The sequence below is a fragment of the Amia ocellicauda genome, chromosome 6 (assembly GCF_036373705.1).
Source record: "Amia ocellicauda isolate fAmiCal2 chromosome 6, fAmiCal2.hap1, whole genome shotgun sequence".
Classification (NCBI taxonomy): Eukaryota; Metazoa; Chordata; class Actinopteri; order Amiiformes; family Amiidae; genus Amia; species Amia ocellicauda.
Window position 1 is genome coordinate 35,214,371 of NC_089855.1, and position 55,000 is coordinate 35,269,370.

Genomic DNA, 55,000 nt, shown 5'->3' on the forward strand with positions numbered 1-55,000 from the left:
GTCAAATATACTGTAATTCTGACTTTAATTTCAGAGCAAACAAATAAATATGCCATTAATGTAACTCATTCCATATTCATGGCTTTTAGTCATTTATGAGCAAAACATTAATCTCAAATAATTTGTATAACCATAGACTCCATGTTTACCTTTACTCAAGTATATGATGAAGAGAGGGAATCGAAACTAACTTCTTGGATTGGTTGCCTTAACCACAAAGAGTGACACTACATTAAGTACTCCCACAATTCCTTTTCACATAATCCACCCAACCAGTACAGCTATCGTACCGCAATGTCCAATCACAGAGACCTGTGGAAAGGACCAATCAGAGCGTTCGTCTCTGCCACTGTTGCAAAAGCGAAGTTTGTTTCAGCTGCTTTGCAAAGATAAAGGCTGTATCGATGTAAGAATTGGAAAGTTGTTGTCACATTAAGCAAGCAAATGTAGCAACGTGGACAAGAAAATAAGAGATGCGTGTCTTCGTTTTAAATGTAGACCGGGAAAGAGGGTTTTTGGTACATTTTCTGTTCAGAACGATTGCTCACCATTCTCCGCTGGCTGCCAGATGCCATGTTTCCATGTAATGCATATTAAGAACCAGCGCTGCACATACATGCTACTTTAGGGGTTGCTTGTTTCACTCACCTGAAACACTTTTAAGACATGCTCATACCACGTACTTTGCCACTGAGCCTCCCCGAGGAGGCAACGTGCAAGCGGTGGTATCTGTGTTGCACACTGTTACTTTATGTCCTGTCGGGAATGTCAAACGGGGCATCTCTCAGTGCGCCCAAAACTTTCGTATGGGGACCAGGATTGGAAGCAGACATTGTTCTCCCGGCTCGATTCTTCTATATACAAGCCGTGGATACTACTGGGACCAAGTGAGTATATTGCCAAAGCACACGGTGTTGCTGCAGTGTGAAAAATACACGAACAGTTCTCAGACATACAGTGGGCGGTGCAACGGCACTTCTCCGTTACTTAAAACATTGCCACGACTACATCATCAGCCTGTGTGGGAAACACTACCTTTTATTTGAATGTTGTATCACATGACCTTATTGGTCAGACGTTGAACGACAAAACGGCTAGACATGAGCATAACGGTAAATCGTTAAAAAATATATTGTTTAATTTACCGTATGCTGTAGGTTGACATTTTGTAAAAGTCCAGTCCAAAGAAATGATAGTTGTTGGTTTTTTTTTTTTGGTAAAATGTAATTTAAAAATATTCAACCATTAAACAAGATGTATATTATATGGAGAACAAAATAATAATCCAAGCACTAGGAGCAGTATGCTCTTACAAAAATGTACCGGTTATCTAGTTCCAACAACAACAACAAAGTAGTTTAGACTGAATAGGACTGCCTCTTAAAAAATATAGTGCAAAGGTAGAAATACAGTATGTTTTGGACACACTATAGAACTGGGATGAGGTGCAGCAAATACGGTTACATGCAATTTATACAATGCAGATCAAACATGTGGAAATAATGGTGTCTTAATAGTGCACCTTTACTTATTAATGAATATTTAAATAGGAATTTTCAATTTTACAGTTTGGCAGGCTAGTATTTGAATTTACTTGTTTCACCCAATAACATTCATGTTGAATACACCTTGTTTCACCCTTTGAGCTTTTTTTTGTTGTTGCATCCAATAAGTCAGTACTTATTTATGTGTTGTTTTTTAATTAATTCATTGCAGTCTTACATCTTCACCCGGCGAAAACACTTTCCAAGCTAAAATTACTGCACCCGGAGAACAGTTTTCAAGGATATGGGTGCAAGTTTTGGACAGAAAAGATGGTTCCTTTTTGGTCAGATACAGAATGTATGCCAGCTACTCTTCCCTTCAGATTGAGGTCTTGCTCCAAGACAGACAGGTGGCACAGTCACCATACAATTTGAGAGGTAATGCTGTACTTGTCATGACACCCTATTCCATATTATAGTTCTTTGTTTTTTGTTTGTATCATTTACAGTTGTAGTTGATTGTCTTCACGCTCTTCATCTTCAGTTTGATTAATGTTTTTCAATAAACTTTACTCTTATGTTTTGTAAGTCACCCTGGACAAGGATGTCTGCTAAGAAATAAATAATAATTTAATAATTATATATTCTTAAGCCTAGTTCATCACTGATTCAGTTTCTGATTGCCAGTCTATTCTTCTGAATGGACTGTCAGTGAACTGGAATCTCCAGTTTTCTCTAGAATGAATCAGTGTTCCTCAGCCTCTCAAAAGATAAGTGATAAATAAGTGGTTTATGGAATAATTTGGATATTTCCTGAACTAAAACCATGGATGAATAACTAGCTTCACTTATTTCCTGTGATCTCCTGCTTTTCATTGGGCAGAGAACAAAATCACTGTTCTGAATGTATACTTTGTATCAGTAGTGTATCAGTAAACACCAAGTCTTTGCAAAATTATTATCATTCAGAAGAAGCATCCCAAAGTAGCATTTTAGTGTGGTGATCCTTTCCCCTGCATTTCTGTTAAATTATTTCTTACATTTCAGTGCTGAAAACAGATAAAAATATAATAAATTGGGAAACTGTTAAATTAAAGTCGTAATAAATTTGAATTATTTCAAGAAAAGCTGGAATAAAAACATTTAATAAGACACAATGTACTGAGGACCAGGATTAGTAATTTTGTATGAACTAAAACATTTCTCCAAGAACTTCTCAGAACTGATTGACGAGGTTTGCTAAGTGGAAGCAATATAGTATGTTTTGGCAAAGTACTGCTAAGCTAAAATGTACCACTGATGTACACTATATTACCAAATATTTTTGGATGACCGACCAACAGATCCTTAACAGATCCAATAGATACCTTAATGACTCCTGCATCCAAATACAGTTATAGCTGAAAGTATTCACATCCTTTATCTGAAACAGCATTATTTGGTGATCCATTTAGTTCAACTCATATTTTGTATTAAACCTTATTGAACTTAATTGATTTCTATGGAGCAGCAGTCAGAAGCCTACATACCTCCTTCACTGAGTTGAATCAGCTGAACTCTTTGTAGTTTGGTCTAAGCCGAAACGAACTGTAATATATATATATATATATATATATATATATATACACTCACCTAAAGGATTATTAGGAACACCTGTTCAATTTCTCATTAATGCAATTATCTAACCAACCAATCACATGGCAGTTGCTTCAATGCATTTAGGGGTGTGGTCCTGGTCAAGACAATCTCCTGAACTCCAAACTGAATGTCTGAATGGGAAAGAAAGGTGATTTAAGCTATTTTGAGCGTAGCATGGTTGTTGGTGCCAGACGGGCCGGTCTGAGTATTTCACAATCTGCTCAGTTACTGGGATTTTCACGCACAACCATTTCTAGGGTTTACAAAGAATGGTGTGAAAAGGGAAAAACATCCAGTATGCGACAGTCCTGTGGGCGAAAATGCCGTGTTGATGCTAGAGATCAGAGGAGAATGGGTCGACTGATTCAAGCTGATAGAAGAGCAACTTTGACTGAAATAACCACTCGTTACAACCGAGGTATGCAGCAAAGCATTTGTGAAGCCACAACACGTACAACCTTGAGGCGGATGGGCTACAACAGCAGAAGACCCCACCGGGTACCACTCATCTCCACTACAAATAGGAAAAAGAGGCTACAATTTGCACAAGCTCACCAAAATTGGACAGTTGAAGACTGGAAAAATGTTGCCTGGTCTGATGAGTCTCGATTTCTGTTGAGACATTCAGATGGTAGAGTCAGAATTTGGCGTAAACAGAATGAGAACATGGATCCATCATGCCTATTTACCACTGTGCAGGCTGGTGGTGGTGGTGTAATGGTGTGGGGGATGTTTTCTTGGCACACTTTAGGCCCCTTAGTGCCAATTGGGCATCGTTTAAATGCCTTGGCCTACCTGAGCATTGTTTCTGACCATGTCCATCCCTTTATGACCACCATGTACCCATCCTCTGATGGCTACTTCCAGCAGGATAATGCACCATGTCACAAAGGTCGAATCATTTCAAATTGGTTTCTTGAACATGACAATGAGTTCACTGTACTAAACTGGCCCCCACAGTCACCAGATCTCAACCCAATAGAGCATCTTTGGGATGTGGTGGAACGGGAGCTTCGTGCCCTGGATGTGCATCCCACAAATCTCCATCAACTGCAAGATGCTATCCTATCAATATGGGCCAACATTTCTAAAGAATGCTTTCAGCACCTTGTTGAATCAATGCCACGTAGAATTAAGGCAGTTCTGAAGGCGAAAGGGGGTCAAACACAGTATTAGTATGGTGTTCCTAATAATCCTTTAGGTGAGTGTATATAATGTATAGTTTAATGAAGAATATGCAACAAAACATAGTTCTGAATAATATTTTTTTATAATAAGGTTGTGGATATTTTTGTCTACAATAGTACTAACAATTTCTCCCAGAGTTGCTCCGGTGAATATTATTTTAATTGTTGTATTTGATACATTCACATTATTCTACAATATGTAAACTACAGTTTACAGTTCCTTGTTAATTGTGTATGACCTTGGACAAAGCCAGAGACCAGGCATAGGACAAAATTAATGATAGTGCAGCAAGTTTGTCTCTAGAGTTACTTTCTGATTCACTGTCCCAGTTCATAAAAGGGGTTCTATAGGGCAGACTGAATGAATTGAATGTTTTCTGTGCTGTTTTCCTTAACAATGAGCTTTTTTTAATGTATTTTTTTAAATCAGTTAATATACAGTGGCAAGTTGCATCAAACAAATTTCCATTTTGCTATATTGCACAAAGCGCTAAAAAACTGCTATAGTTCATATTTAAGGTGTTTAATGCATCTTGTTAGTGCCCTTGACATACAATTATATAATTGCTGACTCATTCAGATGTCTCAGAAGCTTCTACACTTAAATTTAAATACATTGCAATAGGTAGGATATGTATTTAAAGTCTAACCTGCATTGTATTTAAACAGATTCTGAAAACAGCTACATACACATCAGCCCTTCTGTAATCTTTCCCCCCATGTTAGAACTTTAGGAATAAAGGTCAAACTAATGCATTCCTTCCGTATTTCTGTCTTTCCTGCTTAGGCCCAGTGTACCATGAGAACTGCCATTGCCCTGAAGCGAGTTCAGCCAAATGGCTGCAAAACATGCACTGTCCTGAAACTATCACACAGATCATGCAGGATTTGGCACAGTTCCCTGTTATTGACCCAGACAGGAATGCCAAAGAAATCCCAAAGAGATTTGGACAGAGGCAAAGCCTGTGTCACTACACCATCAAAGACAACCAGGTATACATTTTAAATAAATAAATAAACCCACTTTGAAAACAAATGTTTACAGTGACTCACATAAATACACTCTGCACTCAATCTTTAACTTCATGTTAAGCTGAACATCTGTTTTTTTGTTTTGTTTTTTAAGATGAAAATCAAACATCTAAATTATTAAAAAAAAAGAAAACGCTGAATTTGCTTTTGTTGATTCTTAGATACACTGTGTGTTTTATATGACTTTTTTCATGGTAAAGGTTTTATAAATATGGCCCCAAATAATAATAAGTCTTTAGTGCATTTAAAAGCAAATGTCTCAGAGAAGTACAGTGTTATAACATATAAATCACAACACAGAATACACATGGCAATTCAATTAAACCAGAACATTTCCTGTAAATCTGTTTTGTATTTTTTGTTTTCCATAGAAAATAAATAGTCCTGCTTACTGTAAAATTATGAGATATAATAACTGACATCAAACCATTTGCAGTGAATGTAAAGAAAGGCAGCAAGAATACTCTGAGCAGTTTTTCCCAGTGAATGTATGTTGTCTTCCCAGACACAGCTCCTTCAAAAGGTATGGGGAAAAAAATAATAAAACAACCTGTATCCTACATGCCAAGTCCCACAACAAATGGTAACTGTTTCCTGTGTAGTGAAAAAGCCTTTTTCCTATAAAAATCCCATGTCAGGATAAAAATGTGTGCGTGTATATATTTATAGCATGAGGTTTTATTTCCCGATAACATTTTCTATCATTTAAATTTAACATAATCCAGAGGGGGTTGATTTATTAAAATAATTTAAAAACAAAAAATGAAATTGATTTACTGCCCACACAGCTCTTCCTGAGCTGAATACATTTTTAATCCCAGTAAATAAGAACATGATATAAGAAAGGATACAGAATAGAGAAAGCCCATTTTGCTTGTTTGGTTTTTAATAACTAACCAACCCCCACAATGGTATTGATTTAATTGAAGGAATATAGGAGGCCTGCTTCAGCTATATAGCTGAATATCTTGTTCTGAAGTTTGCAGTATTAAGTTCACCTTAATGTTAATATTTACTTCTGACTGTCTTAAATTTGGAAGTATGCCTTGCTGTTGTCTTTATCCATTGCAAATAGGATTTTAATAGCTGAATAATTTTTCTATAATTATAAATCATCATTATGGTTGATCAAATCTACGTGCTACTGGTATCAGATTTAGTACATTTGAATTTTACTTCTGACCTGGTGCAACATTATTATAGGCCAGTATCATACTATTGATCTAAAAAAAAAAAAAAAAAGCAGTATGTGAAAACAGGATTTCAAAGCTGCTAAATGAACTTATTTTCATATTTTTTTCCCCCTACAATAACTTTGAGGTGTAATACTGTATTCACAGTTCAGCAGTGAAACGCGTTTAATAGGAAGCTTGCATTTACACTGTATACTGTGTTACGGGACAGGTTGAGCACTTCATCTAAACCAATGCAATCACTCCCAAAAAGCTCAGAGTTTACAATGAAGATTTACTAAAGGTTTCCCCTTTGAACAGGTGTACATTAAAACGCACGGAGAACATGTGGGCTTCAGAATCTTCATGGATGCTCTGCTGCTTTCTCTTACCCGAAAAGTGAGTTAATTTTTTTTTATATGAATTATCCATTGTAAGTTGTAATGATTTATTTGTTTTAATGTACAATGCAGTCATTAACAGAAGTGTTGCTAATCACTGAGACCTAGATAAATTATAAACCATTTTTTCAGTTTGACTGACCTAAATTTCTTCTTTTTGGTTTCAGCAATAAGGTCATTTCTCACTTCTAATAAATAACTATAATTAGTCATTTATCAATTATTTTGGTCCATAGCACACCAGAATAATACACTAACAATCACTGCTGGAGCATCTCTAACAATGAGATGGGATTATAAAGTTATTTAGTACCCCATATCCAAGTCAACTATTTTATAAAAATGTAGTGTAAATACAGGTTACTGCCACCTGATGGCACTATCAAACAAGAAATGTGTACAATTTGCATACAAACCAGACTCAGATATTGCATAATTTGAATGAAGAGAGTTATGTAATTGTAGCTAATCCAAGGGATGGGTTAATAGTTCTTCATTTTATATTCTTTTATTTGACAGGAGATCTCACACAGAGATTTAAAGATGAATTAAGAGTGGCAATAAAGACCTCTTGAAAAGCTTAAAAAAGAAATTTGAATTTTGAAAGAGCTACATTCATAAAGTACAAGAGATAAATGTAAAGTGTGTGGGCGAGCAATTTGTCCTTTTCTCATACAAAAATGTGCCCCTGTACTAGAATAAATAAATATGTGCACACAACTGCAGTATGCACAATGCAACATTCATATGAAAGCATCACCCTGCCACTTTATCCTGTGATGCTTTCATATGAATGCTGCATTGTGCATACTGCAGTTGTGTGCACATATTTATTTATTCTAGTACAGGGGCACATTTTTGTATGAGAAAAGGACAAAGAGCTCGTGCATACTGCAGTTGTGTGCTCCGATGGTGCCCACTGACGGCATTCTCTCAAATGTTTTGCAACATTACACCTATAGCAATCTGCAGTATTACAGGATTACATTAAGCCTTTCCTTTATGTGCTGAACAGATCATTGTCAAAAAACACAAGGGCATTGCACAGGAATAATTAAGCGACAATGAAGACATGCCTTCAAAAACAAAGAAAAAGTAAAATGCATTCAATCATTAGCAGATGAAAAAAAAAAAAGTTTCAGCTCTAGCCTGGGACTATCAACAGTGGTGTGCTTAGACCAATATCCAAGGTCAAACTTTTTGTGTTGACTGCACATCTCCATTAATAAACTTTGCTTCTTTAAGACTGTACAAGGAAAATTGTGACATGCAGTATTGGAGGGGAAAGAAACTAAAATTGAAGAAAGAAAATATGTAAAAGTCTTCATGATTTCAAATGCTCTTGCGGCTCAGTCTTACCCATTTAATCTCCCACCCAAATTATATTTTCACTTTTATCATTTACAGCACAGATTATTTTTGTTTTCCCTAGAATGCAGTCCTTTTTTGTATGTTATTGACAAAGATTTTACAAACGCTTCAGAAGGGTACTATGTAGATTAAACTGACGTCATATGGCATGCATTTGAAAAAGTCAATAGATGTGCTGTAACTGAAGAATATGACCTGGCTTCTATGATGTTCAGATGGGAGAAAAAAATATCCTGATGACTGATGATTTTATTGCTAGCATTTCTGGGGTCAGCATCTCAACTGACTTGGCTTGTGTGTCATAGAATGATGAATTCTTAGTTCCATGTGTGAATATATATTATAAATCACATATGAGAAACTAGCCAATCACAGAGCAGTATTTTCAAACATTCTTTGTACATCTTATTCTCTATATAAAAGCATAGAATTATCAATATTTTAAAACTATTGACATTTCAGGACACTTCAGTGCTAGTGGTGCCTGTTTCACAGGATGTACATTTGTTTTTAATAAATAGTTTCATTACGTTTAAGTAACATGAAGATCAGTTACTATAGGTCAGTTACAGCAGATCCTGGACCAAAATATTTTCAGAACGAGAGGAAGAGGTTTGCTTGATTGTTAATTTAATTAAAATGTAGGTTTTTTTTTTTCAAAGAGTTAATATTTGTGTCTAATCCTTACATATATTTATAAAAAGTTAATAGGTCCTGTGAAGGCTGTCTTTTATTGTATATTGTATTAGAATGGCGAAGACCCGTGCACACACAGAAATTAAACCATTGTTGACATTAAAATATTTTAACTTCAGTCATGTATGGTTTGCTTGTGTTTCCCCTCACAGCTACTTTATAACCTTATTTACACAGCAGAGCCCATATTAGACAGTCCTAATGACAGTGTCTAGTTTGGGTCTATATTGGCGTTGATGGTAAGGTACATAAAGTGTCCCTAATTTTGATGGATGTTTCTTTTTCAGGTGAAAGTGCCAGACATAGAATTCTTTGTGAATCTCGGGGACTGGCCTTTGGAGAAGAGGAAACCCAAGGAGAAAATCTACCCAATCTTCTCGTGGTGTGGGTCCATCGACACCAGGGACATTGTCATGCCAACATACGATATAACAGAGTCGATCTTGGAGACTATGGGTCGGTAAGTCCGTTGGAAACCACGTTACACATGGGCCACATTACAGTGTGCAAAGAGTTGCTAGTTCCCCCCTAAGTGTTATTTATTTGACTAATGCACTAGGCCTATATTACAGTTGAAACATGTGAAATGTAGAAATGCTCAAATGTTCAAAGATCTTAGCTACCGCTCCCTCCACATTCTCTCATGTCATGTAAAGTCATTAAATTTCAAAGTGTTATTATAAGGCCTTTAAAAGTCATTAAAATTAATGGTGTTGTTATTAAAAGTATTTGTTATTAAGCTACAATATTAAAGTCTGTTTCTCTCTCTCATCTGCGCTCAATGACAACTGCTCTCTGCAGCAGCATGTGTAATCTGACACCTGCTTTATCAGCTGAGAGTTCCAGAGAGAGGTCCTTTGGATTGGCTAGATATTCATAGTTACGTTCTGTGATTGGGTAAAAAAATATCACATCTCTAGGTATGATGACAGACCACAGTAATGTCCTTTCCATTGGTCAATACCATGCCAATGTTCTGCAGTTGATCATTGGATTGCAAAAGTCAGCAAAGAACCAATGTAAACAAACCGCATATGGTTCTTTTCAGCAGAATCTCAGCTACACAGCAAAAAAAACTTTACCCTATCGCAAATCGTTTCCCCATAAATTATTACTTTGTAATTGATTAATACTTATCTAACACAACAAATGTGTTAAATAAACATTAGTCTATGTAAAAATACCTTCATAGTAGAAGATGTATGGAAATGGCATACTAACAGCAGCAATAAGCAGACCTGTCATCTCGTGTCAGACTCTCGTATTATTATTTCCCGATATTGTCACAACTTCTTTTATCACAATTTCAAATTAACTATAAAGGTTGTGACTATTTGTTTATAAAGGAATATTTTGCAATTACATCTGTAACTAAGTGACCAATATTTATTAATACAATTTTCATTCAATAGCCTAATAGTTTAGCAATGTGAGCTGCAACGAAAATGCCTTAACATTAGTGTCCTTGTGGCAATGTTTTCCAGTCATAACAGCGAAATACAAAATGCATTAGATCTATCTATCTAGCTAATTTATACAATCTACTTAACTAAACAATTTACTTTTCCACGTTTCAACTCAACATATAGACTACCAGTCTGCATTCAGAAACATACCTGTGCATTCGAATTCCAGTGAATAAGAAATAAATACCAATAGCTGGCTGTATTTGTAGGTTAATAATATTAAATTGTTTGTTGCTCCTCTTTCCTTTTCTGGCATTGCTAGTTTCCCAGAAGGGTGTTTGGCTTTTAACATATCAGCTGTAGATTTGTGGTAGTTTCATTGCACTGCACATATTATACACTTAACAGTGTTTTCATTTACTTTGTCACAGTATTTCCATGCAGAACTTCTGTGTGAGGAAGCCATTGGTCGCGTTCTTGTAGTGCACATTTCTGCAGATATGTGCAGATTTCCACCCATTGTGTGTATATGGACTTTGTCAATGCAACTACACTGTTCAAAAAAATTAAGGGAACATGTAATCATCACAGTATAACACCAAGTCAATTAAACTTCAGAGATATCAATCTTTCCAGTTAGGAAGCCTAAGTGATTGTGAATCAATGTCACCTGTTTTGGTGCAAATGAAAGTGACAACAGGTGCACTGGAGAGGCAACAGCAAGACAACCCCCAAAAAGGGAATGGTTTTGCAGGTGGTGGCCACAGACAATTGCTCTCTCCTTATCCTTCCTGACTGATTCTTCTCTAGTTTTGCATTTTGCTAGTGTCCTTGTCACTACTGGTAGCATGAGGCGGTACCTGCAGCCCATTCAGGTTGCACAGGTTAGTCCAGCTCCTCCAGGATGGCACATACACACGTGCCGTCACAATAAGGTTTGCTGTGTCTCCCAGTATAGTCTCAAGAGCGTGGAGGAGATACCAAGAGACGGGCTGTTACACGAGGAGAGCTGGACAAGGCCGTAGAAGGGCATCAACCCAGCAGCAGGACTGGTATCTGCTCCTTTGTGCGAGGAGGAACAGGAGGAGCATTGCCAGAGCCCTACAAAATGACCTCCAGCAGGCTACTGGTGTGCATGTTTCTGACCAAACTGCCAGAAACAGACACCATGAGGGTGGAATGAGGGCCCGACGTCCTCTAGTGGGACCTGTGCTCACAGCCCTGCACCATGCAACTCCATTGGCATTTGCCAGAGAACACCAGAATTGGCAGGTCTGCCATTGGCGCCCCGTTCTCTTCACAGATGAGAGCAGGTTCACACTGAGCACATGTGACAGATGTGAAAGAGTCTGGAGACGCCATGGTGAACATTATGCTGCCTGCAACATCATTCAGCATGACAGGTTTGGTGGTGGGTCAGTGGTGGTCAGGGGAGGCATATCCTTAGAGGGTACCCTGACTGCTGTTAGGTACCAGGATGAAATCCTCAAACCCATTGTCAGACCTTATGCTGGTGCAGTGGGCCTTGGGTTCCTCCTGGTGCAGGACAATACCCGGCCTCATGTGGCCATACTGTGTAGGCAGTTCCTGGATGACGAAGGTATTGATGCCATTGACTGGCCCCAAACCTGAATCCAATTGAGAACCTTTGGGACGTTATGTATCGGTGCATTCGACGCCGCAAAGTAGCGCCACAGACTGTCCAGGAGCTCACTGATGCCCTGATCCAGGTCTGGGAGGAGATTCATCAGGACACCATTCACCATCTCATCGGGAGCATGCCCAGACGTTGTCAGGAGTGCATACAGGCACGTGGGGGCCATACACACTACTGAGTCACATTATGAGTTGCCGTGATGAAATTCACGCAAGTTGGAACAGCCTATAATTTCAATTGTTTACTTTGATTTTTGGTGTGAGTTTGAATCCAGCCCTCAATCGCTTGGTGATTTTGGTTTCCATTGACCATTGTTACGTCATTTTGTTCTCAAGGAATTACACAATGTACAGTAAAGATTTTGATCTTTAATATATTTTGTTCATCAAGATCCGATGTGTGATTTAAGTGTTCCCTTAATTTTTTTGAGCAGTGTATTATAATCCTAGAACACTTTGATCCAGGTCATTAAAAAGTAATTATGACTATGAAAAGTCATTATTTTTCCACATTCTTAACCTGAAGGAACCTTGGCATAGCAATTCATAGAATTACAAAAATAAATGGTTGTTGTTAGTGTTATTTGTCTAAAAATTGTATCCAAGAAGACTTGATTTAACATTTTTCAAACTTAAAAGGATTCATATAAAATTATCAATATAATTTTGCGTACTTTTGCTTACTTCCAAGGTCCCCAAATGATTAAATATGATATGACTAGTATTTAACCACAAAACTTTGCTTTCTGGAGGGAATGATGCTCCTATTATTTCAGGGGCTATTGAAAATTGCTCTTATGATTGAAGCTATTGAAACTTAACTCTAGCACAGACAAGACTGGTTGATTAGAATGTGTTCAAATTTCTTTCAGCTACAATAATAAAAAGATAATGTATATTTAGAATGAATGCATCTAGAGTAGAGGTCATAAGTTCCTTGTTATTAGAAGGAATTGATCTTCAAAGAGTATGATTTCCCTTTTTATAATGTCAATGTTTATCATCATATTGAAGGACTCATTCTTACAGATTTTGATGGATGCATTGAACCTTAGAGAATAATAATTTTGGCCACTCGTGGGGTGACTGTGCCCTTTTCCCTTGTCCAGTGTGAGTCTGGACATGATGTCGGTACAGGCCAACACAGGGCCCTCTTGGGAAGACAAAAACAGCAGTGCCTTCTGGAGAGGCAGGGACAGCCGAAAAGAGCGCCTGGAGCTGGTGAAACTTGGACGCCACAACCCATCCCTGATTGACGCCGCTTTCACAAACTTCTTCTTCTTCAAACATGACGAGAGCCTCTATGGCCCCCTGGTGGAGCATGTGTCCTTTTTTGACTTCTTTAAGGTAGGTCATCAGCCGGTCAGAACAGGGCTTCTGCACCCGGCCTGGAGTACTGAGTATCTGTGTCTTGTGGTTGTTGCTCTAGCGGAGTTCTCTGTTATTACATGTAATCCTTCCCTGAGTGATCTTCAATCATTTTAAAGCTCAAAACCATGAGCAATATCCAATTAAGGAATTATACTTTTTCAATTAAGCCATTAAGAACTGAACAGGAACAAAAGCCTAAGACACAGGGGAACACCATGACCACTTATTTATACTATATGTAAGACAGTGACTCGAATATAGGATGGCCTCCAATTTAAGACAACCTTACTTAATAAGATAATTAATTTTAAAAAATCACAAAATGTACCCTGTCAAACAACAGATAACACAACTTCAGCAATTTAATGTTTCTTTATTTACCATTGGGGGGTGTCAGTGATACTATTATCTTATCCAGTAAAGCTGTGATAGTTGCTTGTAATCCAAAAATCCAAGTTTGTATTCCAATATGGTAATATAAAAACTAAAAAAAAAAAAAAATGACTACCTTTAGGTCCATGAAAGGATTTCCTCTGAGACAGTGTTCAAAATTTGCAAATGTATAACTTCCCTTTTTCTTAAGTGTTGCCAATAATTTGTATGCATTTACAGCTACCTTCTGTCTAGTGCTTTTTATAGTAACGGAGGCCTAGCATTAAGCTGCATTCCTTTAAAACCAAAAGTACTGTTAAGTAAACACTGACTTTGAGTATGCAATCAGAAGCAAATCCAAAATCAGCTATCACCTTATACCCATATTAATATCAGCTGACACTTGTAATTTATTGTTCATTAATTGTAATTATATATTTAGTTTAAATAAACTAAAATTAAGAATAGTTTTCATTACATAGAATAGATAACTATAAATGTAAAGTTATTGAAACAGTACTGTCATAGTACTTGTTACAAAATGTATGCCAGTAGTGGAACAACTGAAGCTACACCTGCAATTTAACATGGTTATTGACTCAATTTAGTTTATGAGTATTACACTTCCAAGGCATTAAAACAGGACTTTGGGGACATCTCTTCAGGGTTATAAAATGTAATTTACCTGGAATTTCTTTTGGCTGGAATGAAAACCTAACCTTGCAAAGTTAAACTTTCTCATAAAATGATTGTGTGAGTCTCGTTTTTTTTCTGTTTTGCCATTGAAATGATCCTTGCTCAATAGGTCTCGTGCTATTTGTCGTGTTATGTATTCTTCCATTTAAGATTGCACGTAGTTGTTTGTGCAACATTTATGACTTGCATTTGCTTTTTAGTAAAGATTTCCACAGTGTAACAAATACACTGCATAGCCTGTCCCTTCACCAACATTAAAAAGTCTTCTGAAAGCGCACAGGTAATTCTCTCATAAAAATTCTCAACTGTGGAAACTGTGTCCTTTCCAAGATCAAATGGTTCACCAGCTGGATGAAATGTGATTTGACTGAGAATTGTGAATCTCTGCTCCTCTGTGTGTCTCTGCTACTCTAATTCTATGGGAGCTGAGGCAATTTGTATACAGCAGTAACAATAAAAATAATAAATGAATTACATTTTTGGCAGGTGGGGTGTAACTCAGTCGCATTGCAGTTGCATTGTCCCAGAATGGCTCCCAATATATTGTTAACATTAGTTAGAAAAACAAAAATAATAGTCAGTTGTTGTTTTAAACATTTAAACTTCAGTAGCAAGGTAAACAGTTATTTTAATGTTATGAGGCTGGGAAATTGTAATGGGAAACCATTGCGGACTAATCTTCTGAATGTGGGAAAATAATTATTTGGAAAACCAAAACCAAGAAATGGATTAGCATTTGCTCTTTCTTTTGCAGTACAAATATCAGATCAATATTGACGGAACAGTTGCAGCTTACCGACTACCTTATCTGCTGGCAGGAAACAGTGTTGTACTGAAACATGACTCCATCTACTATGAGCATTTCTACATTGACCTCAAACCCTGGGAGCACTACATTCCCTTCAAGAGTGACCTCAGTGATCTTCTTGAAAAGATACAGTGGTCAAAAGATAATGACAAAGAGGTAGGTTGGCAAGATCTCCTGTATGCCAGCACCAGACATTAGTTCTTCATAATCATTCACTGGGAAACCTGCCATGACTGTAATTGAGGTTGTTAAAAGAGGCCTAGTTTATTGGAATTATATAAAGTGTGATTAGGTTCCACTGGGTGTGGAGGATATGTTTCGTTAGCCAACATCTTTGGCCTTCATTTAGTGCTCATCATTAAGCTTCATACTTGCAGTCTCTCTGACAGGACACATTTCTTAACTTGACCTTGAATATCCTCTAAACTAGAAAGATTGAGTGTGTACTGCAAGATTGGCTGAAATGCATATTATAAACCTGATTAATCAAAAGCCCCATCATGATGATATGCAAGTTCAAATGTGTGTGTGTGTGTGTGTGTGTATATATATATATATATATATATATATATATATATATATATATATATATATATATATACATACATACACACACACACACACACACACACACACACATTTTTTTTTTACAAATCTGGAGTTAAAGTTTTTCCTAAAAGTTCAATCAATATTAGTTGTGAATTACTGTATTACCTTGCTTGATTCTATGATTGGACCAGATGATTTAGTCTAGGGCTATTACCTTGTTTTCCAAAGCTTGTGTGTTCAATTCATTTGGGGTTTGAGAGACAGTTTAAAGCCCTGAATTGCCTTTTAGTGTCCCAGGACTATGTGACAAATGACCAGCCCAGATCAGGCATTACAATTTTAATTATAACTGGAAGGTATGGGTTGTGGGGGGGGATGGGGGGGGATGGGGGGGGAGTGTTTTCCATACACCCTCTTTTTACTTGGGATTGTCACTGTGCCCCCAGTCACACAGAAAGAAAACTGTTCCTGATGTCGGATCTCACAATTCACACTGGGGATAAGCTAGAATAACTGCTCTTTTCCATGGTGCTGCTTTTTCATACGTTTAGTTTTTATTTGTTTGATGACAGATTCACGTTTGTTTATATTATAGCTATTTAAGAGACTAATTCATGCTGATCAGGTAGGTTGATTTGTAATACAAAACATAAAAAGGCTCCCAGGTTTTCATGTGCATTCACTTCAGTATTATAGAAGAATAAATACAAAAACAATAGCTATATTTTAATTCATACACAGGCAGTTTACTTATGATTGGCATCAATGATAAGAATAGAAAGTTCCAATATTAGGCTGATACAGAAGCTATCAAATAAGGTCATCTTCCCTCATCAAAACAAATAAATGAGATGGTCACAGATTATTTGCACATGTAATTTAAAACCCCATACTTTGTTTACTTGTATAGGCAAAAAAAATTGGAAAAGCTGGCCAGGAATTTGCAAGAACAAATCTTATGGGGGATCACATATTTTGTTACTATTTCAAGCTTTTTCAGGTAAGTAAAACATGTATTTATTTATTTAAAAGAGTAATGGACAGATATGCTGTGATTACCAATGAAAGGCATTTTTTTTGTCTAGCTTTACTGGATGGAAGACATGGAATTATTTGAGCTATAACTTATACTTCCCCTTTTTTCATGTGTAAAAACTAAATGCCAGCAGTGTCTATGTGTTCTACGTCTTAATTGACCCATTGGAACCCATGATCTGACAGTTGTCACAGAGCAAAGTCCTCATCTCCATTCTCCTTGTATTTAATCTTAATTGTATACATTTTACCTGCATTACACCTATACTGACCTTGAAGTGTCTTGAAGACAATAAAACACCATCCTTATGTTTATTTTGTATTGTTTCTCATGTAAAATATATTAAAACCCTTTATGAACATGAAATATGTAAAAATGGATATTGCTTTCCCAAGTAGCTCATATGGTAAAGGTAAATTGTAGCCGATTATAATCAGTTGTTTGAATATGGGCTGTTTTATTAGCCGGCTGCGATTCCCCGGATCTTTTCATCATGCACTTTTCATAAATAAATAAATAAAATATGAAATAAATAAATACATAGGTAAATAAATTTAAAAAATGAAATCTATGTATTTATTCATTTGTTTTTTTTATAATTTATTCATGTAGCCCAACTGCTTGTCTGAAAGTTTTTGTGTAATTTGTAACTGAATATGTGAATTGCTGACGAATATGCAAACTGATGATGAAATAACGCTAGTGAAGAAAAGTGCGTGACAAAAGACGAGATCCCGATTCCCCAGCCTAGTGTAACAGGGCTCATAGTGTGTGAGCTCATTAAGGTGACATCATCTTTGTCGCTCTACTGGTAGATTTGTGTGGATCGGGCCCTTGGAGGTGGGCCTGAGACAGTGGTTCAAATCGAAGTGAGAACTCTGACCACACATGCTACACTTGTGTCACTGGGGCTTGAGTGTTTGTAGTTTTAAGTGTTTGTTTCCTCAGCAGGCAACAGTGCAGCAGTGACCTCTTGTGACTGGCTGAGCAGCTCTTAACATGGGCTAAGCTTACATGTGCATTCTTATCTTACTCGAGACATTCTGCTTGAGCTAAACACTAAATGATCCTATCTATGGGTATATGGACTGGATTTATTTAACTTGTTAACAGCAGCCTTTAACCTGGCTCCAAACAAACAAAGGGGAAAGGATGGTGTTCATAATGCAACATTGAACAGTCACTTTTGTGAGAATGTCGGAAAGGGTGGTTTACATGTACAGAAAACCATGCCACAAACCAGTTACATCAGGAAATCCACGTCATGTCATGTGACATCTTGTTTCACTGATATTTTGGAACCCACACTTGTAACTCCCTTGTTCCTTGTACACATATAGGATGAGATAGAATTTTGAATGCTTTAAGCATATATGCATCTGTCATCTTTCCTGTACTGGAATGGGAGTTGCATTGCTGTTAATAAAGCAATTAGTGATTCCAAAATGTAGGAGTACAAATGCAGAATCCCCCCCTCCACCCACAAAAAAGAATAGGAAAATTGTTTTATGTATCTGGTTTTATGGATGTGGCCTTGAAGAGTCAGTCATTATTCTTTTACAGCTTCAATGGGCTTAATTGGATTTTGCATGTGGTTTTGTCTGCCTCGATATTGTAAAACAATGTTTTGCTGTCCTTGATATAATGTGATGAACCTTTGGTTCGGCAATAAACGACAGCTGTGATCTCCCTTTAACATCACAGAAAATTGTTCCGTTCCTTTTGATAAAAAATATTGTAAACCAATGCAACACTGGAATTTCTAATGACATGGCGATATCTTTGACAATATTTATTTGGTTTTTTATGGTATTTTTTAATGTAAATATAACATCAAAATCAATGTTTACATCAGAAGCATAAGCAGCATAACACAGAGGCAGGGAGATTTATAAATTTCCTAACTCCATTGGTATGTTCACTAATATTTTTAATTGATTTTCCTTTCATATGAATAATCAACTATTGTGAATAGTGTATAGTGTGGATCATTCTTTCATTACAACCAAACAAAATAGTTCCCCAGCACATATAACAGGGCATTCACAAGGGAATTATTATGTAATAATTTGAATGCAATAATCTAATAAATGTGCATAGTTGGAGGGATCAGAAGTTATGCATTGGAAATTGTTTATAATCCTACTTTTTTTTTTTTTTACCAATATTACATTATCAACAGTAACATCAACATTAGGTTAGGCCTTTACAGTAATTTGGCAAAATATCCACTTAATTACATTCTTACTCTGGTGGAATCTCTTAACATCTGCTCTCATTGGGATCAATTTTCTAGATCAGTAACAGTCAGTGATGTGCCTGTGACCATAAACAAAGCATTGATTCAGGGGAATGTAACACATAACCCTATAAACCATTTTTTAAACCGACAGATATCACTTGATGAAGTGATTTCTCACAAAAAGCACTGAATTGAATTGGTTTCACTTGCTCTGTTTACACAAGTTGTTTGATCCATATAACCTTACTTATCTGGAAAATAAAATGCAGATTGAATAGACATTTATGGAAAATGTCTCAACTATACGTTTAAAGAAAACTGATGTCTTCAGATCAGTAATTAGCCTGTTATTGAAATCAGCGACTGTGTTAAAGGGGTGTGATGCATTTGTCAATTAACACATCTTTGGCAAGTCTTACCTCCTTTTAAGCAATATCTGTAGGTTTACCATGAGAGCTGATGATCCGTTGACCCCTGATCCCCATGCCTTCATTATCTATTGCAGCACGCTACTGATAACAGCGTAAAATAATTTCTCACCCACCCCATTTACAGATATCAAAGTGCCTTCTAGTTATACCCAAACTTAGATCATTCACAAGATGTAGAAGTTCTAGTTTGGTTAAAGTTTGACTCCGTTACATCCAAGTGGCCACTTCTCTTCTTTATGACACAGATAATCTGCTGCAAATTACAATGATTTGTGTTAAAGGACCAGTTCAATAATTAAAAGGTGTACAACTTGTAAGCTCCTGCATAAATCATTAACCCAACCTTTATAATTTCTGATTTACTGGAATTATTTTGATATGTATGGTTCAAAGGATGTCAATACATGGTAATTTGTTAAACACATAATGTTTAGATGATGATGATTATTGGATTTATTAAGATTTTTTTTCCATTCAAGATGGAAACAGTCTCTGTGCATCAGACAACAGAATATGCCTAAAACCATGTTTAGGGGGCAATTGTAAAGGGATGCAAATATAACTCACATATTCCTCATTGTGCCAGTCTGCATGAACCTTTCTTTAGCCTAGCTATATCCCTTATTATGATATGTAAATTTACAATGAATTTCAAATTATTGTGTCCTACATCCACATATTTGTATGTGTTTTAATTGTTAAAAGGCTCAACTGTAATAGAGACCTAGGTCTCATTTTGATTTATCTGTTTAAATATATACAGGAACACAATTCATATTCTGAAAAGTGTCCGATGTGTGGATATTAAAGAATGCAAGTTTGACTTTATTTTAATGATTTCAAGGTCTGTGGTTATAATCCAGAGAAGTCAATGCACTTTGCAATACTCCTACTAAGAATCATACTATGTGTGGCCATCTGAAGTGCTTTATTGTCTCGTATAAAATAAACTTCAAAAATTAATGTTTAAACTTTGCCCAAGCAAGTTCCAGGCATTTACTGCATGTTTAGAGTAAAATGCATTGTGGATTTAAATCACAGTAAGTGATCTGTGAAGATGAATATTAATTACACCAATATGGCAGTAGTACTTCTCTCTTTGATTTTACATCAAAGGTCAAGAAAGAAAACTGCAAAATATTTCTGCGGTTTTTAGAAGTTGTTTCGAGTGGCAAGACATTGTTAGCTATATATACTAAGTATGATAGTTGTTCTTGAGTGAATGCATAAAGGGCGGTGAAATGTTAAATCACAATTATTTAATTTACAATGAGTGAAATTAAACATTTGTGTTTTATACACAGGCTTCCTTATCCTTTTGAATTAATTGCCATATTTGTAAGGGAATAAGGCTTAATTTTTGTTTGTAAAAGTCCCTCTTTAAAAAAAATATACAATGCTGTAAAATGAATGAGTTTAGGATTGTATTATAACTTAGATTAGTCAGTACAACATACATTTCTAACACTGTATTGCTGCTTAACCCATAGTTGGTGCTGCTAATGTAGAAAATTCACATGGCTATCGGGCAGTAATCAGATTATACAGAGATGCGTAACTCTCACAGATCTGTCTGTCTGTAAGATAAACCACCTTTGTGACTGACCCTCATACAGCTAGCTTTGTGTTTCAGGAATATGCCAATCTCCAGGTGAGTGAACCCAAAGTTAGAGATGGAATGGAGTTAGTGGAACAACCAAAAGATGACCTTTTTCCATGCATCTGTCACAGGAAGGAGGCAAGTTTTGATATTATTTTCACTTGTGTCTGGAAAGTTTTCTGAGTACCTTATTTTCCCACTGGGAACAAAGGTAAGCTATACTAAGTGAATTACGAGGGCAATGTGTCCACGGTTTGCCTATAGTGGAAATTTAGCCCCTGGAGTTGAACAGTTCTCCCTTCAACCGTGAAGGTAGCTGGTAGGCATATAATGGTGCATTATATTTATTTTATTTATCTTTTCATTGTAAGTTGGAATTTAATCCTGATCTTGTTCTTCCTTAAAAGACTTGTTAAAATCTGCCAGGTAAAGCAAAATGTAAAGTCTGTAGTTTTGAATTAGTTTATTTTACTTATGACGTTCAAATTACTTTGAACATGGCTTTCTAGAGGTATTCTGCTTTCACAAAGAGTAAGAGAATCAAAAATCATCAGGCTTATTTAAAAAGTCCTTCAGAGAGCCAGGGCACACACAGGCAGCCTCCAGAACTCTAATTTTAGACCATTATTTGACAGTCGTGTATACACATAATTTAATAAGAACAACTCTGTATAAGGAACACTCAGAAAAAGCAGATTATAACAGAAAAAAAATTACATACTTCTGCTTGTAATTGGGTCATAAAGTCATCCTTTATTTGGATTTTCTGTGTCCTACACTGGTTAGGTTATCTGGCATACACCCAGACAATGGTGAAATAAACATTTGCACCTAGAGACACATAACCAGCCTTCTCTTTATTTAAAACATTCAGTTGCATGGATAAGACTCAAAAGTGTCCTTGATTTGGTGAATATACAAAACAAAATGTGTGTCAGAGATTTATATTTTACACTGCTTTGGTATATATGCTTTGGCATAGATTTTGATGCTTCTGCATCTAATCCTGGTGGGATATAACACCTTCAGACATAAAGATGCTTCTACAGTTCTTTTAAAAGCACAAATCTTGATGTGCTTGATGTGCCATTCATTTTCAGATATTCTTGTATTAATAAAGTCAACTCTATAGCCATCACAATAGGGAATTTCACACCAGAATTTGTGAAATGACTGACATTTGTATAACATTTATTTGAAAACTGCAACCTTTTAATTTTGTTTATAATTTATTTTACAGGGCAAGGATGAACTCTGACAGTCAGGTGTTGCTGTTCTCCAATATACAATTATAGAAATATATTCCTTTTATGGTCTAATTTGTTTGCATATTTTACTTTTGAATTACAATACAATGCAATTAGTAAAGTTATTCTATTATACATGTTTGTATTCTACTTTCTTAATGTGAAGTTTACAGATTTGTAATAAAGAATTTTCATTATTTATATTTTAAAAAAATGCTTGGTCACATTATTATGAAAACTAAAACAATTTGACGTATATGTAAACCTCTATTTAATAGAATTATACATATTTTTTGTATTATTTTGTATTGTTCTGTATATTGAAACTTCAAGTATATCTTTCAGCATTTATGTTTAGCTTAATATAAAACTGAAAATGGGTTGAATACTTCAGAAAAGGAAATACATTTACTCAGTAGATATTATTAACATTTCTAGTGATACAATTCATGACTAAAACAAGCCTGGAAACCATTCAGGTACCTCAAAGCAATATTATAACAGTACTGTGATCTGAAGTTATTCTTTAAACTTAAGAACAACTGGCACATGTATCAGTGAAGAATTCTTTATGATCTTGCCATTCACAACCTTGAGAATGTCGGGTTATAATAACACAGTAAAAAGGAGGACATAAAATCAAACCTTATTATTTCCTTATAGTCACATTGTTACAGTAAAAATTAGACTTTGACCTGCTAAAATATTGTGAAATAGTTTGTACATGTTATAGATTCTTCCTTAATTTGGTGTTTGTTTAACTGGAAGTTGACACGATTACATAGTTAAACCAAGTTGTATGATTTTGCAAACAATTCTGAATTCACCAAACCAAGTTAATGTAATGAATTGTTTCTTGATCATTTATAAAACTAAGAAAATATAGAAAATAGTACAGACTTCGGAAACTACATTTTAAATACAGTAGACTTATGAGAAAATAGTATCAAGGGTCTCAGTGAAATCATAAACCAAGTATGCGTCTCCATTGAACTGTATATTATAGAACTCAGAGATGAGATTTTAATTATGTTTTTGTAACTTACTGAATCTTCCTCATAGTTTTTTCATATTCACTGATATTAGCGGGGGTTAAAAGGGTGGGATCTGCATACATTTTTTATATATTTTTTATTTGAGTTCAAAAATAAATACTATGAAACTGGCATCCAATTTTAACCAAACCGATCAGGAGAATCAAACTACAGTAACTACAAAAGCTAGATAAAGGATTACACTACAGTAAGCATGAAAACCAAGCACATAGTTCAGTTTCCAGGTCAGACTCTTTGGTTATAATGGTTCTTATGTGTTTGAAACGTAAAATTAACCAGCATCTGACCTCTCTGACTAGTTTGTGTGTAGAAACACTATAACGCTGTACCGGCTGATAAATAGCAAGAGATATATAAACCTATTAGTGCGTAGTACAGACAACATGAATACATTATAGTTTGAATGTTATCAGACATTATGTTATTTGGGTAGATTGTTCAGTAACTAGTTTGTTAGGCGGGCAAGGTAAGAGGATATAGAGAAAAGCAAGGGAATGATGGACAGCTGGGGAATAGTTTTGAAAATGTTAAATAAAATTAAATACATAAATAAATAATCCTCTTATGTATCTATCTATAACCATTTTCTGGTATCCTCGGGTAACCCATATTAAATATCACTCCTTGACACAAGAGGGCACCATCTTGTTATTATAAAACAAAAACATCTTTCTTGCCGAGCACACATGCTTAAGTTGACTAGAGAGAACAGCATGTTCCTATATCGCTAAATCACAGCCGTCATGTCATTTTACGAGGTAAATTTCATTGATCTCATATAATATTAGTAAATGCAGCTCCCTTTGTTTTTATTCCCTGAAAAAGAATTTGATCAGCATACGACACGCAGCTATCTATTGAATGGAAGTGAACTGAATACAAACACCAACTAGCTCGCATTTTTTCCGTGTGACATTACTACTTACGGCATTTTAAAGTGTATTTTTATTGAAACTTGGTTGTAATCCTAATTGTGACGCAGGCTACATTTTCTGAATCTGCATTGTGTTTGCGGATTTCTTCCTTTTCTCTGTCTGGGGAATCGGAAGTATTAAAAAACAGGCTTATTCAAATGACAATGTAACCTCTGACAGGACTTCAGCCGGTATTAGGCCACGCAGTGTCACCGTCAGAAAAGTGTTATGTTTCCGGCATTCTACATTGACAGAAATTATACCCAAACCCAAACTAATAAAGTGTGAAGGCGTCAAAGAATGTGTTCAATGTTGAACTAAAGTGTCACTTTTCTGACGGTGACACTATTTGATTTGCGTTAACGCCGCTGAGTTTCACTTAGTTGTATAAATACAAAAATATATACTTCCTTGAAATATCTCCAGGAAAAGGTTGAAATTCCCTTCGGTGCTAAACATCTCGATGGCATAGTGACAATCCCGGATGCGGTCATGGAAGTGTCAACAGCGGTCATTGTTACCCATGGAGCTGGAGGAGACATGAACTTTCGACATCTTGTTTCACTCGCAGCCTCTCTTGCGTCAAGTGGTTTTCTTTGCCTACGGTTTACCTGCAAAGGCCTTAACCTCGTTTACAGAGTCAAGGCTTATAAAGTTGTTGTGGTAAGTTACTATCAGTTCAAAGACTCCAGGACAACCATTACACAGTTTAATAATATAACCTACATTGTAATACATTGTACTTGGCTTTGGCTGATAACCAGGACTGGATATTGTGTGTGTTATGCACAAAGTCTATAAGATACCTATTTCTACATTATTATATTTATATAATTTTAATATTGGTGTCTGATGAGTGTATCTTATTTTACAGGAATACCTGAACAATATAAAGAAGTATACATTGCAAAATATTTTTGTTGGAGGTAAGGGTATGGGTTTCAGTTTAGGAATATAGTATGAACAGCACCTAATAAGATTTACAAGTGATAAAATGTGATTATGTGCTTTGACTTGTGACATGCATTGACTATCAGATTTGGTGTAAATAGTTGGCAATAAAAGTGTATGGGCATTGAGGACCGATAGGGAGTGCCTTTACAGATATTGTTGCTGTCATAGTTTTATCAGTAGTTGGGGTGACTTCTGTTGACAGTTGACATGCTTCAAATCCAAGGCAGAACAGAGTACAAAGTCAGACAGAATTAAGTGAAGATATGATTTATTCAGTACATGAGTTAAAATGTTTAAATGTCAGTTTGGAAGTGAAATTAAGAAAATCATAATCTCTTCTCTCAGCAGTTACACAGGTATACTACACTACAAATGTTTTTTTTTTTTTTTGTAATTTGTTATTAAATGTTGGCTTGGTAGCCACTATGGAACAAAATAGGTAAAAGTCAGATCTCCCTTCTGTGAAATGATTGACAAATAAAAGGGGTGGGGGTTAAATTACAAGATACAGCACTTCACTGAACGTTTTACTTTCAGGACGCTCGATGGGAGCACGTGCTGCCGCTGCCACAGTCTTGCAACTAACTGAGACTGGGGAGGATATCATTCAAGGCCTGATATGCCTGTCCTATCCCCTGCACCCAACCAAGCAAAAGCACAGTCTGCGAACCAGTGACCTGCTGCTGATTGTTGAACCACCGGTGCTGTTTGTCTCCGGGACAGCTGATGAAATGTGCGACAGGGTGAGTTGCACAGTCCTGCTTGGAAAAAAAGGTCCCGGTGAAAATGCTCATCTCCATCTGCATTCTAGTTTCAGTTGACAGTTTCCTTTTTAAGGGGCAGGTGGGGCAATATATTAATAAAGCCGAGAGAGACTAATTCATTGTATTTAAATCTGCATTTCAAATAGTTTGCAAACATTTTATTTGGTATTGTGCATATACTAACCAAGTGTATAATACAGGAACCTTCTAACTGCCAGTAACATTTTAACATTTAACAGGGTGTACCCAACTAATTTTTCTATCCTACTGTTATTGTATTGTTACATTTCTATAAAAAACATTCAGGTCAAATGCCCTATATGATCTGTAAGAGTGTGAAAAAGACTTAAAATCACAGAACTCCAGAAATGTAATGATGAGATCAATGTGGTATTTTTTTTTTCCTGTTGTAGTTTTCCACATTGTTTCTATTACTCAATTTCTTAGCAGACACCTTTATCCAGGGTGACTTAAAATTGTTACAGTATATCACATTATTTTTACATTTTTTACCCATTTTACATTTTTTACAGCTGAGCATTTACTGGAGCAATCTAGGTAAAGTACCTTGATCAAGGGTACAACAGCAGTGCCCCCACCTGGGATTGAACCCACAACCCTCCACTCCACAGTCCAGAGCCCTAACCACTACTACTAATTTCTTTAAAAGTTATTTTTTAACTGGCAGACAGGGCTGAATGCAATGTTACGAATTTGACAACCAGTGTAATTTCCTGAATCTTTCTTTCTTTCTTTTCTTTTAGACCCTGCTGGAAGAAGTAATAAAAAAAATGAAAGCACCAACCCAAGTTCATTGGATAGAGGGAGGCAGTCATGGTTTAGCAGTGAAAGGAAGACAAGAGAAAGCTGTACTGGGTGAAATTAATGCCCAAGTTCTGCTTTGGATTCAGGAACAAATTTAAGATTCCACTTGGCACTATGAGCTCTTCAACCTACTGTGAAGTAGCATTGCTCTTTTCTATCTGCAACATGTTCTCCCCACAGCAACTTGCTGCAGGAGTCTCCACATGTGCATATTAATCAGGGACAATCCTGCAAAGAAAAGCTGATACAGTATATGCTATTTTTTATATGAATAAGAGAAGTGTCATTTTCTTTTTTGTTTTAATACAGGTCTTTCATTAAAATAATTTAAGTTGAGAATTGCCTTCTGGGAGAATGACAACTGTGTAACTCTTAAGGCTTCCAAGTAAAAAACAAATAAGTAACTTTGCAACAGTTTAATAATTTATATCTATTGGGTACATGGCCATAAATCCTAAAATAATAACTCAGTTATAATTAAGTTTGACATTACACATTCCCCATAAGCTAGCAGTTTATATACTCTTAAAGACGTCGGCAAAACTCTTACAAATTAGCAGTACTTCACCTGATGAAATGTTTAAGTCCACATATACATCCATAAATAATACTTAACAAAAGTGTATTGTATTCCATTTATTGGTCACACTTTAAAATAAGGTGGTGATTCCTCATGAATTAATATATGAATACTAAACGATTAAGATATTAATACTCCATGCACTTCATCTGAGAGATAGCTGCTTGTTTTTGTGTGTGCCAGATCACGTGAAAAGAGGTGTACAATAGAATTTAAATGTCAATCTCTGACTAACTGACATTATATTCCTCCTCTTTTGCTAATTACACCTTGGCTTACATTCTCCATTACAGGCTACCTGATTTCGAAAAAAAAAATGCAATTTCTAAAAAGTATCTTCTTTAAGGAAAGGGGGAGGAGTTGTGAAAGTTTCGGGTACGCCATCTTTTGAATTGCCTCCACTTATTGGCTGGCCATAAAGCACACGTGTCCCGAAATAAGTCATTGTTTGGTTGCGTCCTTCTTTGCAGCTTCCTGGAAAGATGGCTGCAGAACCGTGGAATAAGTTGGAAATTGCCTACCCTGGCGTACTATCTGCAGTCAGATTTCAGTTTAATGCTTCCACGGGTAGGTGAATAATTGTGTTTTGAATATGTGTATATCTGGAAAAATAATTAACACGAGAAAAAAAAAGTAACATTCTCCTGTTCTGCAGATAACGTGTGTTTGTGTTGCACAGTACGGTATATCGCCCACGTGGATGCGTTAAGGGATCGATTTAGCCTGAGTTGAACACTTTAATTGATCTTGGGGTTAGATTATTTATTCATTGAGAATAATCAGGTCTAGGGTATTACTGCAAAAGGTACAAATGCACAGCACCGATAACTAAAATGTATCATATAGGTGATTTCAGGTGATGGCCTAAAGAGAGAGCTAAAACAAGCTGGATTGTGGCTATTAAGGACTGGATTTGAAGAGCACAGCAGCAGTATTTGGATAAAATGTGAATTGTACTGTAGATGCCAGTTTCATTGGCAGATTTTAATTTTGTTGTTGTAACATCTTTCAGAACAATGCATGAAGTGCTTACGGAAAGAATGTGAAAAAGTACTGAAACTATTGAAGAGTAAAGTCCTACAGACCGAGATCCGTATCCTGTATGCGCTTCTGTATGTTTTCCACCATAGACTGCGTCAGCACAAGCCTTACCAGGCTCTGAAAAAGGTGAGTGTTTTCCAGGGTACAAAGAGTAAAAGCAAATAATATCTAGACTTTTGTGCAGTTCTTCACTGACAACAGCCACAAAGTGCACTAAAATAAGAGGTCTTGGTGCCCAGTGAATATGGTAGACATTTACCTGATTTTGATTTGTCCTGCAATGTCAAAGTTTAGCATGATCCTATGCATGTTGGGTTGTGTTGTAACCTGGGTAGTGTCTACACGGGTAGAGCTAGTGTGAAAGAGGCTTATGTAGAATTTTGCTAGAATATACATTTGGCAATGGCTTAATATATGCAAATATACATAAATGTAGACTGAGAACTATGGAAGTGAAATTGAGGGTTTGTCTTTATTTTAGGTTGAACAATGTGTAAATCGCTTAAGAAACATGAGGCTGGAAGCTGCTCTCGAAGATCTTAAAGGGATGTGTCCAAATCTTCCAAGGTAGCACTCATTTTTAAAGTTTTAAATATGAATGTTATCCATAAGTAGATGCAGTGTGATCTACTTTGTAATGTTTATGGAAAAAATAAAATATCTGTCCAAACTTCCCCAAGCAATAACTAATGTAGGCCCCTACTCCTTTTTTGTTTATTGAAATGGTGACTGACAAAGAAATTAATGCATACATCTGTATATAAACGAAAGACCGTAATTCAGTTCAGTTGTGTTCTGTCTCAAGGGTTATAAAAGTCTAGAAACAATATTATTGGTCTTGTTAAGTCTGTATTCTTTATAGACTAAATACTTCTTATGTAGCTAAATGGTAATGATAAACTGCAGGAAGGAAAGTATTAATAATAATAATAATAATATTTTTAATGTATTAATCGGTTTCTCAGAAGTATAAATGAGTAGATACAATAGATCTAGAAATTGCCTACTCCTGTTCTTGAGTTCCTGCGGGTTTTATAGATACCCTTCAGTTAGCAACTGATTAAGACCTGGAATCAACAGGTAGTTTGACTTAATCTAGCATTACTTTCACAGAACCAGATCACATTCAGGAGTCAACAGTTAGTTTTTTTTTTTGGGGGGGTCCCCTCCCCTTTTAATTTCTTGCTTTAGGTTACGTGAAGGTGGTCAGCATGAAGTCCCAAGTCAGCCTGTGCTAGAGTGGTTGTCTCTCAAAGTTCTCGGAGCCTCCAAGCTAATGATGCATTTAATGGAATGTTGCTCCGAAGCGTTCCTGTATCCTTTTATATTTACAATGACACTTTGGTGATGTACCTTTTGGAGAAAGGACCATTCTTTTTGATTTAAATAACTGGCAATAAGAGTTTGTTTACATTCCCCAGAAAAGTGTGAATACATGTTTTGAACATAGTTTATATTTACATTAAGCATGTGTTCTGCATTAATCATTTAAAATAATGGATGATTCTAGTAGACCAGGGGACTCAATTCCTATAGGGTGCCAGTGTCTTCTGGCTTTTGTGACAAACCAGAACCCAGGCTTAATTTTTCTGATTTAATGAACTGAACATTTAATCATTATCTCAAGGCTGCAAATTGTTGTATAGATAGTTCACCTTTAATCAAATTTAGTATTTTAAGCTATCAACTTGAAACTTTATATTAAAACCTGTCAGATTGATAACACAATTAGATGAAGTAGTTGAGAGCTCTAGCTGGAATAAAAGCCAGAAGACTCCGCAGCCTTCCACAAACTGACTTTTAAAAAACACCATGCTTAAAACAACATTCTCTTCAGCTAAATTATGCCATACATGAAAAAGGTATTCACATTCAGCAGAAATTACCAGTTTTTCTGGTAAAAATTAGTTTGTTGATCAGTCAGTGGGGTTAAAAGTTATTTTAAGTTTGTGTCTCCCTTAACTTCAAGACTTCTAGATTGGTGCTGCAACACCTGTATTGGAAAGAATTCATTATTCTGAACGTAGTCCTTACAGGAATGCTCAGCAGACTGTGGTAAGTAACTGATCCATTATAGACCGAGCAGTGTTTAGAATTGCACTACAGTATTAAAGGAAAAGGTTATTGTTGCATTTAGCAACAGTCATTTGTTATCGTAGAAACATTTATATTTATAGGCATCATTCATTCTGATCCTTTCAAACCAGTTTAAAGGGGAGATATTTCCATATATAAGTCCTGTTAATGTAGTCTCCAACATTCCTTACAAACCTCTCTGGTGTGTGGTGTATCGCAGTCTGAGGATGATTCATTATTTCCTCCCTTATGATTTCCCTGTTAATCAGCAGTTTGTTGAGAATTTAAATGCCTCTTATTTATGATTTTGTTTGTTTTCCAGGGTTTATTCCAGGGGCATTTTGAAAACCCTGACATGTCTGTATGAGCAGATGTTTGCTTTCCTGCAAGAGGTATCACAGATACAGCAAATGCCTTTTGTGAAGTACTTTGCTCTTCCTGCTGACATCAAAACATTTTTAGGACCTTCTTACTCCCAAGTGGTGGAAATTAAGCCGCCTGAAGTGCCTGTTGTGAAAAAGCTGCAAGTCACAGCCAGATCGGGCCTACTGAATAAACTTTTTGCATCTGGTGCTGGGAGAAATTCAGAGTACACAGAGCTCTCTCATTCAGGGATGAAAACCAAGTGGACTGCCTTAAAAGGGCTTGAAAAAAATGATTTGGGAAACCCCGTGTTAGGACAGCATTCTGAAGATTTAAGTTAGTATTTTTTTTTTTTTCTTCTTTGTTCCAAATCGTTCACAGATCAAATAGGCCTAGATGTTGAGCCTTTATAAGTAGGCACACTTGTTATTTGCATCTTTTGTCTCGTTATTTCTTCCACTAGATGTTATATAAACATTTTTAATTTGATTTTATCTGTACACTATTATGACTGCAAGAGTTTTGTATACAGTGAAATACATGTTAACTGATATAGTACAAATATTCCATTGAATGTTTTTAGCAATAATACTAATCATAATCTTTAAAAAAAAAAAAGAATTGGGGGGCGTGTTGTTTTGAATTAAGGAATGGCCTATTTATCCATTTTAAAAATGCGTATATTCATAATATTATTATTTATTACCATTCTGATATGCCAGTGATTCAGTCATTGCTACTCATTACTGATTTATTAATTCATTTCCCCAAAGGAAACCTCCCTGAATTTGATGTAAAGGCTCTGTTAAGACAACCTCAAGGTGCTTCTAAGGTTGGTGAGATTTGGAAGACAAAATAGAACAATGATAAAAGTATGCATAAGAAAAGCAAAAATGCATGAATCCAATGTGTAAGAGTTGAAGAAATCCAGAGAGATATTTCCATTCAAAAGCAGCTGCATGGAAGAGGTTCAAGAGGCAATCTCAAGAACAGTCTTAGAAAAGTTACAAAGTAAAGGCACTTTTATGCAGACCAAACAGGAGAGAAAGATAGCATGGCCCACATGTCAGGCAGAAACCGAATTTCCACTCATCGTGGGACAGACAACTTGTTATGAAAACCTGTATATGGTTAAACCATGGTTAAGGCATATGTAATGTTTAAATAAGTGGGGCTTATTGGATATACCAAGCCAAACTGGTTCTCATCAGACTCTGTTCCTCTGGGTATCACTGGCACAGTACCGTAGCACAGCAAGGCTGTGAGACAGTGACCTTTTTTACACAGACAAAAAAGAACCAACCAAGCAGGCCCTGTAGGGATTCACTACAGACCCTTAAGCTTTCAGTTATCCACAGGCTCTGCTGCTGATGGCTCTCCGATAATCTGATTTTTTTTGTGGCATAAATTAAACTTTGTGCAGCCTTTTTAGGATTCATCAGCACCATAGACTTGGAGTCAGATTCATTAAGATGTCAATTTCCGAAAAGCGCACACAATACCTGTTCTACCAAAGCTAAATACAAGTGAAAGTATGAGACATTCAGATACTGATTCATTTATCAGACATTCATTGACTAATTAGTCAACACAAAAACTAATACAAATTTTTTTAATCATCTGTTTGACTGAAGGAAGTGAACATACATGGAGTTAGAATGCTTTTTAAGTGTTTTTGAAGTTTCCCTGAAGTTATTAATACATAAATACTTCTATTTCAGATTTTTCAAAGTGCAATGGAAAAAGTTTTAAACTTTGCATGTTTTTCAAATGCAAATGCATTTGTATATAAAATCTGCATTAAACCTTAATTCCCTTTCCCTGTAAAATTAAGGTGAATTCCACTGCATCCCAAGATTCTTGGAAGGATGGAAGATATCTCCCACTAAAGAAAACCTTGATTCTTCAGAAGGAATCATATGTCTGGCAGATTGAATGGGCTGCATCCTTCAGTGATTTAGCAGCAAGCTTGAAGCAACTGGTTAACTGGTGCAAGAGAGAGAATTTGCTGTATGAGAGCAGACGCCTGAACTATCAGTATCTTAAGTGCCAGAGGCTAATGCATTTGGAAACACAGGGTTACAGGTACAGTTCCTTTCAGTTTAGAATTTCAGAGTTGATTTGATAATATCTAAAAAGAACACAACAAGTTTTTGGTATATGGATTTGACCTCCACTGTATTTTGCTTTTACAAAGTTCTAATGAGGTCAAAATGCAACAGTGTTGAGAAAATAAATGTATGTAGAAAAGGATGTCTCATGGAATTATACAATACTATTATTTTAACACTGTATTTTTCTAATTCTTCCAGCCTCAAAAGAAAATTACATTTCTACAAACAGATCTGCAAAAGTATGTTTCTTGGTACAAGGACTTTGAAAATGCCGCTTCCTTCCTTAATTACAAAATGGAAACGGTCAATGCAGCAGATGAAGTTCAGAGTAAAGGGTAAATTGTATAGACCACATTCCAAAGCTAAAAACCTAAAGAACTTGATATCAGCAGTGGATTACCAGTCGCCAAATGATGATAAAGTAAGTGGAAATATCCCGAATACCAGCTTGGAGAAAGATGACATTGATCAAATTTTTGCATCCATAGGCTTATAGCCATATATCAAGACATTCATCAACTGAAATGAAAAATACACTGAATTGATTATGAAATTATAATAAATCACACTAGCTTGAAGGACATGACAATTCCTCCCTCCCCCAGAATTGTGCCAAACATCTTAATATGAACTGTATATGACAATTATTCAACATTGTATGCTCCCCCAAAAAAGTAAATGTGTGAAGGGACTAACAAAAACAGTGTTGTACAAGGACTAACAATCCTGCCAAATCATGTTCTGTATTTGAATCAGTATTTTTAAGATAATGTTTTCAGGGTATTCTTTTTTTAAATAATTACACCCAATATTGTGTTCAGAAGAGTAATACTCGGTCCTGGCTCTAGCCAAGCGCTCAGTTGCTTAATTAGGACTGGTAAATTCTCCTTGACCATTCAGGACTCCCTATAGCACAGGTAGAATTATGTGTCATAGAATAATGGGGAATTATCGGTTGTAGACCCCTGCCAAAGACTTTTTAAATGAAATGTAATTTGAAGAGGACCCACTGTGAATTTTTTCACATGCTTTGCTTTACTTTGAATGCTACCAACAAGTTGTGAAACCAATACCATGCTGTATTATAGGGATGTGCATTTTGCTCATTATGTCATAAAAATATGTAATTATTAAAACGTATGTCTTATTTTAATTCAAATGTGTATTTTCTACTCGCTTGTCAAGCATAATTGTATTAAGGTAGCTGTACACATTTAAAACAAATCTTACTTCCAGTTTTTTTTAGATTGGTAGGCACATCTTCAATTGCACTTATATTTTTTTTTAATTCAGATTCGCTCACTTGTACACTTGATTCCCTTATGCTTGTACACTTTAATGTAAATGATCTAGAAGTATTCAGTAATCTCTTACTCTTCAAAAAAAAAAAAAAAAACTTGGTAATCAGAATACAGAATCAGGTGACGGGAGTAACTATATAACCAAAATAGTTATCAAAATTCTGTAATCTGACTACGTAACACCACTACTTGTATTTCGTTATTTCCCAACCCTGCTTACTTGTGAAAATGTATTCGTAAAAACATTTTATATAGTATTATGTTATTATGAACAACACTGGGATCCATAACTGTTTTTCACACAATCAGTGTTATCATTTTTTCCCGGATAACCAAATAAGTTTAATCAATTATAATAAGTGTCTGCTAATTAAATGAATCACGCATCTATGATATCGATATCTATATTACCAGGCCCTAACACACACACATGTTGGTATTTGTGGTTTATGAGGACTCTAAATAATATATTCTGTACTGTACAAACTATACAGTGACAAGAAAAAGTATGTGAACCCTTTGGAATTAGTTGGTTTCCTGCATTAATTTGTCATAAAATGTAATCTGATCTTCATCAAAGTCACAAGTATAGACAAACACAATGTGCTTCAGTTAACAACACACAAACGATTATAATCTTTCATGTCTTTATTGAACACATCCCATTAAACATTCATAGTGCTGTGGAAAAAGTAAGTGACTACCTTGTTGTTGTTACCACAACTGTGTTTTAGTTTTGTGATAGTTGTTCATAAGTCCTTGTTTGTCCTGAGCAGTTAAACTGCCCACTGTTCTTCAGAAAAATCCTTCAGGTCCTGCACATTCTTTGGTTTTCCAGCATCTTTGCATATGTGACCCCTTTCCAACAGTGACTGTATGATTTTCAGATCCATCTTTTCACACTGGGGACAGTTGATGAACTCATACACAACTACTACAAAGGGTGAAAACATTCACTGCTGCTGAAGAAGGCAACATGATGTATCAAGAGCTGGGGGTGTAAACTTTTTCCACAGCACTGTGAATGTTTAATGGGATGTGTTCAATAAAGACATGAAAGATTTTAATTGTGTATTGTTATCTTAAGCACATTGTGTTTCTCTATACCAATTAATCCAGAAAAACAATTAATTCCAAATCGTTCACATACTTTTTCTTGCCACTGAATCTCTTAACGTTAACCCTCACAGAAAATGTTCTGCATTTTTAAATTAAAAAATCCTTAATTTACTATGTTTTTTTTTTAAGTGTCCTAAAACAAAATGCTTAAAGTGTTTGTTTATAGCATAATTATTTGTGTATAATATAGAATATGCCTAGTGAATAGTCTTTGCAAACTATATATACCTTAACACACACACAAAATAAAAATAAAAAATAAATAAAAATCCATAGACAAGTTATATGGCCAATGGAGTCATTCCAACTTTATTTAAAAATAGTCATGTGATGGTGACAAAAATATTTGCACCTATAACATAAATGTTCTTTTTGTATAAACACTTTTCAAACTGCTTCCAAGTGTAACAAATTTACATTCAGAACACAATTTAAATAACACAAAGTAGTAGTGAAAGTGCATAAAGTATATTTTCAAAAATAAATCAAGAATTGCAATGAAATTTGTTGTCAATTTCTTTCTTGTCTAATTATATCATGCACCCCCCCCCCCCTCAACTTTCCTCCGTAACTTATCCTCCCCACTATAAGATTATGCTTTTGTACCATTTTGCCCATTTTTCAAGTATGTCATCAAAGGAAGTTGATTTTGCTAGATTGTTTTCAATTGAGATAATTGCCAGCTGGGTCAAGCAATCATTGTTCATAGTTGAACAAAGGCATGTTTTTATAAGTTTTGGTTTGCTGAAAGATCTTTCAGCAGAGGCAACTGTTAGTGGCATTGTTAGAAACACTCTTAAGGCTACTGTCAAATTTGGGAAGACCATGTCTAGATTTTCCTGTAGAATAAAGCTCAGCTTGGCAATGGCTTTTTTGTGCCCTTTGAGAATTCGGCTTGCAGGGTAGATTTCCTGAATGATCCTTGAAATGTCACTTGTTGTAAGTGCATACCTTGTTACAGATTCCTCCAGTTCTTCTCTTGTCATGGTTTGTCATCTTGATTAAAAACTAAATTTGTCAGAGACATGGCCAATATTTTTAAATCTGTCACTAAGTTCCTGGATAGCTGTGTCAACAATTACATTGAACACCCTACACCTCAAATGCATCTTAGGGTCTTCATCTGCACTGTAATTGCTAGTTTCATGAAGGATTGTTTTCTGTTTGCGGAAGTGTTTTCCCCTGAACTCTGTGCTTGTATTAAATTCAGTTGCCATTCTGCGTGCTATGGACATGGATTTTTGAAATCCCTCCTGTCTGTACGGAACCAAGAAGTCTTTCAGAGAACTGACCAGCATAACGGCTGTGTCCAAAGACATATCTGCTGCTTGTAGTGCCTTGCTTACATGTGTGATCTCAGCCAAAATGTCATACCAAATTATCAAACAGACAAGAAATTACATGCGCACAATTTCTTTGGAAAGTGATTTAGCCTCTGATGCAATTTTACCATCTTTAGCCGTCAAGAGCTCCCCCAAGCTGAAAGCGCAAGGCTTTAATGGAATCCAGTTTTGCCTCCCACCTGATGTCACTCAGTGGCTTCAGTGTAATTTCAACAAATTCTTTCAGAATATCCCATCTCTTGACTGATGAGGAGAAGATTGTATAAAATCTCTGAAGAGTGCCAAAAAAAGTAAAACATTCTGTTAGAAGATGCTGCATCACATAAAAGCAGATTACGGCTGTGGCTACAACAAGGAATGAATAATGCCTCTGGGTTTTTCTCTAGAATTAAAGCTTGGACACCTTTCTGAATCCCTCTCATATTAAAACCATTGTCATAGCTCTTTCCAAGACAATTAATTAACTCCAATCCTAAATTCTTCTCAATCACTTCAATCAGTGTCTCTGCTAGGCCTTGAGTAGTTGTGTCCTTCACAGCAGTGAAGCCAACAAATGATTCCTGTACACTTGCTTTTTTACTTTCATCTGTGTGTACATATCTTATTATAACAGGCTTCCTCCTGTTTTGAAATGTCAGGAATGCAGTCAAATTCAACAGCAAAATATTTTGCTGCTTTAATGCGTGCAGGGATTTTGCTGACAATGCATTCAGATATAGACTGCAAAAACTCATTTTGGGTACACCATGACAGGTAAGGTTATTTTTTTGGAATATGTTTCTCTTAGATGCTCTGCCATTGTAACATCATAATGTGCTAGCAGCTCAATTAAGCCAAGGAAATTGCCATTTTTAGGGTTCACCAATTGTTCTTTCTTCCCTCAGTGGCAAGTTTCGTTTAGCTAAAAAAAAATGCAGTCAATCACTCTTGTCAAAACACGTTTCCAGCTGGACTTTTCTGCTGCAATCACCTTTTGCAATTCACTGTCAATTGTTCTTCCTAACTGCAAGCGAGTTGCCAATTCTTTCCATGAAAGGTAAGCATCTATATGATAGTTACTTGTTTCATGATGCTGTAGTGTTTTTGAAAGACACTGCCAGTTGTTGTATCCCAACACAAGCCGTTTGTCACAAGCTTTGACTCCACCAAATAATTTACATGCAAAGCAATACACTTTATTCTCTTTCTTGGAATACAACAACCTGTCTCGCTCAATTCTCTCCCCATTTGATAATAAGCGATAACAATAGGCTTTAGAAAAGCACCTGTTACTCTTCTCGGATCTAGGATATGGCCCATCAGGACATTTCAAAGGCCCTTTCTCAGTCATGTTTTGCCTAAAAGTGCCAATAATTTGATGGGATGCAGGCCAGTCTGATGGGTCCTCTGAGTAAGGTCTTTCCTCTGCTATATTCTCTGTTGCATCTCTACATTCTCCTGTCATCTGTATCTCCTCTCCTCTGATGTCATTCTGAAGATGTGGCTCTCCATCTTTCCATGGACTAGATTTTTGCAAGACAAACCAATATCTAAGTCTACAATACCCTCATCTGTAATGCAATTCATAATATCCTGTGTGACCAGTCCTACCTGTTCTCTTCACCTTCTCTGGACTCATTTGCTTTCTTGTCTCTGTGCTCTTCATCTTAAACAGACCAGATATTTCACAAAATATATACCTTAAATCTGCAATACTCTAATCTGCAATCTTTCTTGATACTTTTTAGTCATAATATCCTCTGTGGCCCGTTTCTACCTGTTCTCTTCACCTGCATTGTCATTTTCTATCATCTCTTCGTGGTCCTCTCCATCTTCATGGCTGAGTAAACGGACCATTACCTTAGTGTACATACTACAATGTTAACTTTCAGTATGAAACTACGTGCATATATACTATGAAAGAGTGGTTAAAAACTACCAAAAATACATTTTTAAAATTGCTTAAAACTATTAAAAACTAAAAGATATGATAGATCGGGTCTTTTTTTATGAACAGCCATGTACAAAGCAATAAAACGGTTTTATTTGCTAAACAGTAAATTATTAATTTATTTTTGTCTGCACCATTATTTTCAATAGAAACAGAAGCAGAAAAATATGCTTAATTGTTCCAAATGATTGGCTCTAAGCAACCTCTCCATCACAAGCAAGTCAATGACTTAGCTTCTGGAATTATTAAATTACATCTGGATGAGGTAATTTACTCACACCACATCCAATGGTTTCTGATATCGTGTTTGACTGTGCGCTGCAAGACATAACGTGCTGGTCTGCATTAACAGAGGATGAGGTGAAAAGCCCAATAACTAGCTTGTGTTTGGTGGGGAGACTCAATATTAACAATCTCCTCAGTTTCTCTCGAATGTAAATCGAACGCCCATTCACAAACATACCGCAAGTTTTTTTTTTTTTGAGCGACGGAGATACTTGTAAATGAACTGATATTAACATTAATCACTTTGCCCTCTCAGCAACAATGTTAAATGTTGATTAACTTAAAGACTTACAGAGATAAAAATGATAGGTTAAGCTTACCAATCTCTGTTTAGCCACTTGGACATTGCTGTCCTCATTTTAATGCACTGTTTTTCATTTTCCCTTTTTCTTTTTCTGTTCTGCGGCACAGAATGCTTCCCTCCTCGATCCATTTTGGTCATGTGACTATGTCTGTGACAGACTTAGAGTAATGTCGGAGGGTTAGCTGTTGATATGCAATCACTTGACATAATAAAATACATTTTTTAACTCTTTTAAAATGCTAAACAAAAGTTAAATAATAAATGCTTCCATTCATTATTTTTTAACAAATAAACTTTTGATTATTTATAACATTTTATGAAAGAAGATTTTCAAAGAATGATTTTGGCACAATGCCAACAAGTTTTGTTTTGTCCTTCTTGATAATCTGCAGAAAATAAAGACTTATACAATTGGTAAATAATTGGTACATCTTCCTGATAATCTGATTGTTGTGTTCCAAGACATGGAATGAAAGCTATGCTTTTTGAAAATGTGCACCTGGAGTTTAAGGTTAGTTGTGATGGTAAGCAACATCACAGGTAAGCATTTGTTATACTTGCTGAAGGTGGGTCTCCAATTTGAATTTTATTTTTTGCATTTTTGGATAGCACAAGATTTAGTATTCACTAGGGTTTTTTGCAATGTCAGGGCTCTACAGTGCGAGCGATTTACTCGAATTTGCAAGTAAAAATAATGTTGTGCGAATGTGAAATACAATTTGGGCGCACAGTGCGAATACAATTTTTCAACTCTATAAGGAAATACTCCATTGACATGGTTATAATAATAACGATAGGTTGCGTTGCGTATGCAACCATGGTTATCTGAGAAAAGAAGCACTGCCCAAGGGGGAGGGGTTTTCAGCGTGCGCGCAGGAACGTATCGAAGACATTTGTCTATCAAAGCTGCCATTGGCCCTTGTGCCCATCACTCAAACAGGACCCTTCCGCTTCCTGTTTGTATAAAAGGTGACGTCTGCACAAAGACTTACTCTTTTTGCCAGGAGATTGATCTCCCATACAACCTTGTATCCCTTGGGCAGTGCTTCTTTTCTCAGATAACCACGATTGCATACGCAATCTATCGTTATCTTTCAAGTTAGAAGCACTGCCCAAGGGGGAGGGGTTACAGTATAACCAAACCGTCGCTAGGAATGAGGCAGTGAGCTGGTAAGAGAGCCTGTCCTGAGGCGTAACTACTAGGAGCCATACCAAGCCATGTGGCTTGGGGCCACATCTGGGTTGCCCAGACGCAAAGATCGCAGTCACGCTGAACTGGGAAGAAATAAGGAATGTTGTATCCACAGGGCAACAAGAACTTTGTGCCTACCATGAAGCCTAGTAATAGCGGCCTCCTGCTCTACTAGCAGGGCTAGGAGAGGGGCCAATACCAAGACCACACCATAGAAGCACAGGGTGTAGTCTCGCACCCTGTGCTCAACATACAATGGGCTAACCAGACTGGATAGCCACTGCTGGATAGTTCAATTAAATAATGGAACTATATATACAGCGGGGCAACAAGAACCAACTCAAGTGCCTTCCGCTGGACACAGCAGCACTGGCCTCCAGCCCATTTAGCATAGCTAGGGCAGGGCCACAGACTGCTGGCAAAGGATCTATATACATAGTGAGACACATGTGCCCTCGCTAACAACAGGAGCAGTCGTCCATGCTCAACTTAATAAGGAGCGGACAAGCAGACAAGCTCAATTGTCTATTCCAATTAACTATATACACTGCGGGGTGCAGGAGCCAGCTCATGCACCACCCACAGGACACAGGACTAAGTTACACACTGAACCGGGCCCGTCACGTCCAGCCTGTAGAACCTGTGGAAGAAACTCAGTCTTCAATCAGATTGTAACGTTCGTTGCAATGCCTTTATTACATGTGACGTGGAGAGGAACAGTGAATCAAGAAGATTCCAAAGTTGCTCTAACTCCATACAAAAAGTCAGAGGCTTTTATACACACAGAAGTCAAAGATCTGGTTATAATTAACAAGTTATTACTATGTTATCTTAACTAAGCAGAATATATATCATTATAGGACAGAGTTCATATGTCAATACATGGATTAGGGAGCAGGCATTTAAACATACTGTTTGACATTGTCTCCAAGATGCTCATCGTAAATAACAAACAGAGGTCAAACTACCTTCTGGCCTGACCTTCTAGCTTGACCTTATCTTTCAATGTCAAGTATACAATGAAAAAAACATGTGTGAGAAAGGAATCTCTAACTTTCTTTCCACAAACCGAACAAAGGTGTACGGCGAGACCCAACTCACAGCCGCACAGATGTCTGCCAGTGGGGCGCCTTGAAAAATGGCCCATGATGTGGCTACACCTTGAGTCGAGTTGGCCAGCAGGTGGTCAGGCACCGGGACTCCAGCTGACTTGTAAGCCGTGGTAATGGTGTCCACAATCCAGTGTGAGAGGCGCTGGTTTGAAAGCTCCTAGCCCGCGTCCGTGCTCCGTAGGACACAAACAATTGGTCCGAGCGCCGAATGTCCTTGGTGCGCTCCAAATAGCACCTGAGAGCCCGCACCGGTGTAGCCTACTCTCCTCCTCCGAAAAGAAGGGAGGAGGATGGAAAGCCATCAACTCAATATGCCTGTTGATATTGAAAAGAGAGAGCACTTACGGGAGGAACGCAGGATTAGGCTGAAGCGTAAACCTGAAGCGTAAACGCTCATGCATTTTGCTAACGTGATTGCCAACAAAATAAAGGTCAACTGACTGCAAGGGCTCAAATGGGGCCTTGGAAAGCGCGTCCAGCACTACATCAAGGTGCCATGCGGGCAGAGAAGGATCGCGGGTAGGCCTCAGCCTCAATCCTGACATGACATGAGGAGATGGAGAACGGAGAACCATAGGGGACAATGTGTGGACTCCGCCGAAGCGAAGAGATCCACCTCTGCCCTGCTGTAGCGGCTCCAAAGCTGCTGAATCACCAGCGGGTGGAGGCGCCATTCTGATACCGGGGGGCCTCCCTGAGAGAGGGCGTCTGTTGTCAAAACCACTCAGTGGCAGATTGGCCCCAAGGGCATACCAAGGGTTAAATTTGAAGGGCTCCGCCACCAACGGAGCACATTCCAGCACGGTAGAGTGACTGTCACTTGACGTGCTCTGTCGCGGCGAGGATGCATCCCATGGGACCCGAACCACCACTGCAGAGGCCTTAGATGAAGGAGGCTAAGGGGGAGGGTTTGGGACGCAGCCGCTAGAAGGCCCAGCAGCCTCTGGCAAAGGGACACCCTTACGCGGGCTTTCAACCGGAAGAGGTTGAGAAGGCCCCACTTGGAGAGGCGGTCGAGGATCAGGCTCATGTGGCTCTGAACCTGCTCCCTGGAGTTCAAACAGGCCAGCCAGTCATCTAGATAATTGAGGACGCGGACCCCCTGGCAATGCAAGGGGGCCAGCACTGCCTCCATGCACTTGGAGAAAATGAGAGGGGCTAGAGACTGGCTGAATGGGAGAACAGCAAACTTGAACGCTGAGTCTTCATAGGCGAAGCGGAGAAACTTCCTCTGCGCCTGCGCAATGGGGATGTGAAAGTAGGCATGTTTCAAATCCACCAAGGTGAACCAGTCTCCAGGCTTGATAGCCTGAGACATGGCGCGCAGGTTGAGTATCTTGAAACGCAATACCTTGAGGTAGCGATTCAGGTACCTCAGATCCAATATGGGGTGGAAACCACCATCTTTCTTGGGCACAAGGAAGTATTGGGAATAGAATCCATCATGCTGCCCCGGAAGGGGGCACTTCACGGATCGCGTGTTTCTCCAAGACAGCAGAGATTTCGACGTGAAACGCCACACACTGCAACGGGTCCCTCACTCGCATCCACACAACACCTCTGAATGGGGGTGGATGGGTCTGGAACTGTAGGGAGTAGCCAACTGTTATAATTTCGAGCATCCAGGAGTCCTGGGTGTAGAGGTGCCAATTGGGGGGGTGTATGGGTGGGCCAGAGGCTGCTGGAACGTGTGCGGGAGGTGGGGGTGGCGGGGGTCTGCTGCCCGTCCTCTTGCCGTGGATCCTGGCGTTTGGCCTGGCTCTACTGCAGCGGGCCTGGGTAGGCGCCTGCCTAGCAGTGAGTTGCTGGCTCAGGTCAGCAGGAGGGCAGGGCTGCTGCTGCCATGGGGCTGGCCTTCTAGGCCCTGCTGGTTGTCTGCGGGCCTGGCCCAGAGGTGCTGCTTGGGGATACACTCGGGCGAGTTGAGGGAGCATGCCAGCATGTCCTCTACGGATAGTCCAAACGTGAACCTGGGCGAGATGGGGGCATCCATCAGCCTGGTCCTGTCTGTGTCCAGGACTCGCCTCGCCTGGGACTACCCTCACACTCCATAGACACTGCCACTGGAATGGCAGGTGGAGGAGGAGGAGGAGAAGGAGGTGGGGGAGGGGGGGCTGCTCGGGGCGCCTGCACAGCAAGTAGGGCGCAGATCTGGTCCATCTGTGATGCTGCCATCCAGGACGTGACTGGGACCCCGCGCGCTCCCATGCGCGCCTCCGTGCACACTCCCATGTGTGTGTGAACACGTGCGCCTGAGCGGGGGGAGGGGAGGGGCCCATAGTTGCTCCGCACCCCATGTCTGGTCCAAGACATAGGCAGCAGACCATGTCACCACTCCAAGCAGGTAACGTGCGATAGCCACACATGGCACAGCAGGGGGGGAGGGAGGAGGAGAAGGTACAGGGTCTCTCCATCCCGTCAGTGCCGGGCTCATGCACACACGGTGCGATGTGAGCACGCAGTGATTGCTTCAGTCAGCGCAGGTACCCAAAGGCACACCAGTAGCTGAGGTGCTCTCGTGACAGTGAAGCCGGTAGCGGGACTTGCGCTGTAAGTGCGTCTCCACTGGCAATGCAACACAACACAGTCGGGGAGGAGCACTACACACACGTTACTGCACTGGGGCACTGGGTCGAAAAACCAGGGAACACTTCTTCCAAGTTGTGCCTTTTCTTTTGTGGCAACAACACGGGAGTTCCCGAGGTGTAACACCAAGCACTGCCGAAGTGTGCCAAACAAAGTGCTGCACACTGCAAGCGCCACGCTGACCGTACATGCCTAGTCACACCACGTGTGTTTGGGGGGGAGCTGGGACACTGGGTGCCACGCTGTTCGGAATCTGGAGGGCTCACAGTGGAAAAACCACCAGCCGCAGCGGGGCTTAACACACCAATAGTGAGAGAAACCTTTGTCCAGCAGGGGGCTTTTTGAGCTGTATTTGACAGTCTTTCTTTTTTCCTTGCAGGGAGCTGATCCATCAGGCCAGACCAGATGAGACGGGGAGGTGCCGGTTGACAGAGCTGCAGAGTCCTGGGTCCTTGGAGCGGTCCGGAGGCCGAGGCGAGTGGAGATTGGGACGGACCGGGAGCGACAGGGGACCTAGCCAGAGGAGTCGGTGGACTCCTCACGGAGTGGGTCCCACCCAGAAGCCCGGCCGACCATCTACCCGGAGCCCGGCCTGACCAGGACTGCTCCCCGCTGACGTCACCAGCCAGGATCCAGGAGAGGCCTCGGATTCCAGGGACCGACCAGGCCGATCGGCAACGTCCCTGAGGGAGGCCTCCTGCAGCCAGGGCCCGGACTTCTCCCCGCAAGGCCCGCTCCCTGCAAGAGCCCCGGAGGTGGAAGCTGCTCCCCAGCCAGGTGGACTTGCCCCGACCTCCGGATTGAGAGCCTCCCGACCCTTCTCCCAGGTAGGAAAGCGCAGCATGGCCCAGCGAACCGCCGGTGTGAGGCGCCATAATGCGGTGCGCTTCAGCCGTGAGGCTGGAGCCGAGACCGCAGCCCTCACCCGGCTGGAGTTCAGCAGGTCCGTGCTGCAGAGGGGCCTGGGCTTTGCCCCTTCTGAGCTGAACTGTGTGGTTAAACTGCCTGGACCTAGGGACGTGTTTGAGGTGAGCTTTAAGAACCCTCAAGTGCTGGAGAGTTTTTGGATTTTGTATAGGGAAAAAAAAGACAGTATGCCCCTGAGTGACTTTGTGGTCGACGCCCTGACAGATAGAGAGATCAAAATAGTAACTATTCAGTTCTATAATGAAGCAGTGGCAGAGTATGATGTAGAAGTATGGCTGAGGAGACACTGTGAGATCCTGTCTGAAAGCAGGAGAGTTAATGATGAGGATGGGGCCTGGACCGGTGCTCGGCGGTGGCAGGTGCGCCTGCAGGTGGAAGTGGCCGCCATCGGCGGAGTACGCCACCTGCCGAGCACCGTGGTATTAGGAGCAAATAGGGGGCTTGTCTTCTACCATGGCATGCCTAAATTATGTAGGAACTGCGGGGCCCTGGGTCATTTAGCCGCAGCCTGTACTGTTGTCAAGTGCAAGGTCTGCGGCGGAGAACATCAGACCAGGGCCTGCAAGCAGGAGAGGGCCTGCAACCTCTGCGGTGGGGGAGGGCATCTCTTCAGGAATTGTCCCTCCTCCTATGCAAATAGGGCGTGGGCCCTCGGGGGTGGTGGAGAGAGAGAAAATCAAGTGGAGGCTTCTCCAAAGGTGATACCCCAAGATGGGGGTAGAGAGGAAACAATCCTCAGGAGCCTCATAGGCTCCCTCTCTGACTCTGGGTCAGAAGTGGAGGCAGAGGGGGAGTGGACAGTGGTAGCGGGGAAGAGAAGGAGGGTAGAGAAGAGGAGCATGGGTAGGGGGGGTATGATGAAAAAAAGGATCCATTCTGCAGATTCTCCCCCCCCTGCCGGCTCCTCCCCCGCTGCAGAGACCTCTCCCTCTAATTTTTACACGCCCCACTCTGACTCCGGAGAGGAGAGCAGTGGGCCTTCTCCACTGCCCCGAGTGGGCAGCCTGGTGGATGAGAGGCCCCCTAGAAATTACATTCCTCCTGCCCCACAACTGAGACTCTCCCAGGGGAGGGGTCAGGTATGCCCTCCCGGCAGTAGTGGGAGAGCCGCAGGTCCTCAGGAGATGAGAGTCGGCGCCAGTGTCCTTTCCCAGAAAGACATCAGGGACGTGATGGTAAGGTCACTGGCGCTGGGGGAGGAGGCCTGCGGCGGCAGACAGCCGGGAAGGGAGAGACCACCCCCTCCCCCACCATTAGTTAAAAGAACAACTAGCGGGGTCTACACAGTTTTCTCCCCAGTTGTACATAAAGCCTCTGCCCTGCCATCTGTTCGTCGGGCCTCGGCCTCAAAGGAACCAGGGAGAACCTCCAGCACCACGGGCCCTGAGCCCAGTGGAGTTTCGCCAGCCTTACCGGGTGGCGGGAGCCGAGCCCCCCCCATAGTCTTCCTAGAGGATCAAGCGGTGAGGCAAATGATTGAAATGATGGGTGCTAGCGCTAAGCTAGGTGAGGGAGAAGAGAGGAGTGGGGAGGAGAAAGGTTTCTTTACATGATTGTTACGGAGCGGGTAATTGCCCTCACAGCCATTATGGTATTAACTATTATTTCAATAAATGTGAGGAGCATTGCTGAGGTGAAAAAGAGGACCGATGTTTTAAACTCTCTGGCTGGAATGAAGGCGGATATTATTTGTTTGCAGGAGTGCGGCATCCCGTTCCAAAAAGAATATAAAGATCTCCGGGACACTTGGACCCTAGGAGAATCCTTCTGGTCGGGGTCCAATGTGTCCCGAGCGGACGGGATTGCCGTACTCCTGAAAAACCCCTTCATAACAGTTAAAACATTTAAGGTAATAGAGGCGGGCAGACTGGCCAGCAAGGGGGCTGTATTGAGGCTGGTCAATGTCTATGCCCCCACCAGCCAGAGAGAGAGAGTCCTCTTTCTCCCTCAGCTACGCCCGCTCCTGATCGGCACCTTACCAGTTATCATTTCAGGTGATTTCAACTGTGCTCTGAGGGATGTAGACCGGAGTAAGCCCCGCAACGATAGATCCAGCAGGGACCTCGCTGCGTTCGTGGAGGACTTTGAACTCTGCGACGTAGGTTGGGACCTGGTCCCCTTGTTCACCTGGGTGAGTTCTTCTGGCTCCTCCTTCTCCAGGATAGATCTCGTCCTCCTCAGTAAGCCACTGGAGAGGACCGCCATGTCTTCGGAGGCGGTCTTCTTTTCAGACCACAGGCTCCTGACGACAGAGGTGCTCATTCCGAGCACACGGGAGTCGGGGCCTGGGGTCTGGAAGCTCAACACCTCCCTGCTCGATGACCCTCGTGTTATTAAGACCTTTAGCAGACGCCTCGAGGAGTGGAGGACCCTGAAGGACCTTTTTGATTCTCCCATAGAGTGGTGGGAGATGGTGAAGAAAAGAACCAAGGGCTACTTCATTCGGCTGGGGAAACGGAAAGCTCGTGAGAGGCGGGCGAGATATTCCCATCTAAACGCCCGCCTCCAGCGCCTGAGTCTTTTACAGCTCAGAGGCTTCGACCTAGCTGAGGAGGTGGCCCGGGTCAAACTGAGTCTCTCCGCCCTCTATCGGGAGGAGCAAGAGAAGATCAAGGTCCTTTCCAGGGTCCGCATCATGGAGGACGATGAGAAATGCAGCCGCTTCTTCTTCAAGAAAACGAAGGAGAGGCGGCCTGCAATGTCCTCCATGATCGACTCCTCGGGGCAAGAGGTGGAGGGCAGAGAGGCTGTTGAGACAGTGGTGCGGGATTTCTACAGGGAGTTGTACGACCAGAAGGTGGTGGATCAAAATCTGATCCATCACTTTCTGTCCCTGTTGGAGTCCCGCAATGAGGGGGACGAGGAGGAGGAGGAGGAGGATCCAGAGATCACCACCACTGAACTCTCCCAGGTGATAAAGAGTCTTAACTCTGGAAGGACACCGGGTCCCGACGGGATCCCTGCTGAGTTCTATAAGATCTTTTGGGAGGTGCTTAAGGAAGATCTGGGCCAGGTCTTGGGGTCGATGTACAGAGAGGGCAGATTGGCCCCTTCGATGAAGAAGAGTATCCTCTCCCTTCTTCACAAGAAGGGAGACCAAAAAGATCTGAGGAACTGGCGGCCAGTCAGCCTCCTGTGCACCGACTACAAGATACTGGCCAAAGCACTGACGCTCCGACTGCAGCGGCCACTCCCTCAAGTCGTGGGTCCCGACCAGGTCTGTGGTGCCCGGGGGAGATCGGCGGCCGACAACGCCATGCTGCTCAGGGATGTCGTGGCCTACTCGAACGAGAGAGGGCTTCCCCTGGTCCTAATCAGCTTGGACCAGGAGAAAGCCTTCGACAGAGTGGGCCACGAATACCTGCAGCTTGTCATGGAGAGGATGGGTCTCGCTCTTGGCCTGAGGAAGTGGGTCAAGATCATCTACAGCGGCCTAAGCAGCAGGGTCCTTGTGAACCGCCACCTGACCGAACCATTTCCGGTCAGGTCGGGGGTCCGGCAGGGTTGTCCCCTGTCGGCCCTGCTGTACGTCCTCTGCTTGGAGCCGTTCATGCAGGCGATCCGCCGGGACATCCGGGTGACAGGTTTCCATCTCCCGGGTTCCGGCGGAGAGCAACTGAAGGCCCTGGCCTATATGGACGACGTGGCCGTGGTTTGCACGGACGCTCCGTCCGTGGCCAGGGTCGAGGAACTGCTGGACGGCTTCTGCAGGGCGACGGGGGCCGCTGTGAACAAGGCCAAGAGCGAGGTCTACCTCTCCAGGGCATGGCCTGTCGGCCGGGGCCCACCGACCGTGTTCCCTGTGAAGCCGTCTATCAAGGTTCTGGGGATCACGATCGACGGGACCAACACGGGCACCCGGAGCTGGGAAGAGGCCATAGCGAAGGTCCAAAGGAAGATCCACGGCTGGAGCACAAGGACCTTGACGATGGCTGGTAAGGTGCTGGTCGTAAAGGCCATCCTCTTCCCGATACTCCTCTACGTAGGAATGATCTTCCCCCCAGACAAGGTCATCGCAAAACTAGTGACCCGAATTATATTTCGGTTTGTCTGGGGGAGCAAAATGGAGAGGCTGAAAAGAGTACAGATGGTGAAGGGTACCCTGGATGGAGGTAGGGGGGTCCCGGACGTTGTGCGGCTGATAAAGGCGCAGGGGCTGGCCTATGTGGTCAAGAACATCCAGGCTGCTGGCAAGAAAGTGAGTTTCATGAACCGCTTTTATTTTGCCAGCAGCCTGAGACCATTCGGCCTCTGCGCCATGGATAACACCAGGCCGCACTCGTGGGATCCCCCGCCGTTCTACAGGGCGCTCCGAGCCTTTGCGCTCGAAGTAGGCCTCCATAAAGTCGTGCTGGCCTCCTGGGATTATAAGACCATCTGTAGCCAGATGAGATCTGCCCAGGAGACCAGCCGGATAGAAGATTTCCCTCCCGAAACCTGACGGTTTATCTGGGCTAACGCTACGCACGTTTGCCTCACGAATACGCAGAAAGATGTCTCCTGGATGGCTGTGAGTCGGTGTCTCCCCACCCGAGTGTTCATGCACAGAAGGGGCATAGCTCCTTATGACACCTGCCCCTATAAGGGTTGCCTGGGGAAGGAGACGGAGGCTCACATCTTTAGTGAGTGCCCCTCCGCCCACAGGGTCTGGCTCCTGTTCTCTCCGTTCCTCCACAGGTTTGCCGTTCCTGCGCGGGCGACCGCCCAGCAGATCCTGTACGGTCCGGCCAGGGGAATTTCATCATCTACCCTGAGGTGCTGGTGGCGTGTCGTCTGCGCAGTGAAGCAGGCACTGTGGGAGGGACGGAACATCTGTTTGTTCAACAAGCAGGAGCTGGACCCGATCGTCATCGCGCGGAGGGGCATGGTGTTCGTAAGAGACTATGTCAATCTGGAGGTCCACCAGAGGGGCAAGGAGGAAGCCTATAAGAACTGGCACATACAAGATCTGGGGGAGCTCAGGATCCCATGATGGGACCCACATCCGGGGACGGTCAGTTCCCCCTGCTGGAGCCCGAGTCCAAGATCTTTTAAAGATTTTATGGATGATTGTTTTTAAAAAGATTTTAAAGACGAATCTTAATTGTTTTTAAAGATTTAGTTGCTTTTAAATCACATTGTTTAGGGTTTTTTTGGTTTAAGTTTTGTTATATTCTGTTGTCAAATACATTGACCGTTTTGGATTTAATTTTAAATGCATTGGACTTTTTTTGTTTGTTTTTTATTTTTACTTTTTTAATTGTTTCTTTATTTTGTTCAATGCATTTTCAGTTATTTTCAATGTATTTGACCCTTTTGTTGGTGAGCAGTTTTTGCTTTTATCACGTTTGTTTTGTTGATTTGGGCACGTTTAATTTGAAGTTAATTGTTTTGTTCTTTGTTAAAATCACAGATTTAAAAATTTTTAAGTGATTTTAAGGACTGATATTTTAATGATTTTAATCACAAGTATTAAAAATTGAATTGTTTTTATTGATGAAAAGAAAAATACTAAATTCAATAAAAAAAAAAATAGCTTAACACACCAGAACCACTACATGGATTAGTGAGCGCAGCAGAGCTCAATCCAGTAAACTGGTAGAGCGAGACCCCCTACAGCCACAGTTGCGGGCTGTAGTGCGGGTGCAAGCCAGCGGAGGAGCCCCTCTCATGGGCGAGGTCTCTTACGACAGACCAAGGCTAAGGCTGGGCGGCTGGCCTCAGCTGTTACTGGCGCTGCGTACGCTCTCACTGGACGAAAAAGTCCTGTGGATAAAAACCAACACAGCGAACTAGCCTAAATAATAATAATATTAATATTAAACGATTAATAGTCGTGTGAAAGCCGAGATGAACTGAGGTGCTGATGGACTTCCGTGGCGTGGATGGAACAAAACAGCGTGTCTAATTTAAATACAATTAAAATAGCACAACAACACACAACTATAACGAATTGGTGGGTGGATGGTACTATTTGTACTACCAGCCAGCCGAAAAAACACAATTTCTGTTTCTTATTCACAAACACAGAAGCTCTCACCTGTCTTCACGAACCAAGGCAAAGGGCAAAAAGAAGAAGTCTTTGTGCAGATGTCACCTTTTATAGAAACAGGAAGTGGAAGGGTCCTGTTTGAGTGACGGACACAAGGGCCAATGGCAGCTTTGATAGACAAATGTCTTCGATACGTTCCAGCGCGTGCTGAAAACCCCTCCCCCTTGGGCAGTGCTTCTAACACTAATTGTTATTATAGTAGCAAATGTGGGAAATGTAGTTCGGTTGTAGATTGTCACAACCACGAAGGCAACAGAAACTACAAGTCCCGTGAATTACATTTATGACACAGTGTTGCACCGGTTCTTTTGGCACAATATCCAAACTAACTGGCATTAGCTAAAAGCTGGCATTAGTCGCCTCATCATTATACACACATACAGATACAATAGTACTCCGCGACAGCAGGGCTGCAACAACTTAGTGGTAACGTTGATTATTAAAATCTACTAAAATCTTAAAATGTAATGATTCGTCGATTAGTTCGGTCTACCTGGTGCGCAGCTACTAAAACAGAACCTTGAGAGATGGCGGAGGCAGCAGCTACATCCATGGAAAGTATAGGAGCACTTTAAATTGAATTTGCACTGAAGACAGTTTGCTGCAACATGTGCAAAGCTGAAGTCACATGGCACGAGCACGACAATGATGCAGAGCACTGAAGGATGGAGATGCTCAGCTGGTGCAGGCTGCTGCTTCTGGATCTGAAAAGTTGTCCGTCAAGGATATTGCACATTGGATCTGTTTAAACCGCACAAAGTACTCAGCCTTTCCCTTTACTTAAACTCGTGTGCGTCTCGCAAGCTACGCCTGTTTCTTTACCTCCTCAACTACATTATTATACATTTTATTTATTTATTTATTTTATACCCACGTGCTACACTTAAGCAACAGTCAAAATAGACACAACAAAATAAGCAAGAAAACAAGCAGCTAGGTTAGCCAATAAAGGAGAGCAAGCAATACAAATCTTAAAAGATTAAGACTTGTAACTAACCGAGATCCTTAATTTTGTTTTTCAAAAAGTGATTTGTAAGACATTCCTTTAAATGTGTAGGGTGCTCCTCAGAGCCTCTGGAAGTGTGTTGCACAGCAGTGGCACTTTATACTATTATTAAACTGGTGCCATACATATTTAATTCAAAATGAAATATATATAATAAAAGATACAACTAATGGAAAACATTTGAGTTTCATTTTGAGTTTGCAACGGTGCTGCTGTTCTCCCAAAGTGCTGTATATGACCCCCCCCAACACACTGCACGTCGCTAAATGTGAGATTGGAATCCCATAGATTGAGTGTTTATCAATATTAGTATTGTACACTGCTCAGAAAAATTAAGGGAACACTTAAATCACACATTGGATCTCGATGAACGAAATATATTAAATTTCAAAATCTTTACTGTACATTGTGTAATTTGTTGAGAACAAAATGATGTAACAATGGTCAATGGAAACCAAAATCACCAACCAATTGATGGCTGGATTCAAACTCACACTGAAAATCAAAGTGAACAATTGAAATTATAGCCTGTTCCAACTTTCGTGATTTTCATCACGGCAACTCATAATGTGACTCAGTAGTGTGTATGGCCCCCACGTGCCTGTATGCACTCCCGACAATGTCTGGGCATGCTCCTGATGAGGCGGATGGTGTCCTGGGCTATCTCCTCCCAGACCTGGATCAGGGCATCAGTGAGCTCCTGGACAGTCTGTGGCGCTACTTGGCAGCGTCGGATGCACTGATACATAACCTCCCAAAGGTTCTCAATTGGATTCAGGTCTGGGGAACGTGAGGGCCAATCAATGACATCAATGTCTTCGTCATCCAGGAACTGCCTACACACTCTGACCACATGAGGCCGGGCATTGTCCTGCACCAGGAGGAACCCAGGGCCCACTGTACCAGCGTAAGGTCAGGATACCGTTGGTTAGCATGTGGAGGTCTGTGCAACCCTCCAAGGATATGCCTCCCCTGACCACCACTGACCCACCACCAAACCGGTCATGCCGGATGATGTTGCAGGCAGCATAACTTTCGCCATGGTGTCTCCAGACTCTTTCACGTCTGTCACAAGTGCTCAGTGTGAACCGGCTCTCATCTGTGAAGAGAACAGGGTGCCAATGGCGGACCTGCCAATTCTGGTGTTCTCTGGCAAATGCCAATCAAGCTGCATGGTGTTGGGCTGTGAGCACAGGTCCCACTAGAGGACGTCGGGCCCTCATTACACCCTCATGGTGTCTGTTTCTGGCAGTTTGGTCAGAAACATGCACACCAGTAGCCTGCTGGAGGTCATTTTGTAGGGCTCTGGCAGTGCTCCTCCTGTTCCTCCTCGCACAAAGGAGCAGATACCAGTCCTGCTGCTGGGTTGATGCCCTTCTACGGCCCTATCCAGCTCTCCTCGTGTAACAGCCCGTCTCTTGGTATCTCCTCCACGCTCTTGAGACTATACTGGGAGACACAGCAAACCTTATTGTGACGGCACATATGTATTTGCCATCCTGGAGGAGCTGGACTACCTGTGCAACCTGAATGGGCTGCAGGTACCGCCTCATGCTACCAGTAGTGACAAGGACACTAACAAAATGCAAAACTAGAGAAGAATCAGTCAGGAAGGATAAGGAGAGAGCAATTGTCTGTGGCCACCACCTGCAAAACCATTCCCTTTTTGAGGGTTGTCTTGCTGTTGCCTCTCCAGTGCACCTGTTGTCACTTTCATTTGCACCAAAACAGGTGACATTGATTCACAATCGCTTAGGCTTCTTAACTGGACAGATTGATATCACTGAAGTTTAATTGACTTGGTGTTATACTGTGATGATTACGTGTTCCCTTAATTTTTTTGAGCAGTGTATTTAATGTTGACATTTTAATACCATGATATAGTTGAAGTTTGATTAGGAGCAAATTCAGCAAACCTCTCTCTTCGGATCCTGTCCTGAGCCTGATGTGTTTTTGTACTTGTGATTCTTGGAACCTGTGGAGCTGTGGGAATCTTTTGTGAAAGTGTTTCCTTCACCTTTTTACAGCTTGTTCGCTTTATTTTGCTTTTTGAACTGCTTCAATTCACAACTCTTTTTGCTATCCTTTGAAGATGATGAAAGCTGTTTTTCACATTTTCTCTGTTCAAAATAATGGACCATGATCTGAAGCCATATAATAGTTCTTCATGGGCATTTCCAGTCAGAGGGAAGCAGCCCATCATTGTTGACTGGTCAGTTGTCCAGCCAATGGGTTATAACTAATCTGCATGTTTCCAGATTTAAAATCTGTCACATTCCTTTACCAAAACATTTGGAAAGCACTCCTGTTGAGATAGAGTGTCCTGGTCTGCCTTGTGTCCTGAACAGGCTCTCACCTCCTTGACATTAGTTGATAATTAATGATAACACGAAGGGTTAGCTTCAGGGATTCATCATCTTTTTGCAGAAAGAAAAACTACAAGGAAATTGCAGAAAGAGAGAGAGAGAGAGAGAGAGAGAGAGAGAGAGAGAGAGAGAGGTACTTGAATTAAAATCCCAAAATATTTTTTTTTACTTCATAAAATAATTGTATGACGCTACAGCACATACCTGGAAGTTAAATGTATTATGTTTCACTTCTTAGCTCATTTGTACAAGGATGTATGCTTATTGTATATTGTATTTAGTACCGATTATATTTACTACACTTTGTAATGCTTTCTTGTGAAAACTGTAAGGGGGTCTGCTGTGATATAAATATTACAGTGCAATATTTGTGGGATGGCACATTATGAGCTCTATCAGCTGGTTTCACTAGTCTTG

The 55,000-nt window shown here is 40.1% G+C and overlaps 3 protein-coding genes across 5 annotated transcripts; all 3 read left to right on the forward strand.

Annotated features, from left to right (window-relative positions):
- Positions 1-331: 331 nt before the first annotated feature.
- Positions 332-22,609, forward strand: poglut2 (protein O-glucosyltransferase 2). The gene is made up of 10 exons (XM_066707052.1): positions 332-887; positions 1,717-1,922; positions 5,097-5,302; positions 6,835-6,912; positions 9,269-9,441; positions 13,153-13,390; positions 15,237-15,446; positions 16,750-16,839; positions 21,182-21,286; positions 22,389-22,609. Exons 1-10 carry the CDS (start codon positions 667-669, stop codon positions 22,404-22,406), a joined length of 1,545 nt encoding a protein of 514 aa, XP_066563149.1. The 5' UTR covers positions 332-666; the 3' UTR covers positions 22,407-22,609.
- A 1,492-nt stretch (positions 22,610-24,101) lies between these two features.
- On the forward strand, positions 24,102-27,246 carry tex30 (testis expressed 30). The gene is made up of 5 exons (XM_066707057.1): positions 24,102-24,208; positions 24,791-25,027; positions 25,239-25,290; positions 25,856-26,061; positions 26,847-27,246. The coding sequence occupies exons 1-5, from the start codon at positions 24,194-24,196 to the stop codon at positions 27,003-27,005; spliced, it is 669 nt and encodes a 222-aa protein (XP_066563154.1). The 5' UTR covers positions 24,102-24,193; the 3' UTR covers positions 27,006-27,246.
- A 137-nt stretch (positions 27,247-27,383) lies between these two features.
- Positions 27,384-35,449, forward strand: rmp64 (ribonuclease MRP subunit p64). Of its 3 annotated transcripts, none has more exons than XM_066707056.1 (10): positions 27,384-28,054; positions 28,500-28,654; positions 29,010-29,095; positions 29,720-29,842; positions 30,506-30,583; positions 30,927-31,303; positions 31,741-31,799; positions 32,802-33,052; positions 33,280-33,502; positions 35,270-35,449. In XM_066707056.1, the coding sequence occupies exons 1-10, from the start codon at positions 27,970-27,972 to the stop codon at positions 35,327-35,329; spliced, it is 1,497 nt and encodes a 498-aa protein (XP_066563153.1). In that variant the 5' UTR covers positions 27,384-27,969; the 3' UTR covers positions 35,330-35,449. The 3 variants fall into 3 exon arrangements, with proteins under 3 accessions (XP_066563153.1, XP_066563152.1, XP_066563151.1); XM_066707055.1 differs by lacking the exon at positions 35,270-35,449 and having other exon boundaries at positions 27,384-27,862; positions 27,958-28,054; positions 33,280-34,234; XM_066707054.1 differs by lacking the exon at positions 35,270-35,449 and having other exon boundaries at positions 33,280-34,234.
- The last annotated feature ends 19,551 nt before the right edge of the window (positions 35,450-55,000 follow it).

Coding starts and splice junctions, on each gene's coding strand:
- poglut2 (XM_066707052.1), top strand. CDS start 667: ATGCTCATACCACGTACTTTGCCACTGAGCCTCCCCGAGGAGGCAACG. Junction 9,442..13,152: donor ATCTTGGAGACTATGGGTCG/GTAAGTCCGTTG, acceptor TCCCTTGTCCAG/TGTGAGTCTGGACATGATGT. Junction 13,391..15,236: donor CCTTTTTTGACTTCTTTAAG/GTAGGTCATCAG, acceptor TTTCTTTTGCAG/TACAAATATCAGATCAATAT.
- rmp64 (XM_066707054.1), top strand. CDS start 27,970: ATGGCTGCAGAACCGTGGAATAAGTTGGAAATTGCCTACCCTGGCGTA. Junction 29,843..30,505: donor TGTTGCTCCGAAGCGTTCCT/GTATCCTTTTAT, acceptor CAAGACTTCTAG/ATTGGTGCTGCAACACCTGT. Junction 31,800..32,801: donor AACCTCAAGGTGCTTCTAAG/GTTGGTGAGATT, acceptor TGTAAAATTAAG/GTGAATTCCACTGCATCCCA.
- tex30 (XM_066707057.1), top strand. Junction 25,291..25,855: donor GCAAAATATTTTTGTTGGAG/GTAAGGGTATGG, acceptor TTTTACTTTCAG/GACGCTCGATGGGAGCACGT. Junction 26,062..26,846: donor CTGATGAAATGTGCGACAGG/GTGAGTTGCACA, acceptor CTTTTCTTTTAG/ACCCTGCTGGAAGAAGTAAT.